Genomic DNA, 60948 nt, shown 5'->3' on the forward strand with positions numbered 1-60948 from the left:
ATCTTCTGCTTAAAGAAAGAGGCAATCAGAGAAAGCTTTGGGTCGAAGCCCCCAATGCCCTGCCTCTTAACTGCTCAGCCCTGTTCTTCCAAAACTAGCTTCTCCACAATGACAGAAGCTCAGCCCTCCACCCTGCTGTCAAGATCACATCTCAACACTTGCACGCCTGACCCGCTCCCGTCCCACCTCATGCCTAACTTTGTCAGTCTTCATCCCAACCCTAACACATATCTTCAACCTTTCATTTGCAAATGGTGTCTTCCCCTCATCCTTCAAACATGCCTCAATCACACCCATCCTCAAAAAGCCCTCTCTTGACCCATCCTCTGTTTCTAGCTATCACCCGATATCACTTCTCCCTTATGCCTCAAAACTACTGGAACAGCATGTACATCTTGAACTGTTCTCCCACCTCTTCTCCTGCTCTCTCTTTGACCGGTTACAATCTGGCTTCCGACCGCATCACTCAACTGAAACTGCCCTAACTAAAGTCACCAATGACCTACTAACCGCCAAGAGCAAGCGACACTACTCTGTCCTCCTCCTTCTGGACCTGTCTTCTGCCTTCGACACTGTGGACCACTCCCTCTTGATACAGATTCTGTCATCTCTTGGCATCACAGATTCGGCCCTATGCTGGATCTCGTCATATCTAACAGACCGGACATTCAGTGTCTCCCTCTCCCACACCACCTCCTCACCTCGCCCTCTGTCTGTCGGTGTTCCCCAAGGCTCAGTTCTAGGACCCCTGTTCTTCTCCATCTACACCTTTGGCCTGGGACAGCTCATAGAATCCCACGGTTTGCAGTATCATATCTACGTCGATGACACACAGATCTACCTCTCTGGACCTGACATCACCTTCTTACTGACCAAAATCCCACAATGTCTGTCCGCTATTTCATCTTTCTTTTCTACTCGCTTTCTGAAACTGAACATGGCCAAAACAGAATTTATCATCTTTCCCCCATCTCACTCCACCCCTCCACCAGACCTATCATCAATGTCAAAGGCTGCTCACTTCCCCAGTCCCACATACTCGGTGCCTCGGGGTGATCCTCGACTCTGCCCTCTCTTTCAAGCCACATAGCTAAGCCCTTGCCTCCTCCTGCCGACTCCAACTCAAAAACATTTCCCGGATACGTACATTCCTTGACCATGAAACCACAAAAACATTAGTGCAAGCCCTTATCTCCTGCCTCGACTATTGCAACCTACCGCTCTTTGGCCTCCCCTCTAGCAATCTTGCACCACTCCAATCTATCCTAAACTCTGCTGCCTGACTAATCCACCTGTCTCCCCTTTATTCTCCAGCCTCTCCCCTCTGCTAAGCCCTTCACTTGCTTCCTATTGTCAAGAGGCTCCAGTTCAAAACCCTAACTATGACATACAAAGCCATCCACAACATGTCTCCTCCATACATCTGTGACATGGTCGCCAGGTACTTACCTACACGCAACCTTCGATCCTCTCAAGATCTCCTTCTCTACTCCCCTCTTATCTCTTCTTCCCACAACCGTGTAAAAGACTTCTCCCATGCTTCCTCCATATTCTGGAACCCTATACTGCAACACATCAGACTTCCTCCATATTCCGGAACCCTCTACCACAACACGCCTACCACAGAAACTTTTCAAAAGGAACCTGAAGACCCACCTCTTCCGACAAGCCTACAACCTGCAGTGATCCTCAGTCTACTGAACACAACCATTACTACCCTCTCCTAGTGTATCCTCACCCATCCCCTGTAGACTGTGAGCCCTAGAAGGCAGGATCCTCTCTCCTTCTGTACTTGTGTGTGCATTGTATTGCTCATGTTGATTGTACTTGTCTATGTATGCCCCTTTTTTCACATGTAAAGCGCCATGAAATAAATGGCGCTATAAAAATGAATAATAATAATCCTTTAGTTGTAATTGTGGCATCTATTTAATTGCACTTGTCACTTTATTCCTATCTATGTATACATTTGTCCTGTATTTGGGACACTTCTAAAGCTTGTAGCCTATGTGTGCTTTATTTGTAACAACTTAGTACACTATTGTAGTGCATTCCTCTATCTATAATATAGCATGTCTTTGAATTAGGTGTTTACTGCCATTATATTGTGATTATTCATTGAGCGCGTATTTGTCTGTGTAAATTTGAAGCATGTAGATGACGCTTTAGTTTGATGACATATATGCTGCAATTATTGCATGGCTGTAACGCTACACTCCTGATATATTTATCATAGTATCAATTACTATAATCACCATTTACCCCTTACTTTCCTACATGTACAGTGCTGTCTGGGAGCGTGCACCATGCATGCATTGCCTCATTATTGTGGAGCGGTGCTCACATAGTGTGACTGGCCGGGTCACGTACCTGCGTGATGCCCAAAGTGAGCACCCTCCCCTCGATGATGCAGAAACATGGCGGTGACACACCGCCACACACTGTAGGCAATTTACAATTAACCATGCTATAAAACACAAGCTCTTTTACCTCCTGACGTAACCGCAGGTAGGCAGTGAAACGCGCGTCGGGGTGTTCAGCATTCCTTCCCTCAAACCATGGCCACGGTTAACCATTAATTTATTAGTTACAAGTATTTTACTTGGTTATCATCTGTGTTACACTGATGGCTTTGAGGTTATATACATAGGCTTTTGGAGACCATTACAGTCATAAATTTATTCCTTACTCTATATGCAAATATTCTATTACTAATATGTTTATATGGCTGATTTATCCATATAATATATTTATTTTTTATATACACAGTTATTTCACCAAAAGCATATTTACTTAATTATTTACACTATATAACATTCTGTGCACTCACTATCTATAGGCATATTAGATATAGAGACTTCATATACTTAGCGTATTGTTTTCTACAAACACTTTTTTACAGGGTGCAAAGTTTATCTTGTGCTTCTGTCTTGAGACCATTATTTCTTTCCTGTACACCACTGTTATAATCATTTGTTCTTTTTGTTTAACTCCTTCACCACTTTGGGTTTTTCCAATTTTGTGTTACTGTTTTTTGCTTCCCTTTTCCCAGAGCCATAATTTTTGTGTTTTTCTGTCAATTTGGCTATGTGAGGGTTTGTTTTTTTGTGGGACCAGTTGTACTTTTGAACAACACCTTTAGTTTTGCCATGTAATGTGCCGGAAACCAAGAAAATATATTCAAAGTGCGGTGAAATTGCAAAAAAAGGGCAATTCCACAATTGTTTTTTGTTTTGCTATTTTACCATGTTCAATAAATGCTAAAACTGACCTGCTATTAAGATTCTCCAGGTCATTACAAGCTTGTAAATATCAAACATGTCTAGGATCTTTTTTATTTAGATAGTTAAAAAAATTACAAAGTTTCTTTAAAAAAAAGTCACCATTTACCGAGACATGTAGCGTCTCCTTTTTTTGTGATCTCGGATTGGGCGAGGGCTTATTTTTTGTACGCCGAGCTGATGTTTTTATTGATACCATTTTGGTATAGATACAATCTTTGGATTGCCGGTTATTGCATTTTAATCCAATGTTGCGACAACCAAAAAAACTAAATTCTGGCATTTTGACTATTTTTTCTTGCTGCACCTTTTACCGATCAGATTAATTCTTTTTATATATTGATAGACTGGGTGATGTGGGCATGGCAGGTGGTGCAGATGGCCTGCTTGGGGTTATCGGCAGAGTCTTTAAAAAACAACCAGACTCAGGAAGACCTAACAGTTGTACTGCCAACTTCCGTCGTGTTGGTGTTACGAGGAACGGTTGCATGCCTTCTGTCTGTGGCCACCATACTGCTTCTTCCTGCCTGTTGGGGTACTATCCCTCGCTCCCCCTGTGTTCTGCTGTCCTCGCTCTGCATGTCCTCCTGCCAGGTTGGGTCAGTTAGTATATCATCCATCACCTCGTCTTCCACTTCCGAAGGGTGGTCCTCCTCCTGACTTTCTGGCAATTGTGTCTTATTATTGTTCAGCTCTTGTGACACGTTCTTACCATTGCCTTTGTGTGACCGTGGCTGCTCAAATACTTGGGCATCGCTACATGCGATCTCATCTTGCCCCGCTTCAAATGGACCGGTCGAGAGGTCCAAATCTATGGAAAAGTGAACAGCTCTTCAGAGTGTCTAAGTGCAGGAACAGTTGTCTCTGGGCACTCGGCATGGTGGGAGGAAGGAGGATCAGGGTGAGGAACATGCCGTCCAGACTCAGGGCTACTCAGACTTGACCTTGTGGAGGATAGGGTGGTGGTGGAAAAGTGACTGGAAGCATTGTCCGCTATCCAACCAACTACCTTTTGACACTGCTCTGGGTTCAATTGGGGTGTGCTGCTGCGATCCCTTAGTAATTGGGACAGGAAGGTTGAGCGAGAAGATGTGGGTGTTTGTTGTGGCCCAATTTCAGCTTGCCCACGGCCTCGGCATGCACCATCACCATCACGTCCACTTCCTCATCCCTTACCACGTGCCTTGCCCATTTTAAATGGACTACAATATTTTCCACATTCGCTACAAATGGCTGAATTTGGAGTGAACTTATATGTGATCCATATGCTGGAAAACCACCGGTTAAAATATCTGGCCTGTAGGTAACAATTTATTTTTTTCAGCAAATTTGTGTGAATAACTAGGCTACGACCATGAAAAACAGTTGGTTGGAAACCTCAAATGCCACAATTTGTAGCCCACAGATAGATGAGGCGTGTGATGGCGATGCCACAGTGTAAATTATGTGGCCTGTATTTTTTTTTACAGCAAAATAGTGTTAATTGGAGTAACACAGCAAAGACAGTTGAATGGAGGCCTCAAATGCCAATTTTTAGCCCACAGATAGATGAGGCGTCTGACGGTGATAGCCCACTTTTAAATATCTGGCCTGTATTTTTTTTTTGGGCCAGCAAAATTGTGTCAATAAGTAGGCTAAGACACAACAAAAAAAGTCTATGGAGGCCTTAAATTGCACAATTTTGAGCGCAATTATATGTGATCCATGTGGCGGACAAAACCCAGTGTAAAATATCTGCCCTACTGTACCACAAAAATGGCAGAACTTTATGCGCACTCAGATGTGATCGCTGAACAAAGAGAGAAGATATGCAAACCAATGGGATCCACCTTAAATAATCAGTTTTATTGTACAAAAGTCATAATCCATAAACAGAGCCAGGCAAGACATACATTTAAAAACATTTAAAACAATGATATGGCTAAATAGACCATAAAGAATTTTACCCGAGGGAAAAAAGGAAGCTAATACTTCACAACATATGTAGAACAGGAAAGATTACCAAAAAGTGTTAAGTATGCGAATACACCAATCTTGGTCAAATATAAATCCTATTGTTTACTGCCAACTGACCCCTCCCCCCCCCCAAGTACTATAACAGATAACATGTACCTCAGCCTAATATCAGGAGAAGATATATCACGGATCCTATCTTGTCCAAAACGGCATGTGTGCAAACAGATGGTAAACAAGTAAGGGTACCGTCACACAGTGGCATTTTGATCGCTACGACGGCACGATCTGTGACGCTCCAGCATCGTAACAATATCGCTCCAGCGTCGTAGACTGCTGTCACACTTTGCAATGTACGACGCTGGAGCGATAATTTCATGACGTATGTGCGATGTAGAAGCCGTTGGTTACTATGCGCACATCGTATACAATATCGTGCACACCTTTGTTACACAATGCGATCATGCCGCCACAGCGGGACACTAGACAACGAAAGAAAGTTTCAAATGATCTGCTACGACGTACGATTCTCAGCGGGGTCCCTGATCGCAGGAGCGTGTCAGACACAGCGAGATTGTAACTATATCGCTGGAACGTCACGAATCGTGCCGTCGTAGCGATCAAAATGCCACTGTGTGACGGTACCCTAAGAGCAGACCCCTGTAAAAAATAATAAGGGAAATAGACATACTGTAATACTGCAATGTCCTAGTAATTTAAATAAACATATGCATACACACGCCATATGGAAATACAAAGTATCAAGATCCAATGTCCTAAGGCATGAATAAGGGTACCGTCACACTATACGATTTACCTACGATCACGACCAGCGATACGACCTGGCCGTGATCGTAGGTAAATCGTAGTGTGGTCGCTGGGGAGCTGTCACACAGACAGCTCTCCAGCGACCAACGATGCCGAGGTCCCCGGGTAACCAGGGTAAACATCGGGTTACTAAGCGCAGGACCGCGCTTAGTAACCCGATGTTTACCCTGGTTACCAGCGTAAAAACAAACAAACAGCACATACTTACATTCCGGTGTCTGTCCCTTGCCGTCTACTTCCCGCACTCACTGACTGCCGGCCGTAAAGTGAAAGCACAGCACAGCGGTGACGTCACCGCTGTGCTCTGCTTTCACTTTACGGCCGGCAGTCAGTGAGTGCGGGAAGCAGACGGCTAGGGACCTGACGGACACCGGAATGTAAGTATGTGCTGTTTTTTTTTTTTTACATTTACTCTGGTAACCAGGGTAAACATCGGGGTTACTAAGCGCGGCCCTGCGCTTAGTAACCCGATGTTTACCCTGGTTACAAGCGAACGCATCGCTAGATCGCATCGCTAGATCGGTGTCACACACACCGATCTAGCGATGACAGCGGGAGATCCAGCGACGAAAGAAAGTTCCAAACGATCTGCTACAACGTACGATTCTCAGCAGGATCCCTGATCACTGCTGCGTGTCAGACACAGCGATATCGTAACGATATCGCTGGAACGTCACGAATCGTGCCATCGTAGCGATCGAAATGGCACTGTGTGACGGTACCCTAAGTGTCAGTCTATGCAAGAAAATTTAAATAGGTATAATTCTACAGCAGTTATACAGGTAAGTTACCCAGTCCTATCCCTCGGGAAAAGAAGCCCTGAACCCCACGTGTATCGACGCTACTCAAGCGTCTTCATCAGGGGAAGAGTGTAATGAGTAGCCCGACCCTGCCTATTTATGTAGGACTAAATATCATTAAGAATAATCACCTGTGAGTTTGACCGGATCAGATGTGATCACTGGGACGGGCAAACCCATTTAAAATAGCTGGAATTTCACGCTGTACTATGAAAAGGATCTGGCTTTATTCTGCAGTCCCAACAAACAAACGGAGAAAAAAATGTGTGCTCTGGATTGCTTTTGAATTAAATAATCAGGATTAAGAGGCAACAAAAATATTCCTGGCCAATGATACCTGGGGCTATGTATATACGGTCAATATATGTAATAGGCAGCAGCAGACAGTAATGGAATGGACCCTCTTGATGTATGCAATGAAGTATTCCACATACAATGCCTGCCTGCTACTGATTTCTATATACCCACATACACTCCCTGCATAGCTAGCACTGCAATCTTTATACCCCATTACTAGTCCTTAGAAGGACTATTGATTTAACTGGATTTGTGTGTTCAATTATGGTATACCCACACTAAGGGTACCGTCACATTTAGCGACGCTGTAGCGATATAGACAGCGATGCCGATCGCTGCAGCGTCGCTGTTTAGGTCGTTGTGTGGTCGCTGGAGAGCTGTCACACAGACAGCTCTCCAGCGACCAACGATGCTGAAGTCCCCGGGTAACCAGGGTAAACATCAGGTTACTAAGCGTGGCCCTGCGCTTAGTAACCCGATGTTTACCCTGGTTACCAGTGAACACATCGCTGGATCGGCGTCACACACGCCGATTCAACGATGACAGCGGGTGATCAGCGACCAAATAAAGGTCCTGATCATTCCCCAACGACCAAAGATCTCCCAGCAAGGGCCTGATCGTTGGTCGCTGTCACGCATAACGATTTAGTTAACGATATCTTTGCTACATCACAAAAAGCAACGATATCATTAACGAAATCGTTATGTGTGAAGGTACCTTAACTTTGAAACCCCCAAATCTAATATAGACCTGATGAACCTGTGGGGCCAGCCAATCACTGTAATGCCACAACCAACATGGCTGCGGCATTACAGTGCATGTCACACAATCCCTGCATGTTGATAGGCGCTCTAAAGCGCCAAACATGCAGGGTGCGGACCAGGACTCCCGCCAAACAATCCTGGAAATGCTTGGCGCTCACCGAGCACCACGAGTACAGCGATGCTCAGGTGAGTACCGAGCATTACCGAGTATGCTCGCTCATCTCTAATCCTATTCTATAGGTCACTTGTAAGAACGACAATTATTCCAGGCTGGAATCTAGTGATATTATAAGGCTTCACTTTAATAGCGTTCATACGATGGCCACCTTCAAATTATAGTTATCAAAATTGCAAAAAGTGATGAGGACGGGAGAAAGGTTTAATGCAACAGTTTATATGGTGATAATCCCCATATTTTGAGAACTATAATTTATCCATATTTCAGCCCAAAGGGTCATGTGACAGCTTGTTTTTTTCACAGACTAGTTGATATTTTTTTTTATACCATTTTTGGTCACATGACTTTTTTGATTGCTTTCTATTCCGGTTTTCGTAGAGGCAGAATGAACAAAAAACAGCAATTCAGGAATTGTTACCCCCCCCCCAACCCATGCTGGGTGTGGTAAAATTGATAAGACAGCTTCATTCTTTGTGTCAGTACGATTACAACGATACCCCATTTATGTAATTTTTTTATGTTTTGGCGATTTTTTACAATAAAAACTTTTATAGAAAAAAATATTTTTTATACTGAGAGTTATAACCTATTTATATTTCTGCTGATGTAGCTGTATGACAGCTTGTTTTTTTGCGGGTCAAGATCACGTTTTCATCAGTACCATTTTTATTTATATTTGTTTTTTCATTGATTTTTATTCCACTTTTTCTAAGTGGTATGATAATAAAGGATAGTTTTTGTATTTTTTTGTGTTTTTTTCAGCATTCACTGAAGGGGTTAACTAGTGTGACACTTTTATAGATGGGGTTCTTCCGGACGCAGTGATACCAAACGTAAACTTTTTTTATTTAATTTTTTTTTACATAAAAATGTGTATTTGTTTGTGCAATATTATTATTATTATAATTTTGTATTTTTTAACTTTTTTTTACTTTTTAACTGTTTTCTTACTTTTTTACTTAGTCCCTTTATGGGACTTTCACTTTTTTACTTTGTTTTCAGGGATAATACATGGCAATACACCAGCACTGCAGTGCATTACATCTATACTGAAAGCTTCTGACACCAAGATGTGAGCATGGTCTTAGGCCAGCTTACATGTCCAGATTGGCGACAGGGATCTTTATTTTAAACAAGGAAAAAAAAAAAAGTTTTTTTCATATCTTCTCTCCAGCGAACGCTGCTGGAAAGAAGATATGCATGGCGGCTTCAGCACCACGTGGGGGGGACAGCGCTTACAGTAGCGCTGTCTCCTGCACGGCACACGGACTGCACACGGACAGCGTCCGTGTGCGGTACGTGTTTTACACTGACCCATTGACTTTAATGGGTCCGTGTAATCCGTGCGCTCCCACGAACACTGACATATCTCCGTGTTTTGCACATGGACACACGGTCCGTGAAAACACGCTGACATGTGCAGAGACACATTGATTACAATGTGGCTACGTGAGTCAGTGTCTCCGGTACGTGAGGAAACTGTCACCTCAAGTACCGGAGCCACTGACGTGTGAAACCGGCCTTAGAAGCATTCCGTAGCTTGGTGACCCAGGGGTCATATTTTCACCCCTGGGCACCATGGCAACAATTGAGGCCCTGCGATGATGTCGTGGGGGCACAAATCTGAATGTTGCAATCGCACTCGATCACAGCATTTAGGAGGCTAACAGCCAGGAGCAGCCGCTGCCAACGCTGAGCTGCTGCACTGATCCGGCAGGAGATGCTGATATTTCATGCTGTGATCGGTCAGTCAGAACTAACACCCAGCCGTGAAGGGCCTGTGTCCCTCACTGGAGGAATCGTTCTTAGGCCTTTTAAGCCACAGAAGTAATATGTTATAAGATGCAGAAAATGCAGCCAGGAGTTCAGCAGACTGTAGGATGAGCTGAGGGGGCTGTGTCAGATGAGGGGTCTCCCCCAGGTAGATGAGTCAGGTAGGACGGGGAGCTGTCAGGAGTGATATCTACACAGGCAGTGCAGGCCTCAGCCTGTGACAGAGCGGAGTCTGCTCAGATAGGAAATGGAGCTGAGGGGAATCGGACGCCCCTGGAAGAAGCCAGCGGCGAAATGTGCGTCGGGGTGAAGGGACGCCGCCACTACTTTTGTACGGTATACTGGGTTCTCTTTATATTTCAAACCTTATATATATTGACAGTCTTGGCACTTGTATCCCTCCAAACGCTTTGGTATATGGCATTTATGCCACCGGTCGAAGACCTATCTCAGTATTATTATACAATCATGATTTAAAATAGGAGTTCCTTATTCTTTCCATTCATTTTTTCCGTGGATTCCTTTAAGGGTATGGCTATACAGTAATTTGCTATCTCCACATTATTGTTTTTGTGTGTAGAGTATCTGGATAACTTATGGATATTGGTGTACACTGAAGTAGCTATTGTGACTTGAAAGAGTATATATAATAGAGCCATTTAGGATTAGGATCTTTTTCTACCCTGTGATATTATTAGATTGACAATACATTAATAGCACTGGGCACTTTATTATATATATATATATATATATATACTAGATTGTGGCCCGATTCTAACGCATCGGGTATTCTAGAATATGCATGTCCCCATAGTATATGGACAATGATGATTCCAGAATTCGCGGCAGACTGTGCCCGTTGCTGATTGGTCGAGGCAACCTTTATGACATCATCGTCGCCATGGCAACCATTATGACATCTACGTCGATACTGTGCCCGTCGCTGAATCAGAGACGCGGGATGTCTACGTCCTTTATGACATCATCGTCGCTGTGCCCGTTGCTGATTCGCGGGATTTCTACGTCGATGCTGTGCCGGTCTCTGATTGGTCGAGGCCTAGCGGCCTCGACCAATCAGGGACGTCGGATTTCCAGGACAGACAGACAGACAGACAGAAAGACAGACAGACAGACGGAAAAACCCTTAGGCAATTATATATATATATATATGTCCTTCTGTTAGTGAGTTTTTGGAAATATATTACTGATCTTTTTTATTTCTGTGGATTTTAGCATCTAGCCTGATATTGTTATTTATTTATATTGGAATCCACCTTTAAGGATTAATTGTGTTGGTGGCGTCTCCCTATTTAGTTGAGACATCTTGCTTTTTTATTTGTATATGTTCCTTGTTCACTGTATTGAAATAAACGTATTTATTTTATTTATGGATCTCTTCTTTATCTCGGATGGACTGACATCCGTGCTGCTGATGTATAACTGATGTGAAGTGCCATTAATTGATTTTCTTTGGGACATTTTTTGTTAATATAAGCAATATGTTATAAGGTGGTCGGAAAGTCTGAATACAAAAAAGCCCCATTGATCCTGCACCTCAGCGTGTGCAGTGGTCTCCTCATGGCCAGGAGGGTCTGTGGGACGCCACTCTTCAGGACAGCACCCCTAGACGACAGGGAGATTTTTTTGTTTTTCCAGTAAAGGGTTAACTTGTTTCCTATGTGATGAGCAGGAGACTGTAGGATGAGCTGAGGGGGCTGCGTCAGGTGAGGGGTCTCCCTCTGAGGTAGATTAGTCAGGTAGGACGGGGAGCTGTCAGGAGTGATATCTACACAGGCAGTGCAGGCCTCAGCCTGTGACAGAGCGGAGTCTGCTCAGATAGAAAATGGAGCTGAGGGGAATCTCCCTGCTGTGGGCCATAATTGTTTTCTAGTTCAGGCTGAGAGATTTCACACAGGACAGGATCCTGTCTCCCTGACTGACAAGTTCCCTTTCAGCAACAGGAGCGGCCTGTCTGCGCTGTTATACTGAGGACATGGAGCCAGGAAAACAAGATGAACAGGGACATGTGACATCGGCAGCCAATCACAGAAGACCTTCTGTCATGACGTTGTAGATGGTTACTGCACCCTGATTGGCTGATGGAATCTACACACATTAAGTTATTACCAAAAAAAAAAACCCAAAACACTGCGCCGCTCCTCTGACCTAGACACTCTTCTTTACCTCATAAAACACGTCCCCCGCTCATCATCATACAGCACCACTATCCTAGACGAAATCAAGACAAAAGCATTAGTGGAAGCGCGATCATTTACCGATCTGTGACCGGATTTTGACGACTTTGAGGAAAACGCTCGGGAAACCGAACACGAATCCGATGTGCTACGTTCATCACGAGGTTGAGATTGGTGAACATTTTCCGAACAATTTCACTCATCTCTAATGGTGACGCATAAAAAAAAAAAGTTTTCATTGTAGAAAAGTAATAAAATATAAATAAACTATAGATACAGTATTTGGTATTGCTGCGCTCGTAACAACCCAAACGAAAAATTCAGTATGCTCTTTATCCTGCTCAGTGAACACGAGAAAAAAAAAAGCCAGAATTGTTGTTAATAATCTCATTGCATCCCAAAAAATTAATAAAAAGTGATAAAAAGTCACCTGCACTTCAAATATTATTAATCAAAACGACATATTCTCCTGTAATAGCCCTAGAATGCGTGACGTCACAAATCTACACTTTTACGTAATGGGCCTGTGCAAATTATATGGAGAAACTCACATAAATAAGTTTTACAAGTTTATTTCAAAATTGCAAAATAAGATACTGTAATTAAAATGTTGTTCATTATTCCTATTAATAAGCTCCCATAAATTCTCATTGATAAAAGAAATAAAAAAAGTTGTGGCTCTATATAGCAATAAAAAAATATATTTTATAAAAAAAAAATAAATAAGGGATTTAAATGTGCAAAAGTAATACACCCTAAAAAATCCATCATTAATATCACGGTGTCCGTAACAACCTGAACCATAACTTTATTATGTTATTTATCCCACCTGGTAAAAGCTGGAAGTTAAACAAATAAAAGCCACTGTTATAATCATTTGTTTTTTTTTGTTTAACCCCTTCACCACCTTGGGTTTTTACGATTTTTAGTTACTGTTTTTTGCTTCCCTTTTCCCAGAGCCATAATTTTTGTTGTTTTCCTGTCAATTTGGCTATGTGAGGGTTTGCTTTTTGCCGGACCAGTTTTACTTTTGAACAACACAATCAGTTTTGCCATGTTATGTGCCGGAAACCAAGAAAATATATTCAAAGTGAATTGAAATTGCAAAAAAAGTGCAATTCCACAATTGGTTTTTTGTTTTGCTATTTTACCATGTTCACTAAATTCTAAAACTGACCTGCTATTATGATTCTGCAGGTCATTACGAGCTTGTAAATATCAAACATGCCTAGGTTCTTTTTTATTTAGATAGCTAAAAAATATCCAAAGTTTCTTAAAAAAAAAAAAAAAGTCACCATTTACCAAGACATATAGAGTCTCCTTTTTTTGTGATCTGGGGTTGGGTGAGGACTTTTTTTTTGCACGCTGAGCTGATGTTTCTCTTGATACTATTTTGGTATAGATACAATCTTTTGATTGCCCGACCCGTTATTGTATTTTAATCCAATGTTGCGGCAACCAAAAAAAACAAAATTGTGCCATTTTTTTTCTTCTTGCTACGCCTTTTACCGATCAGATTAATTCCTTTTATATATTGATAGACTGGGTGATGCTGGCATGGCAGGTGGTGCAGATGACCTGCTTGGGGTTATCGGCAGAGTATTTAAAAAACAACCAGACTCAGAAAGACTTAACAGTTGTACTGCCAACTTCTGTTGTGTTGCTGTTATGAGGAACAGTTGCCCGTCATTCTGTCTGCAGCCGTCATACTGCTTCTTCCTGCCTGTTGGGGTGCTACGTCTCCCTCCCTCTGTGTGCTGCTGTCCTCGCTCTGCATGTCCTCCTGTCAGGTTGGGTCAGTTACTATACCATCCACCACCTCATCTTCCACTTTCGCACCCTGGTCCTCCTCCTGACTTTCTGGCAATTGTGTCTCATCATCATCCACCTCTTGCGACACGTTTCCACCATCACCTTCATGTGACCATGGCTGCTCAAATACTTGGGCATCGCTACACGCGATCTCATCTTGCCCCGCTTCAAATGGACCGGGCTAGAGGCCCAAATCTATAAATGGAAAAGTGAACAGCTCTTCGGAGTGTCTAAGTGTAGGATCAGTTGTCTCTGGGCACTCGGCATGGTGGGATGAAGGAGGATCAGGGTGAGTAATATGCGGTCCAGACTCATGGCTACTCAGACTTGACCGTGTGGAAGACAGGGTGGTGGTGGTGGCAAAGTGACTGGAAGCATTATGCGCTATCCAACCAACAACCTTTTGACACAGCTCTGGGTTCAATAGTGGTGTGCTGCTGCGGTTCTTTAGTAATTGGGACAGGAAGGTCGAGCGAGAAGATGTGGGTGTTGTTGTGGCCCAATTTCAGCTTGCCCACGGCCTCGGCCTGCACCATCACCATCATGTCCACTTCCCAGTCCCTTGCCACACGCCTTACCCATTTTAAATTGACTACAATATTTTCCACGTTCACTATAAATGGCTGAATTTGGAGTGAACTTTTATGTGATTGGTATGCGGGAAAACCACAGTTTAAAATATCTGGCCTGTAGGTAACAATTTATTTTTTCAGTCAATAGTTAGGCTAAGACACAGGAAAAACAGTTGAATGGAGGCCTCAAATGCCACAATTTGTAGCCCACAGATAGATGAGGTTTGTGACGGAGATACCGTGCTGTAAAATATGTGGCCTTTATTTTTTTTTTTTTACAGGAAAATACTGTCAAGAACTAGGGTATGTGTCCACATTCAGGATTGCATCAGGATTTGGTCAGGATTGGACATCAGTATTTGTCAGCCAAAACCAGGAGTGGGTGATAAATGCAGAAGTGGAGCATATGTTTCTATTATACCTTTCCTCTAATTGTTCCACTCCTGATTTTGGCTTACAAATACCTGAACGTGGAAACATACCCTAACACACAGCAAAAACAGTTGAATGGAGGCCGCAAATGAATTTTTTTTCCCCACAGATGAGGTGTCTGACGGCGATAGCCCACTTTCAAATATCTGACCTGAATTTTTTTTGGGAAAGCAAAATTGTGTCAATAAGTAGGCTAAGGGCCCCTTTCCACTTGCGAGGAAAACGGACGAGTGCAATCCGATAAAAAAATCGGATTGCACTCGGACCAATGTTATTCAATAGGTGACATTCCATTTGCGATTTTTTTCTCAGCCGAAATCGGACTGAGAAAAAAAATCGCAGCATGCTGCGTATTGCTGCGATTCTCGGACGAGACTCGCCAATGCAAGTCAATGGGTGCGAGAAAAAAAAACGCACAGCACCCGCACCATGCAAGTGCTGTCCGATTTTTACGCACCAGTGTCCTTTGAAAAGCCGGCAATTCAGCGCAGAGTACAGTAAAATCACACTGACAGGTTAGATTAGATATATACACATAGAATAGGTATATATACACATATATATATGTCAGGGAGACACCCCAGAAAAGGCACATCTGTAAGATGCACCTATTCTGGCACTTGAACACTCTCTTCCCATTCCCGTGTAGCGGTGGGATATGGGGTAATGAAGGGTTAATGTCTCCTTGCTATTGTAAGGTGACATTAAGCCAGATTAATAATGGAGAGGCGTCAATTATGACACCTATCCATTATTAATCTAATTGTATGAAATGGTTAAAAAAAACACACACATTATTACAAAGTCTTTTAATGAAATAAAGACACAGGTTGTTGTAATATTTTATTAGACTCTTAATCCACCTGAAAACCCTCGCTCTGTAACAAAGGAAAAATAAAAAAACAACAATATCTCATACCTTCCGATGATCTGTCACGTCACACGCAGTAAATCCATCTGAAGGGGTTAAATAATTTTACACCCAGGAGCTCTGCTAATGCAGCTGTGCTCTGTAAAACCCCAGTGAATGAATGGAAAGTAGGTCAAGGACCTGTAGTTACCTTCAGTTGCGGTGAGGCGCCCTCTGCTGGATGTCCTCATATAAACTCGAGCCTGGGAACTTTTCAGAATATTTTCCCACGCTCGAGTTCATATGAGTTAAATGTTAAAGAGCACCATCAATTTTGACCACGTGTATACAAGGGATTCAATACATATTCACATTTCTAGAATTATTGGTACTGGCAAATATAACAATATTTTTAAAATAAAATGTGATCTATTTACAAATATTGCTCCCATGTAGTCTATTTGTACATGTATGATGGGGATGTAGATCTATTAACCCCTTTACCCCAAGAGTGGTTTGCACGTTATGGACCGGGCCAATTTTTACATTTCTGACCACTGTCCCTTTATGAGGTTATAACTCTGGAACGCTTCAACGGATCCCGGTGATTCTGACATTGTTTTCTCATGACATATTGTACTTCATGCTAGTGGTAAAATTTATTTGATATTACCTGCGTTTATTTGTGAAAAAAACGGAAATTTGGCGAAAATTTTCGCAATTTTCCAACTTTGAATTTTTATGCAATTAAATCAGAGATAAGTCACACAAAATACTTAATAAGTAACATTTCCCACATGTATACTTTACATCAGCACAATTTTGGAACCAAAATTTGTTTTTGTTAGGGAGTTATAAGGGTTAAAAGTTGACCAGCAATTTCTCATTTTTACAACATCATTTTTTTTTAGGGACCACATCTCATTTGAAGTCATTTTGAGGGGTCTATATGATAGAAAATACCCAAGGGTGACACCATTCTAAAAACTGCACCCCTCAAATGACACCATATTGGAAACTAGACCCCACAAGGGACTTATCTAGATGTGTTGTGAGAACTTTGAGCCCCCAAGTGTTTCACTACAATTTATAACGCAGAGCCGTGAAAATAAAAAATCCTTTTTTTTTTTCCACAAAAATTATTTTTTAGCCCCCAGTTTTGTATTTTCCCAAGGGTAACAGGAGAAATTGGACCGCAAAAGTTGTTGTCCAATTTGTCCTGAGTACGCGGATACCCCATATGTTGGGGTAAACCCCTGTTTGGGCACACGGGAGAGCTCGGAAGGGAAGGAGCACTGTTTTACTTTTTCAACGCAGAATTGGCTGGAATTGAGATCGGACGCCGTGTCGCGTTTGGAGAGCCCCTGATGTGCCTAAACAGTGGAAACCCCCAATTATAACTGAAACCCTAATCCAAACACACCCCTAACCCTAATCCCAACGGTAACCCTAACCACACCCCTAACCCTGACACACCCCTAACCCTAATCCCAACCCTATTCCCAACCGTAAATGTAATCCAAACCCTAACTTTAGCCTCAACCCTAACTGTAGCCTTAACCCTAGCCCCAACCCTAACGGGAAAATGGAAATAAATACATTTTTTTTAATTTTTCCCTAACTAAGGGGGTGATGAAGGGGGGTTTGATTTACTATTTATAGCGGGTTTTTTAGCGGATTTTTATGATTGGCAGCCGTCACACACTAAAAGACGCTTTTTATTGCAAAAAATATTTTTTGCGTTACCACATTTTGAGAGCTATAATTTTTCCATATTTTGGTCCACAGAGTCATGTGAGGTCTTGTTTTTTGTGGGACGAGTTGACGTTTTTATTGGTAACATTTTCGGGCACGTGACATTTTTTGATCGCTTTTTATTCTGATTTTTGTGAGGCAGAATGACCAAAAACCAGCTATTCATGAACTTCTTTTGGGGGAGGCGTTTATACCGTTCCGTGTTTGGTAAAATTGATAAAGCAGTTTTATTCTTCGGTTCAGTACGATTACAGTGATACCTCATTTATATCATTTTTTTATGGTTTGGCGCTTTTATACGAAAAAAACTATTTTATAGAAAAAATAATTATTTTTGCATCGCTTTATTCTGAGGACTATAACTTTTTTATTTTTTTACTGATGCTATATGGCGGCTCGTTTTTTGCGGGACAAGATGACGTTTTCACCGGTACCATGGTTATTTATATTTGTCTTTTTTATCGCGTGTTATTCCACTGTTTGTTCGGGGGTATGATAATAAAGCGTTGTTTTTTGCCTCGTTTTTTTTTGTTTTTTCTTACGGTGTTTACTGACGGCGTTAACTAGTGGGACAGTTTTATAGGTTGGGTCGTTACGGACGCGGCAATACTAAATATGTGTATTTTTATTTATTTATTTTTTACACAAGTGGAAATTTTTTTTTAAACTTTTTTACTTTGTCCCGGGGGGGACATCACAGATCGGTGATCTGACAGTTTGCATAGCACTCTGCCAGATCACTGATCTGACTTACAGCAGTGCAGGCTTCACAGTGCCTGCTGGTAAGCCACCTCCCTCCCTGCAGGACCCGGATGCCGCGGCCATCTTGGATCCGGGCCCGGAGCAGGGAGGGAGGTAAGGAGACCCTTGCAGCAACGCGATCACATCGCGTTGCTGCGGGGGTCTCAGGGAAGCCCGCAGGGAGCCCCCTCCCTGCACGATGCTTCCCTATACCGCCGGCACACCGCGATCATGTTTGATCGCGGTGTGCCGGGGGTTAATGTGCCGGGGGCGGTCCATGACCGCTCCTGGCACATAGCGCCGGATGTCAGCTGCGATAGGCGGCTAACACCCGGCCGCGCTCCCCCTGTGAGCGCGGCCGATCGCGCTGGACGTACTATTCCGTCCTTGGGAAGTAGGGCCCACCCCACATGGACGGAATAGTACGTCCATTGGCAGAAAGGGGTTAAACTTGGATGTGGAATCAGATTTCAAGGATAATAAATTAAATGCAACCACAGAGTGAAAACATTTTTAAAGAACAGATTTTGGAAGCTTGGAAAACAAATCTCTTCTTGTAAAGAGTATGGTCCGTTCTATGTGCAAAATGGAGATCTGTCCCAATATTAGAACAGGTACCAAAATACAGCAGTTACTGAATGCGTCCTGTTAGGTTTATAAAAAAAAAAGTATACAGTAAATTACACTTTTTTTTTGCACCATAGAGGACAGGTCACTGCTCCACTTTAGAGAGCCTTTCTATGATGACATTTATGGCTTATTTGTAGCATAAACATTGAATTCATGATTAATAGGGGCTCTGCCTTATCGCGCCCCTCCGAATGAAGCAGCATTGCTTGACAAGATGCACACAGCCCCGGTGAGGTCTATACGAGTGCGGCTGTGCCTGGTAAAGGAGCTCACTGCACTTTCAGGGATTTTTTCATCATCAAACCTGAGTGGAAAGTGCAAAGTGCTTGTAAAAGGACGAAACTTTGCCATTTTCCTCTTATTAAAAATCATCTGTTTTCAAGAACTGAGTTTTTTATTATTCTGTACTTCTCATTTCATAGGTTACCGGCCACCACTGCAGTCTATCAGAGGTGGTTGGTTTCTTAGGCAAGGAGTGCAGCGCTTTCCTATATAGACTGAGTAGTCATGAGCGAGCATGCTCGGGTGCTAACAGTGTCTTCGGGGTGCTCGAATAATATGTTCAAGTCCCCGCGGCTGCATGTCTCGTGGCTGTTCGACAGTCGTAACACATGCAGGGATTATCTAACAAACAGGCAATCCTTACATGTGTTGCAGGTGTCAAACAGCCATGAGACATGCAGCCGCGGGGACTCGAACATATTATTCGAGCACCCCGAAGACACTCGGTTAGCACCCAAGCATGCTCAGATAACACCTAACTATAACACAAACTATAAGCACTGTATTAAAGCTGGACACATTACTGGGTCTGGACAGTTTTATTGCCAGTGTTCCTCTGATGCTGCAGAGGCAAAGCTGCCTTTACGTGCGACATGGGAGAGCGCACAGTTTGGGAGAGATCAGTTTGAACCAGTGGCTCAGTCATGTTGTTGGTCAAAATTGTCAGTCAGCAGGAGTACATCACCCCCCGACAAGCAGGAAGCCAGGAGGCAGGGAAACAGTGTACTCCTGAAGACCCATTGATCCTGCAGATCTTTGAAGGTCCCTGGCCCTCCAGATGTTGAACATTGATGACCTGTCCTGTATACACACCCAATTAAATAAAACTAAATCTATAAAATAAAAATCAAACACAAGTTTCTGAGCTGAAATGTTTAGTATTTTTCGTGCATTCCAAGTTATATACAATCTGTACATCTTGTGACGGTCATAGCATTGACCCCCAAATTCAACATTGGAGAGGGGTTAAAGTCATCCGTGTTTTATGGAATGATAAAAAATAACCTCATCTCCAGGTCATTCAATCCATGTCTGTTGGATCATTCCCTGCAAGAGGGTAAATCTGATCTATGCCCGGTGTAGTATATTGGTTTTTATCTTTTTTTTTTTTTTTAATATTAAAGAACAATGAATAATTTAAAAACAAACAAGTCAATATGAGATTAAAATAACGATGAAGTCTGAACAGAGATGTGGCCGTTCCTGGTCAATGCCTCAGATTGATTTTTTTTTTTTTGGGGGGGGGGGGGGGGGTAGGGGGGTTCCAGTAAGACACTTCAGATTAATCAGACACTCAAGTCTTTTGTCACTTTCACTCAGACACAATTTTACAAATATTGGCAAATGTCCCAGCATGTAGATGTACATGTCGTCCACATCTGCACATCGTACAGGCGCTCTCTTGCACGCACTCACTCTACGCTACAATATACCTATGACTCTGTGTGCATATTTATATGTATATAATGCTTGTAATTAATCTATACATGCACACACAGCCATCAACCGTTCATCCTTCTTTATGACACTATCAAATATGTGCAAGATCTCTTCTGGACATGTGCACCCTATGGCTGTAATAAGACCCTAGGATGCCCGAGCCCAAGAAGTCACAACACACCTCCGCCATCCCTCGCACACCTACCCAGTCCTCTTACACGCACGAGCAGTGACAATTTCCGATTATCCTTCATTTTTCTTTTTTTGAAAGACTGGGCGGTTTGGAGGTAGCATGAAGTGCACTGATAGTTTTACTTTTTATTTTTTGGGGTTGGGTCTCGGGGGAGGGAATAGTCTCAGGCCAAGAAAACGACAAAGATGATGAAGAAAACAATAAGTATAAGAAAGATCTTAATCATGAGCCAGCGGTTCGATGTGACCGATTGGAAATATTTCAAGATTTCCGAATGTGCCGCTTCCACGTTTAAGTGTGTTTCTTCCACGTTTCCATCAATTCTGGGGACATAGGGAAAAATAAAAATACATACGGAATCAGGACGGCATTACTGAGATCAAGATTTAGTTATATATTGGGTTCTCAAGAGCTTTACCTTTGTATAGTTTCCTCCTGCTCCTTTACCATGTGAGCCAACTGTTGGAAGATGGAGCCCAGTTCAACTATGGTGGATTCTATGTTCTGCATCGTGTCTGCTCGGCTCTGAATATATGAGTCCTGAAAAAAAAAATTGTTTGTTCTTAATTATTATTAATTTATTTTTTTAAAGTTAACCACTTTCACTCACTGCCATGCGCATATGTAATGAGTCACAACTTTAAATTAAAAATTTAATGAAACTCCATAGAAAAGCCCAGAATCTTTATAAATGATACCCGGATCAATGCTCTAGAGCAGGGGTCCCCAACTCCAGTCCTCAAGGCCCACCAACAGGTCATGTTTTCGGGATTTCCTTTGCATTGCACAGGTGATGCAATTATTACCTGGGCAAGACTAAGGAAATCCTGAAAACATAACATGTTGGTGGGCCTTGAGGACTGGAGTTGGGGACCCCTGCTCTAGAGTGCAGAAGCTTTTATTGTCCACTCCTGTCTCTGTAAGTTTGGGATAGAAGCAATAGCAGGAAAAGTGAGGGATGGCTACTGCCATCCCTGCACACGTGCAGAGGGTGTACTACAAGAGCTTTTCTTCATGGTATCATCCTCTATGACTGGAGATTGGGACATGTGCTTTCTAATTGTCAAATTGACAGAAAGTGTTTTTCAGTAAAGGGATGAAAAGAATTGTACACCCTTTCACAATTGCACCTAATTATGCCAGTTGTTCACTCTACAACTCAAAGGTTACTGGTATCCGGATTGCAGAGGTTTAGGATCTTTTCAGAATTAATGATGATCTATGAATCTATGAAGTGGCATATGTGCCCCCTGCATATTTTGTTCTGATTGTTTTAAGAGGTGCTGGGTTGTTTGGCTTAAAGGGAACCTGTCACCCCCCAAAATCGACGATGAGCTCAACCCACCAGCATCAGGGGCTTATCTGCAGCATTCTGGAATGCTGTAGATAAGCCCCTGACGTATCCTGAAAGATGAGAAAAAGAGGTTAGATTATACTCACCCAGGGGCGGTCCGGTCCGATAGGCGTCGCAGTCCGGGGCCTCCCATCTTCTTACGATGACGTCCTCTTCTTGTCTTCACGCTGCGGCTCCGGCGCAGGTGTACTTTGTCTGCCTTGTTGAGGGCAGAGCAAAGTACTGCAGAGCGCAGGCGGCGGGCCTCTCTGACCTTTCCCGGCACCTACACACTGCAGTACTTTGCTCTGCCCTCAACAAGGCAGACAAAGTACACCTGCGACGGAGCCACAGCGTGAAGACAAGAAGAGGACGTTATCGTATATAGATTGGAGGCCCCGGACCGGACCGCGACGCCCACCGAAGCGGGACCGCCCCTGGGTGAGTATAATCTAACCTCTTTTTCTTATCTTTTAGGATACATTGGGGGCTGATCTACATCATTCCAGAATGCTGTAGATAAGCCCTTGATGCTGGTGGGCTTAGCTCATTGTCGACTTTGGGGGTGACAGGTTCCCTTTAAACTTGGGGTAAATTCAGAGGTCCTTGCAAAATCAGACCGCGGGTCTGCTGACCAGAGCATGACAGCTTCATATACTTCTATGAAGCCGTCCTGCTCAAGTCAGGATACACGGCCATTCTGTGCATTGCAGTCCATTCACGGACATCTGAATGCGCCCTTATAGTTACGTTTTTTAATTTACATATTACACATTGAAGCAGAATTGCATGAAGAAAGCCATAAGTGTGACGTACTGGGTAGCAGTTTGTTTGTTTCCTACAGATAGTTGGAATAGATTAAAAGACCCGCTTCAGCAGTCTGAATGAATGCCCTGAGAACTGACGACATCTCCGACTCCTCTTTTGATTAACCAGCCATGATGCATATGACATAGTGCAAGGCCAGCTAATCGAAAGGAAGAGCTGCAAGTCAGGTAAGAGGCACCTGTCCACTATCAACATCTTAGTGGCTCGGCTGCTGGACAAGGTTTTGAGAATCAATTTGCACCAACCATATCACAAAGCATTTTTGCAATTTTTTTTTGTCCAAAATCCACCTAGCTGTAAAAGTATTATTATTCATAGGGTTAGCTATGTGATATCGCCCTTACCTGCTCATCTATGAGCTGCAATTGTTGACTAACTTTAGAGTCCATCTCTATTGTCACATCACCATGTCTGCGCGAATCGTCTTGGAATAGTACAGATGGCCCTAAAAATCAAGATAAGACCATATGGAGAAAAAAACATTTCATTACATAGACCCCAAGGTGAAATTTATATAATTACTCGCATATGTCTCATGCCACCAGAGAAGAGAAAAAAAAAAAAAAAAGACAGGTGATCACATAAGCAGGAGCTTCAGGCTATAAAAGATATTCTGCCAGACTTACCCATGCTATTGTGGTGAAGAGGAAGAGTTGAGACCTGGCTCTGAGAGAACTGTTCTCTGCGACTTCGTTGCTGTTTTAGATTCTAATATACAAAAAAGCAAAACAAAAAAAGTTTTTAAAACTAATAAAACTTAAGAAGAAAAAAAAAATAAATTTCTCACTCTATCACAAAGAATGAGAAAAAAAAAGTCCAGCCCCAAAAATCTAACTCACCTCTGTTCTTACTTCCAATACAGACTTGAAATCATTGGACATTAATGCCAGTTTTGACTAGAAAGGAAAAAAAACAAGAAAAAGAAAATGTAATTTATGGTGTTAACCCCTTTACCCCCAAGGGTGGTTTGCACGTCAATGACCAGGCCAATTTTTACAATTCTGACCACTGTCCCTTTATGAGGTTATAACTCCGAAACGCTTCAACGGATCCTGGTGATTCTGACATTGTTTTCTCGTGACATATTGTACTTCATGATAGTGGTAAAATTTCTTTGATAGTACCTGCGTTTATTTGTGAAAAAAACGGAAATTTGGCAAAAATTTTGAAAATTTCGCAATTTTCAAACTTTGAATTTTTATGCAATTAAATCACAGAGATATGTCACACAAAATACTTAATAAGTAACATTTCCCACATGTCTCCTTTACATTAGCATAATTTTGGAACCAAATTTTTTTTTTGTTAGGGAGTTATAAGGGTTAAAAGTTGACCAGCAATTTCTCATTTTTACAACACCATTTTTTTTTTTAGGGACCACGTCTCATTTGAAGTCATTTTGAGGGGTCTATATGATAGAAAATGCCCAAGTGTGACACCATTCTAAAAACTACACCCCTCAAGGTGCTCAAAACCACATTCAAGAAGTTTATTAACCCTTCAGGTGTTTAATAGGAATTTTTGGAATGTTTAAATAAAAATGAACATTTAACTTTTTTACACAAAAAATTTACTTCAGCTCCAATTTGTTTTATTTTACCAAGGGTAACAGGAGAAAATGGACCCCAAAAGTTGTTGTCCAATTTGTCCTGAGTACGCTGATACCCCATATGTGGCAGTAAACCACTGTTTGGGCGCATGGGAGAGCTCGGAAGGGAAGGAGCGCCGTTTGACTTTTCAATGCAAAATTGACAGGAATCGAGATGGGACGCCATGTTGCGTTTGGAGAGCCACTGATGTGCCTAAACATTGAAACCCCCCACAAGTGACACCATTTTGGAAAGTAGACCCCCTAAGGAACTTATCTGGATGTGTGGTGAGCACTTTGACCCACCAAGGGCTTCACAGAAGTTTATAATGCAGAGCCATAAAAATAAAACAAAATTTTTTTCCCACAAAAATTATTTTTTAGCCCCCAGTTTTGTATTTTCCCTAGGGTAACAGGAGAAATTGGACCCCAAAAGTTGTTGTCCAATTTGTCCTGAGTACACTGATACCCCATATGTGAGGGGGAACCACCGTTTGGGCGCATGGGAGGGCTCGGAAGGGAAGGAGCGCCATTTGGAATGCAGACTTAGATGGAATGGTCTGCAGGCGTCACATTGCGTTTGCAGAGCCCCTAATGTACCTAAACAGTAGAAACCCCCCACAAGTGACACCATTTTGGAAAGTAGACCCCCTAAGGATCTCATCTTGATGTGTTGTGAGAGTTTGAACCCCCAAGTATTTCACTACAGTTTATAACGCAGAGCCGTGCAAATAAAAAATATTTTTTTTTCCACAAAAATTATATTTTAGCCCCCAGTTTTGTATTTTTCCAAGGTTAGCAGGAGAAATTGGACCCTAAATGTTGTTGTCCAATTTGTCCTGAGTACGCTGATACCTGATATGTGGGGGGGAACCACCGTTTGGGCGCATGGGAGGGCTCGGAAGGGAAGGAGCATCATTTGGAATGCACACTTAGATGGATTGGTCTGCAGGCGTCACATTGCGTTTGCAGAGCCCCTAATGTACCTAAACAGTAGAAACCCCCCACAAGTGACCCCATATTGGAAACTAGACCCCTCAATGAACTTATCTAGATGTGTTGTGAGAACTTTGAACCCCCAAGTGTTTCACTACAGTTTATAATGCAGAGCCGTGAAAATAAAAAATCTTTTTGTTTTCCCACAAAAATTATTTTTAGCCCCCAGTTTTGTATTTTCCCAAGGGTAACAGGAGAAATTGGTCCACAAAAGTTGTTGTCCAATTTGTCCTGAGTACGCTGATACCCCATATGTGAGGGTAAACCCCTGTTTGGGCACACGGGAGAGCTCGGAAGGGAAGGAGCACTGTTTTACTTTTTCAACGCAGAATTGGCTGGAATTGAGATCGGACGCCATGTCGTGTTTGGAGAGCCCCTGATGTGCCGAAACAGTGGAAACACCCCAATTATAACTGAAACCCTAATCTAAACACACCCCTAACCCTAATTCCAACGGTAACCCTAACCACACCTCTAACCCTGACACACCCCTAACCCTAATCCCAACCCTATTCCCAACTGTAAATGTAATCTAAACCCTAACCCTAACTTTAGCCCCAACCCTAAGCCTAGCCCTAACCCTAGCCCTAACCCTAACCCTAGCCCTAACCCTAGCCCTAACCCTAATGGGAAAATGGAAATAAATACATTTTTTTTTATTTTTCCCTAACTAAGGGGGTGATGAAGGGGGGTTTGATTTACTTTTATAGCGAGTTTTTTAGCGGATTTTTATGATTGGCAGCCGTCACACACTGAAAGACGCTTTTTATTGCAAAAAATATTTTTTGCAATACCACATTTTGAGAGCTATAATTTTTCCATATTTTGGTCCACAGAGTCATGTGAGGTCTTGTTTTTTGCGGGACGAGTTGACGTTTCTACTGAAAACATTTTCGGGCACGTGACATTTTTTGATCGCTTTTTATTCCGATTTTTGTGAGGAAGAATGACCAAAAACCAGCTATTCATGAATTTCTATTGGGGGAGGCGTTTATACCGTTCCGCGTTTGGTAAAATTGATAAATCAGATTTATTCTTTGGGTCAGTACGATTACAGCGATACCTCATTTATATCATTTTTTTATGGTTTGGCGCCTTTATACGATAAAAACTATTTTACAGAAAAAATAATTATTTTTGCATCGCTTTATTCTCAGGACTATAACTTTTTTATTTTTTTGCTGATGATGCTGTATGGCGGCTTGTTTTTTGCGGGACAATATGACGCTTTCAGCGGTACCATGGTTATTTATATCTGTCCTTTTGATCGCGTGTTATTCCACTTTTTGTTCGGCGGTATGATAATAAAGCGTTGTTTTTTGCCTCGTTTTTTTTTTTTTTTTCTTACGGTGTTTACTGAAGGGGTTAACTAGTGGGACAGTTTTATAGGTCGGGTCGTTACGGACGCGGCGATACTAAATAGGTGTACTTTTATTGGGTTTTTTTTTATTTAGATGAAGAAATGTATTTATGGGAATAATATTTTTTTTTTTTTTCATTATTTTGGAATATTTTTTTTTACACATTTGGAATTTTTTTTTTTTACTTTTTTACTTTGTCCCAGGGGGGGAAATCACAGATCAGTGATCTGACAGTGTGCACAGCACTCTGTCAGATCACTGATCTGACATGCAGCGCTGCAGCCTTCACAGTGCCTGCTCTGAGCAGGCTCTGTGAAGCCACCTCCCTCCCTGCAGGACCCGGATCCGCGGCCATCTTGGATCCGGGGCTGGAGGGAGCAGGGAGGGAGGTGAGACCCTCGCAGCAACGCGATCACATCGCGTTGCTGCGGGGGGCTCAGGGAAGCCCACAGGGAGCCCCCTCCCTGCGCGGTGCTTCCCTGCACCGCCGGCACATCGCGATCATGTTTGATCGCGGTGTGCCAGGGGTTAATGTGCCGGGGGCGGTCCGTGACCGCTCCTGGCACATAGTGCCGGATGTCAGCTGCGATAAGCAGCTGACACCCGGCCGCGATCGGCCTCGCTCCCCCCGTGAGCGCGGCCGATCGGCTATGACGTACTATCCCGTCCAGGGTCAGATAAGCCCAGGGCACCTCGACGGGATAGTACGTCTAAGGTCACAGAGGGGTTAAATATGAACTTATTAAAAATGGCTATAGACATTTCATAAGGAAAAAGGTTTTTACATAAGTTACTTGATAATTTCAGTGAACTTACACCAAGTTTCAGTCTGCAATCTTCATTCTCCAACTATTTGATACGCAGTGTGACTTCTTTTCAGACTTTTTTGCATAATAGTGTCCCTGGTAATAACAGGATTTTTGGTTGCTTACCGTAAAATCTGTTTCTCGAAGCCTCCATTGGGGGACACAGGAACCATGGGTGTATGCTGCTGCCACTAGGAGGCTGACACTATGCAAATAAAAAAGTTAGCTCCTCCTCTGCAGTGTACACCCCACCGACTGGCATTATACTCTCCAGTTAGTGAGAAAGCAGTAGGAGAAAAGAACAAGGTTGAAAAACCATAACCACAAACATGAGAACTGTAAACGTGAGAACAGTCATAGAACAGATAACAACAGAAACATTGGGAGGGAGCTGTGTCCCCCAATGGAGGCTTCAAGAAACAGATTTTACGGTAAGCAACCAAAAATCCTGTTTTCTTTATCGCCTCTCATTGGGGGACACAGGAACCATGGGACGTCCCAAAGCAGTCCCAAGGGCGGGAAAAACAGACTTCCATCAGGTCAGAGGACTCACCACTGCCGCCTGCAGGATCCTTCTGCCTAGGCCGGCGTCCGCCGAAGCATAGGTATGGACCTTGTAAAATTTGGCGAACGTGTGGATGGAAGACCAAGTTGCCGCTTTGCAAAGCTGTAGGGCGGAAGCCCTGTGGTGCACCGCCCAGGAGGCGCCGACTGCCCGGGTAGAGTGAGCCTTAATCCCAGGAGGGGGCACTCTGTTCTTGACCCGGTAAGCCTCCAAAATTGCCATTCTGATCCAGCGAGCAATAGTCGCTTTAGAAGCCGGTTGGCCTCTGCGCGTGCCATCAGGAATGATGAAAAAAGAATCCGTCTTCCGGAAAGTGGACGTTCTGTCCAGATAGATCCTCACTGCCCTGAAGAGGTCCAGCTTGTTCAACGATCGCTCCAGAGGATGAGTCGGAGCTGGACAAAAGGAAGGTAGAACGATGTCCTCGTTGAGGTGGAAGGTGGAAACCACCTTCGGAAGAAAAGAAGGTGGAGGCCGGAAGACCACCTTGTCCTGGTGAATGACCAAAAAACGGAGGACGGCAAGACAGGGAAACGCGGCGAATAGACGTGATGGCCACAAGAAAGGTCACCTTCCAAGATAGAACTGATAGAGGAATCTCCCTAAGAGGTTCAAAGGGGGAAACCCTCAGAACGTCCAGTACCAGGTTTAAGTCCCATGCGTCCACAGGGGCCCTGTACGGCGGGACAGCGTGGGCTACTCCTTGAAAGAAGGTCTTAACCTGTGGCCGAGAGGCCAAGTTCTTCTGAAAGAGGATGGCAAGCGCAGAAACCTGGCCCTTTAGGGAGCTAAGAGCCAGGCCCGAATCCAGTCCTGCCTGAAGGAAGGCCAAAAGAGAAGGCAGGGAAAAAACCATAGGCAGAACGCGGTTGGATTCGCACCAACGGAAGTAAGCCTTCCATGTACCCGAGAAGAGAGTCTGATCGGCCGATCCAGGGAGAAGACAGACCTGTCCCACTGAGACAGAATGGCTTGCTGAAGGGGTCGCAAATGAAATTGGGCGAAGGGAATCGCTTCCAATGTAGCTACCATCCTCCCCAGAACCTTCATGGCCGATCGGAGGGAGGCCGGCCGAGGACCCTGGAGCAAGCGTATGTCCCGACAAAGAGTGGATCTCTTGTCTTTGGGAAGGAAGACTCTGGTCTGACGAGTGTCGAAAAGCATGCCCAGAAAGATGATGCGCTGAGAAGGAATAAGGCAGGACTTCTTCCGGTTGACCAGCCACCCGAAACGGGCTAAGGTGTCGAGGACAATGGACAGGCTTTCGTGGGCCTGAGCAAAGGACGGAGCCTTGATGAGGATGTCGTCGAGGTATGGAAATAGGACCAAGCCTCTGACTCTCAAGATGGCCATCAGCGCCGCCATGATCTTCGTGAACATCCTTGGTGCGGTTGCGAGACCGAACGGCAGGGCGACGAACCCAAAATGATCTCGTTGCACTGCAAAGTGCAGGAAACGGTGATGTCAGCGAAATATCGGGACATGGAGGTAGGCGTCCTGGATATCTATTGAGCATAGAAATTCCTGAGCCTCCATGGAAGCAATTACTGAACGAAGGGATTCCATCCTGAAGTGTCTCAGGCGAACTCTCCTGTTCAGCAATTTGAGGTCCAGAATGGGTCGAACCTTGCCGTCTTTTTTCGGTACCACAAAAAGGTTTGAGTAGAAACCCGTGAACCGTTCCTTTTCTGGGACGGGAACGATTACCCCGGATTTGAGCAGAGTAGCGATGGCTGCGAAGAAGCCCGGAACTAGAGCGGGATCTCTTGGAGGACGGGATTGGAAGAAACGATCCCGGGGTCGGGACGCGAACGCTATCTTGTATCCCGAGGATACAACTTCCCTGACCCAAGCGTCCTCTATTGCGGAAAACCAGACGTCCCTGAAAAGGAGAAGGCGGCCGCCCAATCTGGGAGTTGGGCTGGAGTCCTGCCGAGAGTCATGCGGAGGTGGATCTTCCAGTCCTGGGCCTGGAGGATCTACCCTGGCAGTAGCGAGGACGCCAGGACGGAGTGGGCCTGAAGGACACCGCCTTCTTCTCTTGACGAGCCTGTGGCCTCTGTTGCTGCTGGGAAAAGGAGTTTGACGCAACGAAGCGACGAAAAGGCCGAAAAGAGCTAAACTACCGTCTAGGAGGATGGCGACGAGGCTTAGCCTGGGGGAGAAGAGAACTTGTACCCCCGGTGGCGTCCTTAATGATTTGGTCCAACTGGGACCCAAAGAGACGAGAGCCCTGGAAGGGCAGACTAGTGAGGGACTTTTTGGAAGACAAGTCCGCCTGCCAGGCCTTGAGCCAAACGGTCCGGCGGATGGCAATGGCATTGCTGGAAGCCTGAGCCGCACAAGACGCGACATCCAGGGAGGCGGAGACTAGGTAATCGTCAGCGTGGGAAATCTGGTTGGCAAGTTCCGCTAATTGCACGGGAGGCGCCCCGTCCAGGATACCTCGCCGTAGATCCTTGGCCCATTTAGAGATGGATTTTGAGGCCCAAGTGGAAGCAAAAGCTGGACATGGAGCCGCTGAAGCCGCTTCAAAAGCAGATTTCGCGAAGGATTCTATAACTCTATCGTTAGAATCCTTCAGAGATGCTCCGCCAGACAGTTGAAGCACCGTGTTGGTGGACAGCCTGGAAACAGGGGGATCCACCGAGGGAGAGACCGTCCAATTGGCGGTAAGTGCTGGTGAAAAAGGATATAACACCCCCAGGCGTTTTCCCCTCTGAAAACGTCTGGTCGGATTCTCTCTCTCTCTCTGGACAAGATTTCCTCGAATTCAGGATGAGGAGCGAAAAATTTAGAAGGTGGTTTGGCCCATCTAAACGAAACCGCCTGATCTGCAGGTTCCGTAGAGGGATCCTTGATGCCACAGGTTTGGTTTATTGCCCCAATGAGGTTCTGGACCGTCTCACTCATGGTGGCGATTTGGTTAGGATCCAGCTCCGAAATATCCTCAGAGGGCACATCAGATAATGCCTCGCCTGACTCAGGGGAGGAAGATCGGTGGGACACCAACCGCGGGGGAGGGCCGTGCGGCGAGATGGAACGAGAAGAGGACTCAGACCGACGTTCCTGTCTGGACCTTTTGTGGCTTATCAAGGAGGGTTCGGGCGGCGGTTCCTGCCACCCGCTGGCCACGGCAGGGGTCTGCAGGGGTAACCGATCCAGCGCGGACACCAGGGTTTGAGACACCCGTGTTAAATCGGCCACCGATTGTGACAGAGAGGAGGCCCAGCCTGGGATGGGGGTATCACTCTCAGGCGGAGCAGCCAGGGGATCCTGGGCGGTGGGAATAATCGGGTTGCTGCAGGACTGACACAGCGGGGAGGACTAACCTGAGGGAAGTTTGCTGTTACAGGACGAACATGCAAAGTACGTGACTAAGGCAGAAGATGAAGAAGTAGGGGGGCGAGAGCGGCCCCCTTTAGAAGACATTTTGAGAGGTCCCTGAAGATGCCAGTGGGTTAGGGGACAGTGGGGCAGAGAGAGGTGTCAGTCTGCAGTGCAGCTACTCACGGACCCGGTCCTGGAAGATGTCCTACTAGACGGTGGATAACTCCTGCCCTTGCTGTATACTGCGCAGAACGTGCTGTCCCCACAGAAGATGCGGTAGCGAAGGGGCGAGCTCCTGCTGCTGGTGCTGCTGCGAAGCGTGCGCACACCAGATGAGAGTCCCAGGAGGAAGGGGGCGGAGCCAGACGCAGAGGCGCCAGTGGGCAGGGTACAGTAATCGGGCGGGAAAAAGCCCGCCCGCAGAACCGGAAGTGAGGGAGCCGGAAAACCGGAAGTAGGCCCCGGCCGAAGCCGGGGCCTAAATTAGGAGCCGGCGGCCGAGGAAAGGAGTCGTGGCGCCGGAATAGAGCGCCCTAAGGGAGAGCCGGCGGCGCGGTCGCCTACCAGGCAGGAGGCCCATGCGCCGCTGAAGAGCACCGCAGAGAACGACCTCCTGTGGCGCCAGAGCAGAGCGCCGCAGGGAGAAGCGGCGCGACAGCCTGCAGGGCTGCCGCGCTGTGGATGGTGCCCCATGAAAAGCCGCAGCGCTGAGTAGTGCGCCGCAGGAGAAACGTACGGCAGCCCAAAGTGCCGACATATAGAAGAGCAGCGCGGCAGCCTGTAAGGGCCCCGCGCCGGAAAGAAAGCAGAGGGCCGCCGTAGCTGAATAGGGGGAAGAGGTGCTGACTGGGGGGAAGAAAGCGCGCCTACGGATGTCGCAGCGCGAAACAACAATCCCGGCCACGTCCACTGTATGGACGCAGGCGATGACAGGTATGAACGGGTCGCCGTTTGGGAGCCCCTAACAAGACCCCCCCCCCCCTATAAAAGATGTGGGATGAGGGAAATACTCACCTAAAACATCCCACGCCGATACTAACCTGACAGGAAGGGTATGAGACGTCCAGGGAGCTGATGGACGTCCTCGTCTCCTCCACCGACAGGCTCTGGTGGGCGAGTGGGTGGGGGACGGAGCCAGGACCGAACTTCTAAGCATGCTTGTGTGCTAGGATCTTGGTCCTGGTGAGGGATCTATGAGGATACGGGGTGGCAGTACACGCCGTACTCATAGTCCGATTGTGGGACTACAGGTGTGACTGCTCACCCTGTATCCCTCCGGATAACCTGAAAAGAAACGACGCACATTGAGGTAGATAAGGGTCTAATGAAAGACCCGTGTCCACCTCCTACTGACACTAAGCTAAACTGAAGAGTATAATGCCAGTCGGTGGGGTGTACACTGCAGAGGAGAAGCTAACTTTATTTGCATAGTGTCAGCCTCCTAGTGGCAGCAGCATACACCCATGGTTCCTGTGTCCCCCAATGAGAGGCGATAAAGAAAAATGTGTGTTCAGGAAGCTGCCGCCTTTGCTAGCTCTCCTGGACGAGCACCGCTTCATTCCTTGAATGCGCTGCCGCCTTTGCCAGCTCTCCTGGACGAGCACAGCTTCATTCCTTGACTGCGCTGCCGCCTTTGCTAGCTCTTCTGGATGAGCACAGCTTCATTCCTTGACTACGCTGCCGCCTTTGCTAGCTCTCCTAGACGAGCACAGCTTCATTCCTTGACTACGCTGCCGCCTTTGCTAGCTCTCCTAGACGAGTAAGCTTCATTCCTTGACTGCATTCACTTGTACAGCCACGAGGGAGAACTTTTCCTTTGTGTTATACAGATAGTGATGCTGAGGATTGTGCCATTACACCTCCTCCAAGGGGGTGTGCTCCGTTCTCTCTATACTGCCGACTTTTGTCTGCACTTCACCACATCTACTCTTTGATACAGTACATGTGATCTGCCTTCCCTAAAAACATGGATGTTTTTCCCTCTGATCAGCGCCCCATCTCTGCTGGTATCCCTTAACCCCTTCCCGACCTTTGACGCATACGCTGCGTCATGAAAGTCGGTGCCATTCCGACCCATGACGCAGCATATGCGTCATGGAAAGATCGCGTCCCTGCAGGCCGGGTGAAAGGGTTAACTCCCATTTCACCCGATCTGCAGGGACAGGGGGAGTGGTAGTTTAGCCCAGGGGGGGTGGCTTCACCCCCTCGTGGCTACGATCGCTCTGATTGGCTGTTGAAAGTGAAACTGCCAATCAGAGCGATTTGTAATATTTCACCTAAAAAACTGGTGAAATATTACAATCCAGCCATGGCCGATGCTGCAATATCATCGGCCATGGCTGGAAACACTTATGTGCACCCACCCCACCCCTCCGATCGCCCCCCCACCCCCCCGATCTGTGGTCCGCTCCCCTCCGTCCTGTGCTCCGCTCCCCCGTCCTCCTGTCCGCTTCCCCGTGCACCAATCACACCCCCTGTGCTGCAATCAAACCCCCCCGCACTCCGATCCCCCCCCCGCACACAGCGACCCCCCCCCCGTGCTCCGATCCACCCCCCCCGCACAGCGATCCCTCACCCCGTGCTCCAATCCTTCCCCGTGCTCCAATCCTCCCTCCCGTGTTCCGATCCACCCCCCCCCATGATCCGATCCACCCCCCCGTGCTCCGACGCCCCCCCCGTGCCCTGATCTCCCCCCCTTATACTTACCTGGCCGCCCGAGGTCCGTCCGTCTTCTTTCCTGGGCGCCGCCATCTTCCAAAATGGCGGGCGCATGTGCAGTGCGCCCGCCGAATCTGCCGGCCGGCAGATTCGTTCCAGAGTGAATTTTGATCACTGAGATATATCCTATCTCAGTGATCAAAATAAAAAAAATAGTAAATGACCCCCCCCTTTGTCACCCCCATAGATAGGGACAATAAAAAAAATAAAGAATTTTTTTTTTTTCACTAAGGTTGGGGTAAGAACTAGGGTTAGGGTTAGGGGTAGGGTTAGGGGTAGGGTTAGGGGTAGGGTTAGGGGTAGGGTTAGGGGTAGGGGTAGGGGTAGGGCTAGGGTTAGGGGTAGGGGTAGGGTTAGGGCTAGGGTTAGGGTTAGGGTTAGGGGTAGGGTTAGGGCTAGGGTTAGGGTTTCGGTATGTGCACACGTATTCTGGTCCTATGCGGATTTTTCCGCAGCGGATTTGAAAAATCCACAGTGCTAAACCGCTGCCGATTTATCGTGGATTTACCGCGGTTTTTCTGCGCATTTCACTGCGGTTTTACAACTGCGATTTTCTATTGGAGCAGTTCTAAAACCGCTGCGGAATCCGCAGAAAGAAGTGACATGCTGCGGAATGTAAACCGCTGCGTTTCCGTGCAGTTTTTCCGCAGCATGTGTACAGCGATTTTTGGTTCCCATAGGTTCACATTGAACTGTACACTCATGGGAAACTGCTGCGGATCCGCAGCGTTTTCCGCAGCGTGTGCACATACCTTTAGAATTAGGCCATGTGCACACGGTGCGGATTGGCCGCTGCGGATTCGCAGCAGTGTTCCATCAGGTTTACAGTACCATGTAAACATATGGAAAACCAAATCCGCTGTGCCCATGGTGCAGAAAATACCGCGCGGGAACGCTGCGTTGTATTTTCCGCAGCATGCCAATTCTTTGTGCGGATTCCGCAGCGTTTTACACCTGTTCCTCAATAGGAATCCACAGGTGAAATCCGCACAAAAAACACTGGAAATCCACGGTAAATCCACAGGTAAAACGCAGTGCCTTTTACCCGCGGATTTTTCAAAAATGATGCTGAAAAATCTCATACGAATCCGCAACGTTGGCACATAGCCTTAGAGTTGGGTTGGAATTAGGGTTGTGGTTAGGGTTAGGGGTGTGTTGGGGTTAGGGTTGTGGTTAGGGGTGTGTTGGGGTTAGGGTTGTGATTAGGGTTACGGCTACAGTTGGGATAAGGGTTAGGGGTGTGTTGGAGGTAGAATTGAGGGGTTTCCACTGTTTAGGCACTTCAGGGGGTCTCCAAACGCAACATGGCGCCACCATTGATTCCAGCCAATCTTGTATTCAAAAATTCAAATGGTGCTCCCTCACTTCCGAACCCCGACGTGTGCCCAAACAGTGGTTTACCCCCACATATGGGGTACCAGCATACTCAGGACAAACTGCGCAACAATTACTGGGGTCCAACTTCTCCTGTTACCCTTGAGAAAATAAAAAATTGCTTGCTAAAACATCATTTTTGAGGAAAGAAAAATGATTTTTTATTTTCACGGCTCTGCGTTGTAAACGTCTGTGAAGCACTTGGGGGTTCAAAGTGCTCACCACATATCTAGATAAGTTCCTTGGGGGGTCTAGTTTCCAAAATGGGGTCACTTGTGGGGGGTTTCTACTGTTTAGGCACACCAGGGGCTCTGCAAACGCAACATGACGCCCGCAGACCATTCCATCAAAGTCTGCATTTCAAAAGTCACTACTTCCCTTCTGAGCCCCCACGTGTGCCCAAACAGTGGTTTACCCCCACACATGGGGCATCAGCGTACTCAGGAGAAACTGGACAACAACTTTTGTGGTCCAATTTCTCCTGTAACCCTTAAGAAAATAAAAAATTCTGGGCTAAAAAATTATTTTTGAGGAAAGAAAACGTATTTATTATTTTCACGGCTCTGCGTTATAAACTTCTGTAAAGCACTTGGGGGTTGAAAGTGCTCACCACACATCTAGATAAGTTCCTTTGGGGGTCTAGTTTCCAAAATGGGGTCACTTGTGGGGGGTTTCTACTGTTTAGGCACACCAGGGGCTCTGCAAACGCAATGTGACGCCCGCAGACCATTCCATCAAAGTCTGCATTTCAAAAGTCACTACTTCCCTTCTGAGCCCCCACGTGTGCCCAAACAGTGGTTTACCCCCACACATGGGGTATCAGCGTACTCAGGAGAAACTGGACAACAACTTTTGTGGTCCAATTTCTCCTGTAACCCTTGGGAAAATAAAAAATTCTGGGCTAAAAAATTATTTTTGAGGAAAGAAAACGTATTTATTATTTTCACTGCTCTGTGTTATGAACTTCTGTGAAGCACTTGGGGGTTCAAAGTGCTCACCTCACATCTAGATAAGTTCCTTTCGGGGTCTAGTTTCCAAAATGGGGTCACTTGTGGGGGGTTTCTACTGTTTAGCCACATCAGGGGCTCTGCAAACGCAACGTGACGCCCGCAGAGCATTCCATCAAAGTCTGCATTTCAAAACGTCACTACTTCACTTCCGAGCCCCAGCATGTGCCTAAACAGTGGTTTACCCCCACATATGGGGTATCAGCGTACTCAGGAGAAACTGGACAACAACTTTTGGGGTCAAATTTCTCCTGTTACCCTTGGGAAAATAAAAAATTGCGGGCTAAAATTCATTTTTGAGAAAATAATTTTTTTTTTTTATTTTCATGGCTCTGCGTTATAAACTTCTGTGAAGCACTTGAGGGTTCAAAGTGCTCACTACACATCTAGATTAGTTCCTTTGGGGGTCTAGTTTCCAAAATGGGGTAATTTGTGGGGGATCTCCAATGTTTAGGCACACAGGGGCTCTCCAAACGCGACATGGTGTCCGCTAATGATTGGAGCTAATTTTCCATTTAAAAAGCCAAATGGCGTGCCTTCCCTTCTGAGCCCTGCCGTGCGCCCAAACAGTGGTTTACCCCCACATATGGGGTATCTGCATACTCAGGACAAACTGGACAACAACATTTGTGGTCCAATTTCTCCTATTACCATTGGCAAAATAGAAAATTCCAGGCTAAAAAATCATTTTTGAGAAAAGAAAAATTATTTTTTATTTTCATGGCTCTGCATTATAAACTTCTGTGAAGCACCTGGGGGTTTAAAGTGCTCAGTATGCATCTAGATAAGTTCCTTGGGGGGTCTAGTTTCCAAAATGGGGTCACTTGTGGGGGAGCTCCATTGCATAGGCACACAGGGGCTCTCCAAATGCGACATGGTGTCCGCTAACAATTGGAGCTAATTTTCCATTCAAAAAGTTAAAAGGCGCGCCTTCCCTTCCGAGCCCTGCCGTGTGCCCAAACAGTGGTTTACCCCCACATATGAGGTATCGGCGTACTCGGGAGAAATTGCTCAACAAATTTTAGGATCCATTTTATCCTATTGCCCATGTGAAAATGAAAAAATTGAGGCGAAAATAAATTTTTTGTGAAAAAAAAGTACTTTTTCATTTTTACGGATCAATTTGTGAAGCACCTGAGGGTTTAAAGTGCTCACTAGGCATCTAGATAAGTTCCTTGGGGGGTCCAGTTTCCAAAATGGGGTCACTTGTGGGGGAGCTCCAATGTTTAAGCACACAGGGTCTCTCCAAACGCGACATGGTGTCCGCTATCGATGGAGATAATTTTTCATTCAAAAAGTCAAATGGCGCTCCTTCCCTTCCGAGCCTTACCATGTGCCCAAACAGTGGTTTACCCCCACATGTGAAGTATCGGTGTACTCAGGAGAAATTGCCAAACAAATTTTAGGATCCATTTTATCCTGTTGTCCATGTGAAAATGAAAAAATTGAGGCTAAAAGAATTTTTTTGTGAAAAAAAAGTACTTTTTCATTTTTACGGATCAATTTGTGAAGCACCTGGGGGTTTAAAGGGCTCACTATGCATCTAGATAAGTTCCTTGGGGCGTCTAGTTTCCAAAATGGGGTCACTTGTGGGGGAGCTCCAATTTTTAGGCACACGGGGGCTCTCCAAATGTGACATGGTGTCCGCTAAAGAGTGCAGCCAATTTTTCATTCAAAAAGTCAAATGGCGCTCCTTCCCTTCCAAGCCCTGCCGTGCGCCCGAACAGTGGTTTACCCCCACATATGAGGTATCGGCGTACTCAGGACAAATTGGACAACAACGTACGTGGTTCAGTTTCTCCTTTTACCATTGGGAAAATAAAAAAATTGTTGCTGAAAAATCATTTTTGTGACTAAAAAGTTAAATGTTCATTTTTTCCTTCCATGTTGCTTCTGCTGCTGTGAAGCACCTGAAGGGTTAATAAACTTCTTGAATGTGGTTTTGTGCACCTTGAGGGGTGCAGTTTTTAGAATGGTGTCACTTTTGGGTATTTTCAGCCATATAGACCCCTCAAACTGACTTCAAATGTGAGGTGGTCCCTAAAAAAAATGGTTTTGTAAATTTCGTTGTAAAAATGAGAAATCGCTGGTCAAATTTTAACCCTTATAACTTCCTAGCAAAAAAAAATTTTGTTTCCAAAATTGTGCTGATGTAAAGTAGACGTGTGGGAAATGTTATTTATTAACTATTTTGTGTCACATAACTCTCTGGTTTAACAGAATAAAAATTCAAAATGTGAAAATTGCGAAATTTTCAAAATTTTCGCCAAATTTCCGTTTTTATCACAAATAAACACAGAATTTATTGACCTAAATTTACCACTAACATGAAGCCCAATATGTCACGAAAAAACAATCTCAGAACCGCTAGGATCCATTGAAGCGTTCCTGAGTTATTACCTCATGAAGGGACACTGGTCAGAATTGCAAAAAACGGCAAGGTCTTTAAGGTCAAAATAGGCTGGGTCATGAAGGGGTTAAAGGGAATCTGTTACCAGGTTTTTGCTACCAACTGAGTAGCATAACATAAGAGATAGAACCCCTGATTCCAGCAATGTATCACTTACTGGGCTGCTTGCTACAGTTTTGATGAATATCAGTTATCTGCTGCAGATCTAGCAGTGCTCTGAATGCTGAGCTCTGTATAACCCAGTCCACATCACTGATTGCACAGTGTACACAAAAAGCTGCCAAAGTCAGAAAGAAGTCAAATCATTGTTGGTGGTGGGGTTATACAGAGCTCATGCATATGGAGAACTACATGGAAGCAAGTTTACTAGTCCTCTAGTGATAATCTCCTCCTGACAAAATGTGTTTATCAAAACTACAGCAAGCAGCCCAGTAAGTGACACATCGTTGGAATTAGGGTCTCTGTCTCTACATTATGTTGTTCTCAGATTAGGTGGCAAAAACCTGGTGACGGTTTCCCTTTAAATACATAGAGAGAAATATTAAGTGTTTGTGCTCATGCATATAAGATGTAATGTTTTTTTAAAAAAAAATAATACTATACTATCCACCAGGAGATGCACATTAGTAGCGTGGCATTTGGTCACAGCTAGTAAATGACCACCTCACCTGAAGGGAGACCACCACAGTATTCGAATGAGTCTGGAGATGCCGTCCGCTCTGGCTGCCCCTGGCTCTCACAAAGGACTGTAACTGGGCAATTTGTTGATTTAAGCTATTAATGTCCTGTGGATACATAGAAATAATCCATGTATTAACCATAAAACAAAGAAACAAAAGCAGACGTTATGTAGAATAACTAAAGCGATACTGTATATTCAGACACTTACTTGCTTAATGATATATGTTAGTTCCTCAATTTCCACAGCTTTGTCATCAAAAAGAGACTTCCTTTTAGCCACTGTGGAGAAAATAAAAAAAACTTTACGTTTTCTGCAACCGAAAAGAAGATTTTTGGAGCGACGATATCAGAAAGGTTCATTCTAAAAACTAGCGGCTATTTCCCATTTTAAATCCAGGGGGGAGCAAAGTTGTAAGTTCGCCTGCAAGATCAGGATAAACATAAAAAAAAAAAAAAAAAGTTACATGTATGTTGGGAAGGGATTAATGATCAGTATACTTTATAAAGAAAAAAAAAAACCTCCATTAGGGACGGGATAAAGAAATTATACTTCTTCCGAATGGCCGCCCTTAGAACATTGCAGACTATGGTTTTCCTTATTTTTTGCTTTGGACCTCTCTAGCGAGGATCTGGAGTTATTCTGAAGGTTTTGTAGAAAGTACAGTACCCCTTACATTACTAGGCGTTGTGCCACCAAACTGAAAGATACCTTTTAGCCCCCCCCGATGTTAGCTTGCACGAGATCCGTTTATGAATGACCTGTACTTACATATCGTCAACTTTTCCAGCTTAGTAAATGTGTTGCTAAGGTCCTTCCCAATGCGTCTGCAAAACAGAATAAGGTGAACTAGTTGTATCCGAAAGCTTCACTCTATGTACATCTGATACATGAGGATTGTGTTATTTTTTTTTTCTTTTTTTGACAGAGACTTCACATCAAAGCATCAAACAATATCTCTGCTCAGGATTGACAAAGAAAAGGAGCAATTCGGATCGAAAAGGAGTAAAGAGTGGACTTTCCACCTATACATTGTTATTGCATCCATAGTTTTAAAGGGAACCTGACAGAGGTTACATGCTGCCCAATCCATGTATCAGGCGCTAAGGAAAACGGGGGACCCTATTTCTCTTTCCTCTGATGTGCGATCACATCAGAGAGATTAAATGGGAAATCATACTTTTTTTTTTTTTTTTGTGGTCGCCGTTATTACATTAATAATGGCAACCGCAACACTGGGGTTGGAAAAATACGACCCGAATCATGTTCTCTGGAGAAATTCACACCCTGGGGGGCGCTGTACACTTATTTCTCAGCGCCGTTAAAAAGCGGACTTGAGGCATAAGTGCCTTAACTGCCGCCGTTAAAAGGCTGTTGTTAAGGGGTTAAAGCAAAGTTATTTTCTTAAACACTGCAACGTTTCAGAGTCAAACATACCTGACGGAGATGATAAGATGATACAGCCAGAGCCCGATACATGGTCCTGTGGTCAGGTTCCCTTTAACTGAACGTGGATGTAGCTTACTTATTACTTTCTAGATGGTGGCCGATTCTAACGCATCGGGTATTCTAGAATATGCATGTCCATGTAGTATATAGCACAGTTACGTAGTATATTGCCCAGCCACGTAGTATACAGCACAGAGCCACGTAGTATATTGCCCAGCCACGTAGTATATTGCCCAGCCACGTAGTATATTGCCCAGCCACGTAGTATATTGCCCAGCGATGGAGTATACAGCACAGAGCCACATAGTATAGAGACTTAAAATAAAAAATAAACATATACTCACCTTCGAAGGCCCGTTGAAGTCCTGCTATACTCACCATCCGCCGCCTTTCCCGCTCCTCGGGACGCTCCGGTGACCGCTCCATTGCAAGCGTCAGCTTCCGGTCCCAAGGCTGGTATGAGCGCAGGACCTGTGATGACGTCGCGGTCACATGACCGTGACGTCACGGCAGGTCCTTGTCGCATACAATCCTTGCCACCGGAACCTGCCGCTTGCATGGAGCGGTCACCGGAGCGTCCCGAGGAGCGGGAAAGGCGGCGGATGGTGAGTATAGCAGTTTTTTTGTTTTTTAACATGACATTTTTACTATTGATGCTGCATAGGCAGCATCAATGGTAAATAGTTGGGGACACACAGGGTTAATAGCAGCGGTAACGGAGTGCGTTACACCGTGGCCCGTTACCGCTGCCATTAACCCTGTGTGAGCGGTGACTGGAGGGGATTCTGGAGCGGGCGCCGGGCAGTGAGTGCAGGGGAGTAGGGGAGGGACTAATCGGACTGTGCCCGTCGCTGATTGGTTGCGGCAGCCATGACAGGCAGCTGCCGAGACCAATCAGCGACGCGGGATTTCCGGGACAGAAAGACGGAAGTACCCCTTAGATAATTATATATATATATATATATATATATATATATATATATATATATATATATATATATATATATATATATATATATATATATATATATATATATATAGATTACAGTAACATATAGGCAAAAATCCAAGACTGGATTCACACATGCAGTTTTTTTTCCTTCGAAGAGATCTAGCATTCCCCCCTTCCTTGATCCACTGTGGGCTTGTAATAAAAAAAAAAACAAAAAAAAAACCTGCAAATCCAATTCAAGTAAAACATTGAATTTTTATCAATTTTCCCCAAAAGCGTCTCCTCTCATGCTTCTTCTCCAGTACTGAACACTCTGGTAACAGTTTACTGTGTTCACAGAGGACACTTCACAAGGTTTTCATAGGATATAAGTTTAGAAATATATATTTTCTTCTTACTTGGCCATCAGAGTGAATTCACTTTTCTGTTTTACAGCACTGAGAGAGGGGTTGGAGAGCGGTACGGTGTTCTGTAAATGAAAAGAAAAAGTTTAGCTGCATATAACTAAAAAGAAAAAGTATATCAAAATAATTGATTTATTGTAAAGACTCGAAAACAGCGTGGCAGATGACGGCTGGGGCTACGTGGCCAATGCTCACAGAGGTCACTTTTAATGCAAAATCATTACTACTTATCAAAAGAAAAAAAGATAAGTTTGATAAGCCCATTAAATCCCCCCAAATTTATTTTTTCTCCCTTTCATTCCAGCACTAACCTGGCGTCCACGCAATGACTTGCAAACAGACATGAACTCAGCGGTGCGGTCCCGGCAAGACATGTTTTCGGCTGGTGGGACGAGAGTAGGTGGAGGCAAAACTTCTGAGGCACCTTGGGAGGGCAGGACCTGGGTCTGTGGGGGTCCTACGTATACTCCGTTCTCAGTGTTTCGGGAACCGTGACGTTTACGAGCGTTCATCGGTCCTGGGCCAGCTATAAGAAACAAACAAAACTTACATTATTAGTTGCTGTATCATGGTTTCCATACAAAAACAGATTTGGAGACTTTATGAAAAACACACACCCACACACACACATATATTATATATTTTTTAACATAATTCATAGCTTCGAAGCAGAAAGAACATAACAAGGAAGGCATCTTTTTCAAACATTTTTCCACTTTCAGGATTCGTCTGGAAGGATCGTGCCAAGGAATAACCAGCAAAGTGGCACAAGTTCTTAAAAAGTTTGTACAAAGTTGGCAAGTTATCTCTTTTCCAAGTAGGAAATAACTCCCTGATTAGTGATGAGCGAACGTGCTGGGATAAGGTGTTATCTGAGCATGCTCGGGTGCTAACTGAGTGACTTCAGGGTGCTCAAATAATATGCTACAGTCCCTGCGCCTGGTCGACAGCCACAACACATGCAGCCGTGGGGACTTTAACATTTTTCGAGCACGCCGAAGACACTTGGCTAGCACATGAGCATTCTCAGATAACACCTTATCCCAGCACATTCGCTCATCACCATTACTGATCTCTAGGGGGTCCTTCAGCTGAGACCCCCCTCAACTCATTGTCTATGGGTCGCGCAATTCAGATGGGGAATACCAGAGCCCATTTCTACACATCAGGGACTCAGCGGTCAAAGTACCAGCGATTAATAAATTATCCCCTATCCTATAAAAGTTGGGGAAACCATACAAACTTTGGTCATTTTAAGTATTTGCCAATGGTTAACCCTTGTGAGGGCACCATATGCTTTTTCCTTCAGCAAAGGGTTGTACATAACCATGACCTCCCAAATGAGGCAAACCTCATATACATGTGTGTGGGTCTCACCCTAGTAGGATTGGTTGAAAAAAAAAACTCAGAGTGCCCCCAAATCAGTCAGAAAAGGAACACAACCTTCCATATTCCTATGACGTTAATCCTCTTCCAGCAGGAAGTTAGTCTCCCACAATGGAGGCAGCTCCAAGGAAAGTAAGGAAAGGTTTCTTCTACAGGGAGCGGAGCTGCATGGACGTACATTGCCATATAGTCATTCCACAGTACATAAGAAGCAGCAATGATCAGGAAATTGCCGATAATGCACGACATCAATATACATTAGGACTTTAATGGTTCAGACGTTAGAATATACACAGGAAATAAAAGGAACACATGCCTCTTTAAGATGATGAGCGCACATCACATAAATTCACGTCACGCCTCTCCATCACTTTTGATGGGGGAATGTCTCATTCATTATGATCACTTTGCCCTCTTGTGCTTATAAAGGTCATTTTCTATCATGTATTCTAAGATGTATGGATGAAAGGCTGCGTTATTGTCCGGGCGCTGCCATGGATGTAAGCCCCGCTTTATTTCATAACTTTTCTCCTTTACTGTAGGGATTTGGCAAATTGTGCTGCCACATGTGGGAACCAATGTGTAAGCGAGATGCCCATAAAAATCATTAAAATCAATATCAGACTGGTGGCAAACAAGCAAATAGGAGCTGCTGCGCAGAATGTGCAAGAGAATAGGAGCTGATCTGCAGTGACTGGCAGCGGCCACTACACATCGAATGAAGCCACACATTGCAGCTCCTATCAAGGCTTACAACTGGCCAGAAATAATAGCGGGCATATGGGGAGGGTGACAGGTATGAGGCCGGCCCACCCCACAGATAGTTTATCCTCAGGATAAAGTCATCAATATTCTGCCCCTTTGAATATCCAAAGGATTCAGACGCCGGCATAAAGATCCATCTCTGCAGTATCGGCGCGGGGTCAAAGCATCTTCCTTCTCACCATAGCTGCGAGTCTCATCATCTACTATATAATTGTCTAAGGGGTACTACTGTCTTTCTGTCTGCAACTTCAGTCATGGAAATCCCACGTCACTGATTGGTCTCGCCAGCTACCTGTCCTGGCTGCCGCGACCAATCAGCAACGGGCACAGAAAATTAGTCCCCCCCCCTACTCCCGTCCAGTCAGTGCCCGGCGCCTGCTCCATACTCCCCTCCAGTCAGCGCTCACACAGGGTTAATGACAGCGGTAACGGGCCGCGTTGTAACGCACTCCGTTAACGCTGCTATTAACCCTGTGTGACCAACTTTTTTACTATTGATGATGCCTATGCAGCATCAATAGTAAAAAGATCTAATGTTAAATATAATTAAAAAAAAAACAAAAAACCCGCTATTCTCACCATCCGTCGTAGCGCGCGGCTGCCGCCAGCTTCCGTTCCCAGAGATGCATTGCGAAATTACCCAGCAGACTTACCGGTCTTGCGAGAGCTGTGTTATATACTGCGTGGCTGCGTTATATACTACGTGGGCAGTGTTGTACACTATGTGGGCTGTGTTATATACTGCGTGGGCTGGGTTATATATTACTTGGCTGCTATATACTACATCGCCAGTGTTATATACTATGTGGGCAGTGTTATATACTGCGTGGGTTGGGTTATATACTGTTTGGGATGTGTTATATACTGCGTGGCTGCTATATACTACGTGGGCAGTGTTATATACAACGTGGGAAATGTTATCTACTGTTTGGGCTGTATTATATACTGCGTGGCCTGTATTAACGCATCGGATATTCTACAATATGTCGTGGCCTGTGCTATATACTATGTGGCTGCTATATACATAAATACATATTCTAGAATACCCGATGCGTTAGAATCGGGCCACCATCTAGTATGCTATAAACAGTTTTTGCACTGGTGGTATGCAGATTGGGCACACTTCTTCCACCACTGCAATACATTTATGAATGGATGCTTCTCTGCCAACACTGCATTATGCAACATCCAGGCGAGAAGAATGCATCCCTCTGTTTGGCTCGGAAAAATGTGCTCCGCAAGTAAATCCGGAAAGTTCATGAGACTTTAACCCATGCCACTCATACACTGATGCCTAATGAATGCTGGAACATATATCCATGGGTTTTGTTTTGCTTTTCTTCATGCAGATTAAAAAAAAACAAAACACAACCACTTAGTAACCACATGCTAAGGGGCTGCGGCAACCTAAAAACCAAAGTACTGCAGCTGCAGAAGAATCACAAAGCCGATAGTCAGGTGCCTGGATGAGTATCCAGAAACAAGGGCAGGATTTTTTTTGCGCGTTTTTAGTGCATTTTTTATGTGGATTTTTCCGGACATTTCCCAATGCATTATATAGTGTGAAATCCGCGCAAAATTAATGAACATGCTGCGTTTTTTACTGCGATGCGTTTTTTTTCAGGGAAAAAACGCATCATGTGCACAAAAATTGCGGAATTCATTCTAAATGATGGGATGCTTAATGTATGCTTTTTTTTTGCGGTTTTATCGCGAAAAAACGCAAAAAATCAGCAACATGTGCACACAGCCTAAAGGGAACCTGTCAGCAGTTTTGGCCGATAAGAGATACAGCCATCACTTTTCAGGACTTATATACTGCATTCTATCATGCTGTATATCTTCCCCCAACCCGACCTGGAAGAACTGAAAAATAAGTTTTATTATACTCACCTGTGGGGTGGTCTGGTCCGAGGGGGTCACTGGTCTTGGTCAGGCACCTCCCATCTTCTTATGGTTGCCGCCCTCCTGCTTGCTTCTTGTGGATGACTCGACCATGCATCATCCACACAGACTCTTTGACACCCCCCAAAAAAACAACATTTTTTTGTAGACATCCAACTTTCCAGTAGTGTAGAAGCCATATGCAAATCAAGCTGGAAGTGCATTGGGGGGGTGTCAATGCACTTGGAAGCAGCACTCAGTGCACTGACCGCTCCCCAACTGCACTTCTTTTTATGACTTCTACACTACGCTTCTCAACACTAGCACATCTGAGCTCCATAAAACCAGGTAGTTTTTATTGTGGCACAAGCACATACGCAGTTATACCACTTTTCTAAACATCCAAAAACGTTCAAATAAGTTTCCTTTAAAGCTGTCCAGGGGCATCAGCATTGTAAAAACAGAATAACCAAGAAAAATCGCACAGCCGGAGGTCGGACGCCTGGCTACATGTGCAGAAGAGAACACACAGTTGTGTCTTTTTGCGTTCTCCGTACCCAGAGTTCCGCGAGCACTGTGTATACAACAGGTTAAGAAGCGCAACAAGGCGGCTGTCGTGTCACAAAACTGTCGGGTCTAACTAGACCCAGCACAGGTCTGAGTGCGACTCCAATTTTCTGCCCCATTTCACCCACAATGGCCCCCACCGCAATGTCAGCTCCGGAGAGATACGCAAGATAAAGAGAAGTAACTAAAGGAACTTTTAAAAATAAGCGATAAGCGTTGAAATGTGTAAGTAGGGGAGAACAGACCCAGCAATATAAACATTATTACTTCTATACGTGCAAATTGGATATTAACATTTGAAAAAAAAAAATTCACATTAAACATTTTCTCCCTTGAACATTTATGCTCATCTTCTTTCTCCAGCACAGCGCCCCTCTCTTGCAATTAAGGGGGACGACTACATGGCTGAGATGCCGGCCCAAATGTGCGCTCTCCCTTGCCATGAGCAGAGGCGGCTTTGTCTCTGCAGCATTTGAGAAGCGCAGGGACCCTGAACCTACTCAGATCACAGACTAGCTGCCGAAGAAAGCAACGACCTCTGAGACGGTTGCTGGTAACCTAGGCAACGAGCAGTACACTATAAAATTAGAAGGATAATTAAGAAATTGTTTGGCTATTACCAAATTATGAAAAAACGCTTTTAAAGGCGTGCTATATGTCCATAGGCTGCAGAGTTATAAAATACACTGAGCTTTTACACATCTCCCCGGGACTGGTGATACCGCTCTGCTCCTGTCACATCAACAAGTTCTCGTAACCACTGCAGCCAATCACCGGCCTCAGCAGCTTATGCCGTCTACATCTGCAGTTAGACAAGATGTCACCGCTGCCAACAATCAACAAAAAGGGGAGCAGCGGTGAAGAAGCATAACTGTAGCCGTGTGGAAGGGGGGGGGGGAGGAGGTGGTTATTAACATATCTGTTCATGTATAAATCTGACGACCTGTGAATATCAGATTTCACTTCACACACAAGAGCGGTCACCACATAACGGGGCACATGTAGATCACAGGAGCAGAAGTCTGACAAGGCATCCACTGCCATCATCACACATTATCACCCCTGCCCCCCAGGATCACTACTGGCATCATCACACATTATCACGCCTGCCCCCCCAGGACCACCACTGCCATCATCACACATTATCACTCCTGCCCCCCCAGGACCACCACTGCCATAATCACACATTATCACTCCTGCCCCCCAGGACCACTACTGCCATCATCACACATTATCACGCCTGCCCCCCCAGGACCACCACTGCCATCATCACACATTAACACCCCTGCCCCCCAGGATCACTACTGACATCATCACACATTATCACCCCTGCCCCCCAGGATCACTACTGGCATCATCACACATTATCACCCCTGCCCCCCAGGACCACTACTGACATCATCACACATTATCACCCCTGCCCCCCAGGACCACTACTGACATCATCACACATTATCACTCCTGCCCCCCAGGACCACCACTTCCATCATCACACATTATCACTCCTGCCCCCCAGGATCACTACTGGCATCATCACACATTATCACTCCAGCCCCCCAGGACCACTACTGCCATCATCACACATTATCACTCCTGCCCCCCAGGACCACCACTTCCATCATCACACATTATCACTCCTGCCCCCCAGGATCACTACTGGCATCATCACACATTATCACTCCAGCCCCCCAGGACCACTACTGCCATCATCACACATTATCACGCCTGCCCCCCAGGACCACCACTGCCATCATCACACATTATCACTCCTGCCCCCCAGGACCACCACTGCCATCATCACACATTATCACTCCTGCCCCCCAGGACCACCACTGCCATCATCACAAATTATCACCCCTGCCCCCCAGGACCACCACTGCCATCATCACAAATTATCAGCCCTGCCTCCCAGGACCACCACTGGCATCATCACACATTATCACCCCTGCCCCCAGGATCACTACTGGCATCATCACACATTATCACCCCTGCCCCCCAGGACCACCACTGCCATCATCACACATTATCACTCCTGCCCCCCAGGACCACCACTGCCATCATCACACATTATCACTCCTGCCCCCCAGGACCACCACTGCCATCATCACAAATTATCACCCCTGCCTCCCAGGACCACCACTGCCATCATCACACATTATCACTCCTGCCCCCCAGGACCACCACTGCCATCATCACACATTATCACTCCTGCCCCCCAGGACCACCACTGCCATAATCACAAATTATCACCCCTGCCTCCCAGGACCACCACTGCCATCATCACACATTATCACTCCTGCCCCCCAGGACCACCACTGCCATCATCACACATTATCACTCCTGCCCCCCAGGACCACCACTGCCATCATCACACATTATCACTCCTGCCCCCCAGGACCACCACTGCCATAATCACAAATTATCACCCCTGCCCCCCAGGACCACCACTGCCATCATCACACATTATCACTCCTGCCCCCCAGGACCACCACTGCCATCATCACACATTATCACTCCTGCCCCCCAGGACCACCACTGCCATCATCACACATTATCACTCCTGCCCCCCAGGACCACCACTGCCATAATCACAAATTATCACCCCTGCCCCCAGGACCACCACTGCCATCATCACACATTATCACTCCTGCCCCCCAGGACCACCACTGCCATCATCACACATTATCACTCCTGCCCCCCAGGACCACCACTGCCATCATCACACATTATCACTCCTGCCCCCCAGGACCACCACTGCCATCATCACACATTATCACTCCTGCCCCCCAGGACCATCACTGCCATCATCACACGCACCATGGTAACTCCTACCGTCCAGCCTGACGACCCCTTCTAATGACGTCATCAAAATAAAGCCCGGAACCCGCCAGCGCCTGAGAGTAAAGGAATGGCGCCCTTCTTACACCATAGCCCTGTGAACGGTACACCGCTCCCGGACGGGCAGCACTTACGGTTCTTTTCTCCGTCAGTTTCACCGGTCACCGCCGCTCGCAGGCTCAGTCTGTGCCGGGGGTTTCGTTGACGTCAGCGCCACGTACTCACACGTCACTGGTTCCTGTGCAACTCACGGCGCACGCTCATGACGTAGAAAAAGGGGCGGACACATGAGAACCCGGAAGTGGTGGGTGTGTGGAGTGCGCAGATAATTGGACCCTTGCGGCCGGCGGACGGAGCAGGGAGAGGTAGGTGGGAGTCACACAGCTGTATTTCACTGTCCGTATATAGAGCGCAATGTCCGGACTGACGGTGGAGCTTCCGACCACAACTCAGCCTCGTAGACCTATATGAGGCGGTACGTGTAGAAAAGGTAGAGGCTAGAGGACCTCTGGTGACGTCATGCCCATGTGACCAAAAGGGGCGGTGCCTCTTCCTCCATAGAGCAGACGGGAGGAAGCTGTGGATGTCATGACGGGATTTGGAGTGGTTTGGGGCCACAGATCAGGTAAGTGGATCTTCATACACGAGCTGGGAGTCTGCTTGGGCGTGGTGAGGGTGATATTGCTTGCATGGGGCTGCATGCTGGAGGGGGGGTGATATTGCTTGCATGGGGCTGCATGCTGGAGGGGGGGTGAAATTGCTTGCATGGGGCTGTATGCTGGAGGGGGTGTCATATTGCTTGCATGGGGCTGCATGCTGGAGGTGGGGTCTGCCTGGCGAGAAGGGGGTGATGTTGCTTGCGTGGGGCTGCATGCTGGAGGTGGGGTCTGCCTGGCGAGAAGGGGGTGATGTTGCTTGCGTGGGGCTGCATGCTGGAGGTGGGGTCTGCCTGGCGAGAAGGGGGTGATGTTGCTTGCGTGGGGCTGCATGCTGGAGGTGGGGTCTGCCTGGCGAGAAGGGGGTGATGTTGCTTGCGCGGGGCTGCATGCTGGAGGTGGGGTCTGCCTGGCGAGACGGGGGTGATGTTGCTTGCGCAGGGCTGCATGCTGGAGGTGGGGTCTGCCTGGCGAGACGGGGGTGATGTTGCTTGCGTGGGGCTGCATGCTGGAGGTGGGGTCTGCCTGGCGAGACGGGGGTGATGTTGCTTGCGCGGGGCTGCATGCTGGAGGTGGGGTCTGCCTGGCGAGACGGGGGTGATGTTGCTTGCGCGGGGCTGCATGCTGGAGGTGGGGTCTGCCTGGCGAGAAGGGGGTGATGTTGCTTGCATGGGGCTGCATGCTGGAGGTGGGGTCTGCCTGGCGAGACGGGGGTGATGTTGCTTGCGCAGGGCTGCATGCTGGAGGTGGGGTCTGCCTGGCGAGACGGGGGTGATGTTGCTTGCGCGGGGCTGCATGCTGGAGGTGGGGTCTGCCTGGCGAGACGGGGGTGATGTTGCTTGCGCGGGGCTGCATGCTGGAGGTGGGGTCTGCCTGGCGAGACGGGGGTGATGTTGCTTGCGTGGGGCTGCATGCTGGAGGTGGGGTCTGCCTGGCGAGACGGGGGTGATGTTGCTTGCGTGGGGCTGCATGCTGGAGGTGGGGTCTGCCTGGTGAGACGAGGGTGATGTTGCTTGCGTGGGGCTGAATGCTGGAGGGGGGGTCTGCCTGGAGAAAAAGGGGGTGATGCTTGCATGGGGCTGGAGGATGGTCTGTCTGGGGAGAGGGGGTGATGTTGCTTGCATGGGGCTGCATGCTGGAGGGGCCTGCCTGGAAAGGGGGTGACTTTGCCTGCAAGGGGCTGCATGCTGAAGGGGCCTACCTGGGGAAGGGTGACTGCATGCTGGGGGTCTCTGTGGGGAAGGGGGTTATGTGCCTTGTGAGCGGGGCTGGGTTTCTGTGGGGAAGGTGGGCTGCATGCTGAGGGTTTCTGTGGGGAAGGGAGTCATGTTGCATGGGTGGGTCTACCTGCAGAATGGGGTTGATGTTATTCGCCTGTGGTAGGGGGCTGATGTTCCATGCGCTGTGCAGGTTAGGGTGAGATGTCACTTGCGGTGGGGGGGGTGCAGGGGAGTATAGTGCTACATGTGCGGGGGCGAACAGGGGAGGGGATGAATGATGTTGGAGATCTGAGGAATTGATATTACTTAAAGGGAACCTGTCACCCCCAAAATCGAAGGTGAGCTAAACCCACCAACATTAGAGGCTTATCTACAGCATTCCGGAGGGCGTTGTCGTGTGGGGCCTCCATCTTCTTATGATGACGTCCTTTTCTTGTCTTCACGCTGTGTCTCTGACGCAGGCGTACTTTGTCTGCTCTGTTGAGGGCAAAGTACTGCAGTGCGCAGGTGGCGGGAAAGGTTAGAGAGGCCCAGCACCTGCGCACTGCAGTACTTTGCTCTGCCCTCAACAGGGCAAATCAGTACGCCTGCGTCGGAGCCGCGGCAGGAAGCAAAGAGGACGTCATCGTAAGAAGATGGGAGGCCCCGGACCGTGATGCCCATCGGACCCGGACCACCGGGCCTGTGTGAGTATAATATAACCTCTTTTTCTCATCTTTCAGGATACATTGGGGGCTTATCTACAGCATTACAGAATGCTGTAGGTAAGCCCCTGATGCTGGTGGGCTGAGCTCATCTTCGATTTTGGGGGTGACAGGTTCCCTTTTAACATGAGAATCTCTGCCTGAAGATGGAGTCAGTTCTGGTGGGTTTTTTTTTTTGTTGTTGTTTTTTTTTTTTTTTATACATAAAAGGTTTTCTCATTAATATTACTGGGGGCACATGCGTCAGGTTGATTGACGTATGACCCCTGGGAGCGAAACTGCGTGATAATAATCTCTCCAGATCCCAGCATTATTCTCTCCTCGCACGCTGTGCTGTTCAGTATTAGCCTGGTGGCCGCTGGTGTCGGCCAATACTTGTATCGAGTTTTCTGCATGATTTTTTTCTGTTATATTCTAGGTATTGTGGCTTTTCCCCATCCTGTGTCCCCCAGAGCAGTGATTTCCCCCGGCCCCCTTTGCCGCCCAACAATACAATTTTTGCAGCTGAAGCACAGGGGACTTTGGTACAAAATACGTTTTGCTTTTTTGTCATTAACCTCTGTCTTTAATGTTTTAATTCATTGTTTTGATTTCTAAAACTCTTTATTATTCATTTGTATTCATGCATATATTTATATATTTCTTTTTTATTTCTATTTGACTTGTAATAAAATTGTTTGACAGCTATGAGTCGAATTTTCCTTTCTTTAATTCTAATGCTCCATTACGGGAGATTAACTGCAGCTGGATCTGTATCAGGCTGAGTTTATACATTGCGGTTTATTGGGGAAACTATCTGCAGGCACGTCCTCACCAGTAGACCAGACCCGCACTTCCATGTAGCCCATACAGCCGGACTAGCTGTTTGTTTTTTAATTCATAATTGTTTTTCTTAAAAAGACATAAGCTGCTTTTCGCTGAGGGTGTGACTACTGCTGCCACCCCATGGAAATACACCATATGGAAAACTGAAAATGGTCCTGTAAGATGAATAAAAACTGGGTGAGCACAGCAATGAGAAGTGAGAACAAATCCTCCCGTTCTCCTGGATGAGGATGGCTGTGCTTTCTGTATCCACAGCTGTAAGCGTCCTCCTATACTGATCCTGATCGAGACGCCGGCTACAATCATTGTTACACTTCTCCTTTGAAAGGGGTATTAACCACTGATGATTCTCAAATTTTAATATTTTACAATTTTTTTTTTTTTTTAAGAAAAATGTAGACAATTACCGTATACTGTTTATTTACCAACCTGATGCTCTCTGCCAGTAATGAAGCATGGTTCAGTGTGCCCTAATTCAGCTTCTTCTCCACTGGGAATTATTGTTGGGGGAGTGACATGAGGAGAGCATCAAATGAAGGACGTGGTGGAGGTATAGCTGCTTCAAGGAGACGACATGGTTGATCTGTGCCTGCAACATGTCTACATGAAACATGTTCCTCTCGTGCATGCAGTCCACAGGATGTTGTGCATCATATCCTAGGCACGTGCACCGCTGGATGGATAGTGAGGCAAGAACATATGGAGGTGGTGTTAGATTCGATGGCTGAGAGCGCCTCCAGTTCCTTCCACAGCAGACTTTTCACCTGAGGACCTTGGGTATCTTTCTACCACCTCACCCCCTTACAAATCGGCCAAGCAGTATCAGCCTAAAGTCATGAAGCAGTCTCTTCTGATTTTTTTTTATTTTTTTTTTATTAACATTTTCTTTACCTGAGCACCACCTGCATCTGAGTTCTAAGTACGAGCTGCAGTAGGCACCTTAAGGGCTTGTTTCCACTTGCGAGACACAGGTCCGTGTCTCACATGTGAAATCCAAGCTCTTGCGCCGGCACTCCAGAACGGAGCGTGCGGCTCCATGTGTTGCTATGCGGCCGCACGCTCCGCTCTGGAGTGCCGGCGCCAGAGCTTGGATTTCACATGTGAGACACGGACGTGTTTCTCGCAAATGGAAACAAGCCCTAAACAACATGACATATGTGAGCTTTCCACCTGCTCCCTCTTCTGCTGCGGTCTTGACCTCTTCATCCAGCTCACGAACAACAGCCTACCCGCAAAGACAGGATGTGACAGCACCACCAGCAGTGTCACCGAGCATCTCCACCCTGTCCCATGGAAGTGTTCATCTCTCCATCACCCAAACCCTATAGAGAAAGAGGAAATACCCCACTACCCGCCCACAGGCCCTGGTCCTGAGTAACAGCATTTACCAATTCCTGGCCTTTGAAACACTGCCATTCCAGCTGATGGAGAAAAACCATTTAAAAAAACTGATGGTGGTGGCTCTCGCGAAGTATGTGGTTCCCATCCACTACTAATGTTTCAAGTTGGCCATCCCTGCCCCGCACACACATGTTGCAACCAAAATAAGGTGTGCACTGTGCAACGCCATCAGTGGCAAGATCCAGATAACTACCGATACGTGGACCAGTAAGCGCGAGCAGGGATGTTACATCTCCCTATCTGCACACTGGGTAATTGTGGCAGCTGGGACAGAGGAGGAAGGCATTCTAGCACATGTCCTACATCTATTGTTGGACATTGCTCTACCCATGTGGCCTCTTACTCCATCACCTAAAAGTAAGACTTGCACCAGCAACTTCAACACAGCCAGGGGGAAAAGACAGTAGGCTGTTCTCAAACTCATCATTTTGGGGGACAAGTTCCATACTGCGCAAGAGCTGTGGACAGGGATTAAACAAGAGACTGATGAGTGGTTGGTGCCACTGAACCTAAATCTTGGCCTGGTGGTGTGCAATAATGGGCGAAATCTGGTAGCAGCTCTAGGCCTAGCCGGTTTGACGCATATCCCTTGCCTGACACGTGTTAAGTTTAGTGGTGCAAATCTTTCTTAAAAATTACCCGCATGTCAGAGCTGCTGCAGAAATTGTAGGTAATCTCTGCACGCTTAATGCGTTCACACCCTGCACCTGCTCGCCGGTCTGCGCTTCAGCGTCACTTCTGCCTTCTCGCTCAGCGCCTCATATGCAACATATCGACAATGTGGAACTCAAAAGTTGAATACGCTGTAGAGGCTGTGCGAGCAGAAGCAATACTGGAGTTTCAGCTGCAGCACGCACGGGCAAGTCGCTCTGGGGAACAACACTTCACCATAATGTGAACACAACAGGATGGCACTAGGGTTGAGCGAAACGGATTGTTCATTTTCAAAAGTCGACGACTTTTGGCAAAGTCGGGTTTCATGAAACCCGACCCGACCCCTGTGTGGGGTCGGCCATGCGGTACGCGACTTTCGCGCCAAAGTCGCGTTTCGTATGACGCGCTTGGCGCCATTTTTTCAGCCAATGAAGGAGCGTGGGCAGAGTGATGACATAGGTCTTAGGGGCGTGGACGCCTATCGTCATCTTGTCGCTTGTGCGCTGTAGCGATTTGAAATGTGTAACACCAGCTTTTCTGTTCAGGGACGAGAGAGAGAAAAAAAAAAAATCCCATTGACTTTGCATTGGGTTTCGTGTTTCGGTCGATCCCCGACTTTACGCCATAATCGGCCGATTTCACTCGACTTTAGAGATAGTCGGGTTTCGCGAAACCTGACTCGACCCTAAAAAAGTAAAAGTCGCTCAACCCTAGATGGCACTCAAAGTAGCTCATGGGCATCACTGGAGCATGGCACAGACCATACACCTCCCACAGAGGACAGCTTGTCTTTGCCTCTGGGCAGCCTGGTACGAATTATTATTATTATTTATATAGCACCATTAATTCCATGGTCCTGTACATGAGAAAGGGGGTACATACAGAGTTAAAGATATCATTTACAGTAAACAAATTTACAATGACAGACTGGTACAGAGGGGAGAGGACCCTGTCCTTGCGGACTTACATTCTATGGGATAATGGGGAGGAGACAGAAGGTCGGGGCAAGGCTCTGGTGGTGGTGGTAGGCGGTAGAATGGTTATTGCAGGCTGTAGGCTTTCCTGAAGAGATGGGTTTTCAGGTTCTGTCTGAAGGAGCCGAGGGTGGTCGATAATTGGACGTGTTGAGGCGTGGAATGCCAGAGGATGGGGGATATTCGGGAGAAAACTTGGAGGCGGTTGTGTGAGGAACGAATAAGTGTGGAGGAAAGTATGAAGTCTTGGGAGGACCGGAGATTACATGAGGGAAGATATTGGGAGATTAAAATCTCTGGAATGTAATCAAGAGGATGATGGATAGTCACAAGCCATCAAACAAGGAAGAACTGCTTACAGTTTTGTGCCAGAAGCAGTGTGAAAGACTGGTGGAAAGCATGCCAAGACGCATGAAAGCTGTGATTAAAAATCATGGTTATTCCACAAAATATTGTTTTCTGAACACTTCCTGAGTTAAAACACTAGTATTGTTGTTTCTAAATGATTATGAACTTGTTTTCTTTGCATTATTTGAGGTCTGAAAGCACTGTTTTGTTTTGTTTTTTTATTTTGACCATTTTGCTTTGGCAGAAAAAAATACTACATTTATTGCTTAAATTGAGACAGACATGTTGTCAGAAGTTTATAGAATAAGGCTATGTGCACACGTTGCAGATTCTGTGGTTTTTTAGCGTTTTTGCGCTATAAAAACGCTATAAAACCGCAAATAATCTGCATACATTAAGCATCCCATCATTTATATTAGAATCCGCAATTTCTGTGCACATGATGTGCGTTTTTCCGCATGAAAAACGCATTGCGGAAAAATAATGAACCTGTTCATTAATTTTGCGTTTTTTTCGTGGATTTCCCACTGTCTAATGCATTGGGAAATGTCTGGGGAAAACCGCGCAAAAACCGCGCAAAAAAAGCATGCGGATTTCATTCGGAAATCTGGCAGAAATGTCTGGATTTCCACAGGAATTTTCTGCATGAATTCCTGAACGTGTGCACATAGCCTAAAAGAACAATTTACATTTTACCCAAAAATATACTTATAAAGAGAAAAATCAGACAAACTGGACATTTTGCAGTGGTCTCTTAATTTTTGCCAGAGCTGTAAGTATAATTACAACTGTGATTTGTCAAAAATCACAGCTGACGTCAAGCCCAGGTTTAGTAATAGAGAGGTGTCTATGAAACACCCCGTTTACTAACACTGTAAGTAAAAATAAAGAAACACACTGTTAGGGCTGGCGGAACGCACCAAGTAAATATGGAGATAATATTGGTGCGTTCGCAGGCCGGGGTCCACCGTGCAGGAGTGGAATCTGCTGCTAGTAAATGGCAGCACTATATGGCGGTACTATGCCTGAATAGACACGGGTTCCAACACCCAGTCTGTATAGGAGCGCACTCTGTTACTTCACAGAGTCGCCCAGATTAAAAGTAACACTGTGCTCTGTTAACCTCACAGGGGACGGAGCATGTAGCATACAATGGTCATACGGTCAGCAACAGCACTCAAACAACTCTCTGGAGGTGCCGGAATTCTAGTGGCTATACGCCATCCCTAAATTCACACACACAAACTCCTCTCCGGAGGTGCCAGAATTCTAACGGCTTACAGCCGACCCTGAGCACATGCTGACACAGACCACAAAGTAGCAAAGCTCATAATAATAATATAATAATAATCTTTATTTTTATATAGCGCTAACATATTCCGCAGCGCTTTACAATTTTGCACACATTATCATCACTGTCCCCGATGGGGCTCACAATCTAGAATCCCTATCAGTATGTCTTTGGAATGTGGGAGGAAACCGGAGTGCCCGGAGGAAACCCACGCAAACACGGAGAGAACATACAAACTCTTTGCAGATGTTGTCCTGGGTGGGATTAGAACCCAGGACCCCAGCGCTGCAAGGCTGCTGTGCTAACCACTGCGCCACCGTGCTGCCCCTCATACACTCATCAACATAAGTTAATCCTAACGCATGGCCGTGCAGCCATGCAAACCTTTTATAGAGGAAGCTCTCCAGGACCTTCCTAGTGGTCCAATAGGAACTGCTACAGAACCTGCGCATGTGACCCCCGACCTCCAATGAGAGGTCGTCCCTTGGGCATGCTCAGTAGAGGAAAAGCAGGACTTTGTCCCAGGAGCGTCTGCTCGCGGCAGAACAGTGCTGGCTACAATGGCTGAGCCTTGAATATCAGCAGTAACCAAGCACACAGTATCTGCCTGAGCCAGATGCTGGGACCGACGTCTCTGTTGAGCAGGCTCCACTGCAGCTGAAGAATGGGAGACCGCAACGGAGATGGTTCGAGATTCCCCCTGTGCAGCGGCGGGAACTCGACACCTAACACACAGATTAAAAACATGTAATTTAAATATAAAAACAGACACCCTGTTTCACCCATTTATTTACCAAAAAAAAAAACCTGCAGGTCCAATGTAGTCCACAAGGTCCCACGTAATCCACATCGAGGTCCGAAGACGATCCCCGGGCTCCAATACATACAGAAGCCACAGTGACATCATAAAAAGTGACCTCTCCTCGTGTCCGCCGTACACACACACTAAGGCCATGTTCACACGTTCCTGATTTCCCTGCTGTTTTTTCTGCACTAAAAACCGCAGCTCTTGGCAGAAAACGCAGGTCCTTTTTTTGGTGCGTTTTTTGATGCGTTTTTTTTAGTGCGTTTTTTATGCAGTTTTCTATGCAGAGTCTGTGTGTTTTCTAGGAAGTTTTTTTAGGGTTAAAATGGCTGAAAATACCCTACCCCTAACCCTACCCCTAACCCTACCCCTACCCCTAACCCTATTCTAACCTTAGTGGAAAAAAAAAAATTATTTTGATCACTGAGATAGGTTATATCTCAGTGATCAAAATGCACTTTGGAACGAATCTGCCGGCCGGCAGATTCGGCGGGCGCACTGCGCATGTGCCCGCCATTTTGGAGGCCGGGTAAGTATAAGGGGGGGAGATGAGGGCACGGGGAGGGGGGGCGTCGGAGCACGGGGGGGTGGCATCTGATCATGGGGGGGTGGGATTGGAGCACGGGGGGGTGGCAGCCACACTGCAGCGGTTCTGCACCACAAACCGCAGAAAACCCGCAGATATTTTTTTCATCTGCGGGTTTGACCTCACAATGGAGGTCTATGGGTGCAGAACCGCTGCAGTTTCGCAAAAAGAAGTGACATGGTACTTCTTTTTTACCGCGGCATTCAGCGCGGCTTTTTTCGCGATTTTCCGCAATGTGGGCACAGCAGTTCCTGTTTTCCATAGGGTACATTGTAATGTACCCTGCATGGAAAACAGCTGCGGACCCGCAGCGGGAAAATCGCGGTGGTTCCGCATTAAAAAAAGGATGGTGTGAACATGGCCTAAGGATGGCATGGAAGCCGCCACCTGTGAGATCACTGGAGATTACAGTTTGCGGTTATCACAGTACCCTCTGTGTGAGACATCAACTGTCACTTGAGGTGAACTCAAGGAGCACAGTGACCGGGAATACGCGTAACCTGACGGAATCACTGTAGTAGGTTGGATTGCCGGACTGCCCCCTGTGTGACACTGCGGCACTACAGTACGGAAGTCTGACAGTGAACCGGTGGAATCGGAATATCAGATTGGTGAATCACTGTTGGACTGCATTAGAATTTGTTATATAAAGCACGCTAAATCTAAGTGAGCAGAAGGACCTTTTAGTTTACTAAGTCTGGTATTAAACCACTCAAAGGGACCTGGTCCTTTTGTCCACTGGGATTTCTCACAGTGAGCAGGCTAAATCCAAGTTGGCAGAAGGACCTGGTCCATTTGGCCAATAGTTATAGTATTAACCCCTTCACAACGCATGATGCAGTTACGTCATATATCATAAAAATAGAAAAAAAAATCGCTTTTGCTCCATTAAAAAAAAATGCACAAATTTGGAATTGACGTGTTCAGAAAGGTGTGACCAATCAAAATCTAAAATAATCTGATCGGTAAACGGCATAACGAGAAAAAACTTGAAACGCCATAATTACATTTTTTTTGTCGCCGCAACATTGAAATAAAATGAAATAAGAGGTGATCAAAACATGGTATCCGCGCCAATATGGTATCAATAAGGACGTCCCGCCTAAATAAAAAAGATCCCAACGGTGATGTGGATGGAAAAATAAAAAAGTTATGGGAAGGAAAAAAAAAATTAAAAAAAGCCTGAAAATCGCCCGAGGGTTAAAATACTCCTAGGTGCATGCATGGGAAAAAATCTGTGGTTGTGTGATCTACAAAAATGATCACCATTAAATAAAGAGGGATGCGGATAATATTGGCGCAGAATATTGTACACACTGGAATTAAGGGGAAAATTCTTGTGTATAAATGTCACATATAAATAAATGTGTAATCAGAAGTCATATCTAGTCTGCGGCTCAATATTACTGCAAAAAATAACACGACAGGATTGATATACGGTATATCTATATAGAATAAGTGTCTGTC

General features: G+C 45.8%; 1 protein-coding gene across 1 annotated transcript; it reads right to left on the minus strand.

The window, feature by feature from the left end:
- Window positions 1-20388: 20388 nt before the first annotated feature.
- On the minus strand, window positions 20389-50287 carry STX5 (syntaxin 5). The gene is made up of 11 exons (XM_069740311.1): window positions 50152-50287; window positions 42889-43103; window positions 42572-42642; window positions 40544-40599; window positions 39983-40053; window positions 39762-39878; window positions 23778-23834; window positions 23565-23646; window positions 23283-23383; window positions 21196-21317; window positions 20389-21100 (listed from the first exon to the last, which is right to left on the minus strand). The coding sequence occupies exons 2-11, from the start codon at window positions 43087-43089 to the stop codon at window positions 20941-20943; spliced, it is 1038 nt and encodes a 345-aa protein (XP_069596412.1). The 5' UTR covers window positions 43090-43103; window positions 50152-50287; the 3' UTR covers window positions 20389-20940.
- Window positions 50288-60948: the final 10661 nt, after the last annotated feature.

This window comes from Ranitomeya imitator, chromosome 9 (assembly GCF_032444005.1).
Source record: "Ranitomeya imitator isolate aRanImi1 chromosome 9, aRanImi1.pri, whole genome shotgun sequence".
Classification (NCBI taxonomy): domain Eukaryota; kingdom Metazoa; phylum Chordata; class Amphibia; order Anura; family Dendrobatidae; genus Ranitomeya; species Ranitomeya imitator.

Bases quoted from the DNA above. Each gene is read 5' to 3' on its own strand.
- STX5 (XM_069740311.1), bottom strand. From the start codon at position 43,089: ATGAACGCTCGTAAACGTCACGGTTCCCGAAACACTGAGAACGGAGTA. The intron at 23,835-39,761 runs GTGAGGTGGTCA...TTTCCTTTCTAG, and splicing joins CTGTGGTGGTCTCCCTTCAG to TCAAAACTGGCATTAATGTC. The intron at 23,384-23,564 runs GTAAGTCTGGCA...CTTGATTTTTAG, and splicing joins TCTTCACCACAATAGCATGG to GGCCATCTGTACTATTCCAA.